The sequence below is a fragment of the Haliotis rubra genome, unplaced genomic scaffold (genome assembly GCF_003918875.1).
Source record: "Haliotis rubra isolate DU_JTF1 unplaced genomic scaffold, ASM391887v1 Scf60, whole genome shotgun sequence".
Lineage (NCBI taxonomy): Eukaryota > Metazoa > Mollusca > Gastropoda > Lepetellida > Haliotidae > Haliotis > Haliotis rubra.
In genome coordinates this window covers 1,707,869-1,768,816 of record NW_025767302.1, presented here as the reverse complement: position 1 = coordinate 1,768,816, position 60,948 = coordinate 1,707,869, and the positions used below count along the sequence as shown (strand labels likewise).

Below are 60,948 nucleotides of genomic sequence, written 5' to 3'. Positions count from 1 at the left end.
GAATACTCACCTTATCGACGCGCGTCTGTGTGCGCGTTCGCGTTCGCGTGTGTGTTGAGTATTTCGATGCCTAGCAACTGTTGTTACGTAGCAGTATAGACACAGCAGTCTTGCTAATTGATTATAGAATGATGTGGTTATTTTTATGCCTGCAGGTCTACTCGGCTGCAAATTTAAAAATCGCATTTTTAATTTAATTATTTTCTGATGGCGTTACGTATATGCAGCGCTTAGTTTATTCTCAGAAATGTATGCATAGTATCTTCTGACACCATGAACAAACAGGCCAGCCTCAAGGTTGAATAATAAATCCATCGCGGAGTCTATTACGGTACAGTATGATCCCTCTGCACCTGACCGACTTCGACAGTTGTCGTAAACAACTTCTAGACTTGCGCGGTCTCCTATCGACGCTGAGCTAAGTCTCGAGGGCAAACTGGTGCAGCGCCTCTCAGTGCAGAGTTCGATCGCTGTTCTTTTCGAGAACAGTGGCTATTGATGAAGCGTTTCTTTAAAACACAGATATCTGATAAACATGTTTCGGTGTGCGTGCACATTGTAATCCTGCCTTAGTCTGGCAGATGTTTCTTTTATTGATTTTATTGTGTTAATATTTGTAAAATGTATTCAGGGAACAAAGTCAATGTCGTTCTGTTATACAGTGCAGAGCGTGTGTGAAAAGGTGAGCCCGATATGAAATACGTAAGTAAGTAACAACCGCGTGTGCATGTTTGGGTCCACCTAATATTTAACAGCCTGAGTGAGTGGGTTGGTTTAACGTTGAACAGGAATCTAGATATGTCATGGTGTGTCAGTTTGATGTGGGAGAAAAGGCATGGGAGTTAGTGCTGACAAATCTGGAAACATTATTGGGGAGACCGTACGTTTCTGGCGTACCCAAGCAGTGTTTGCCCTTAACCCTGAAAAGCTGCAGGCCACAAGGACCCAGAACCATAAAACGTTATGGGTCCTGATCAGAATGTGTAGGCACTATATTTTAGCTACAATATAAGTAATTCCCAGCAAACAAAAAATGCTACAACCAACAAACGAAGTTAAAGGGTGTAATTTGACTCTAGTGACTGACTTGTCTCCATTTACAACAACATCAACATCCATGTCAAGGTCCGAGTCTTCTGATACGTCTGAATCACAATGTTCAGACTGGGATATGTCAGCTATTGGGGATGAAATAGCTGTCGGCCATAAGGACCTGCAGAAAACACAAGCTGTGGGTCCGAGCGGTTTACAGCCGGCTTCGGGCCAAAGGGTCGACGTTAATTTCGGAAGGAAGCTAGGTTTATGTTGGAGGAAAGCCGTTTCGATGATCTTGGTAAAACGCACGGGGACAAATCTGGAAACATCATCTGATGATCATACGTTTATGGCGTTCCCAGCAGAGCCACAGTTTGATGTAGAGGTAGGTCAAGCCCCCACTGATGCTGGTCTCATACGCTCAGCACCTTGGTTCAACCATGGGAACCGTAATCGGGCCGAACTGTGGTTCAAACCCTCTGTCATTCTTTAAAGCGTATTGTGGTGCCTTAGATTATAGAAGAGCACATGTATGGGGATACATGATGTAGCCTGTGCTGATTACGTTAGTCTCCCCCAGTACCTCTGCATTATATATATATATATTGCTCATATTCATCACATGCAATACTCAGGTGAGTGAGATTTTACGTTTCTTTAAACAGTTGTATGATGGCACGTACTTTTATGCGCTAAAGATAGCATAAAGAGACACAGGTACAAGAAACTGGACAACACAGTCGGGGTGCTGGCTTGGTCCTAGTGATTGCAGATCCTGCACTGCAGCATCCTCAATAATCTCCAGGGTATACGTTCCGATAAATCTCCACAATACCCTGGACGCATCTACGGCTCGGCCCTATGAATTTATTACCTCCCTTTGCTGGCTTTTTATCAAATCAGGTGTCTACCCTGGGAAGTTGAGCGTACTAATCACAACTCACTTTCGCTTCATAAATTATCTAATCGATTAAACCTGGCAACACAAATCATGCAGAGGTACTCTGAAAGAGGTAGAAGGACTTCTTGCATATAGTGGAGATTTATCGGAACGTATACCCTGGAGATATCGAGGATGGCACTGCAGCTGAATGACGGCGACTTCAGATGGGTTGTCAATGTCCATTGAGCAATTCTGAAAGCCTTGTGTAGGTGACTGGGGACACGACGAAGTGAGTGAGTGAGTGAGTTTGCTCTAACGCCCTTTTGAATAGTATGCCAGTTGTCAGGTTAATGTCGGAGGACACCCGAAAGTGAACCAGGTCTCAGTTTAATATTTAGTAATACGCACGGTATTGTATGGTGCTGACAAACCTGAAAAACATAGTCATGGTGAACCGGAACCAGATAGAAGGGACGTAATTCATTCACACGACCCTGTAAAACCTAAGACGGGACTTTCCTGTGCATCTTTCAAGATAAACAAGATCGCTCAGAAGATATATTTTATGTCTTTATATACAATGCCCCGAAGTGCAACGACAATATATGATTTAAGCATATTTGTTTCAATACGTTACTGAACTTGCTTCACATCTGGGAGGGGAAGATAGCGTAAGACAAGCGCACGGTATTGAAGTAGAAGTTTAGATGAAATTAAAACTCCCATGTATGAGGTTCCTTGGAGGAGATGAACTGGTCGAATCCTTGTAGGCGTGGTGTCCAGTGTGTGGTAGGTGTGGACATTACGGTCCAGTGAGAGTAGGTGTGGACATTACGGTCTCGTGAGTGGTAGATGTGGACATTACGGTCCAGTGAGTGTAGGTGGTGACATTACGGTCTCGTGAGTGGTAGGTGTGGACATTACGGTCCAGTGAGTGTAGGTGTGGACATTACGGTCCAGTGAGTGGTAGGTGTGGACATTACGGTCCAGTGAGTGTAGGTGTGGACATTACGGTCTCGTGAGTGGTAGGTGTGGACATTACGGTCCAGTGAGTGTAGGTGGTGACATTACGGTCTAGTGAGTGGTAGGTGTGGACATTACGGTCCAGTGAGTGTAGGTGTGGACATTACGGTACAGTGAGTGGTAGGTGTGGACATTACGGCCCAGTGAGTGGTAGGTGTGGACATTACGGTCCAGCGAGTTGTAGGTGTGGACATCACGGTCCAGTGAGTGTAGGTGTTGACATTACGGTCCGGTGAGTGGTAGGTGTGGACATTACGGTCCAGTGAGTGGCAGGTGTGGACATTACGGTCCAGTGAGTGGTAGGTGTTGACATTACGGTCCAGTGAGTGTAGGTGTGGACATTACGGTCCAGTGAGTGGTACATTACGGTCCAGTGAGTGTAGGTGTGGACATTACGGTCCAGTGAGTGGTAGGTGTGGACATTACGGTCCAGTGAGTGGTAGGTGTGGACATTACGGTCCAGTGAGTGTAGGTGTGGACATTACGGTCCAGTGAGTGGTAGGTGTGGACATTACGGTCCAGTGAGTGGTAGGTGTGGACATTACGGTCCAGTGAGTGTAGGTGTGGACATTACGGTCTCGTGAGTGTAGGTGTGGACATTACGGTCCAGTGAGTGTAGGTTTGGACATTACGGTCCAGTGAGTGTAGGTGTGGACATTATGGTCCAGTGAGTGGTAGATGTGGACATTACGGTACAGCGAGTGGGTTTAATACATTGGGTTTAATACATTGTACCCATGTTGGGGATCGAACCCGGGTCTTTGGCGTGGCGAGCGAACGTTTTAACCAAGTACTAAGCTCCCCCACATCAACTAGAGGAGATCTGGCACTGTGACATCGGACGTGTAACAACGATGTAACCCACTGTGACTAATTAGTTTGTTAACTGAACGCAAACTGGCGACTAAGAAAATACACCTCTGCGTTTTCAAAGCAAATGTAAATATATTAATCAAAAGACATGCTGAACGGATGGAAATAACAGAAGCTATGTATGTGTGTAGGAGTTTCTGGGATACTGTGAACAGTTTGTCGATACATTATAAATGAACAGTTAGTCAATACTTTAGAAACATAATTGTCTTCAGTTTCAACTGCTGGTAACACCCAGCCAACGCTTTACAAGACATTACAGTTGTCAAGGTGGTTCCGTCGTCTGGGGCTGCACCATTGCACCCACTCAAGGGTCAAGGTCACCCCGACCACTTCGCTGCATGAACACAGCACTCCATGGACTTTGATACGGACATGAGAAGGCTTGTCTATCTGAGTTAGAAGAGACCGGAGTTGATTGGCTGCTGCCGTGTTTAACAGATGGGCTTATTGCCTTATTTGTTACATGACTTGACATAAATTCAGGGATCGTATCACGAGCTGTTAGAAAATAATAGTATAAACATTGTTAGATTTCAAGTTTCAGTTTCAAATAAAGTGTTTTCTCGGATGATTTGTGAAGTAAATTATATATCACAATTTCTTGTAACCAGTATAACGGTTAAGAACGCCGAAATAATAAAGGTTTAAGAAGTTTTGAAACGGTCCCTATTTATTATCAGCGACTTCAATTGACAACAACAATGTAAGGTATACTTGTTTATCAACACCTGGCATTCCAGTCGAGATTCAAAACAGGATCTGACACAGCTACTGGACGGAATGCTTTCAATGCATGGGTGGTGCTCACGCTATGGATCACGGAACTCATAACGCTGCTCACAAAGGATGGTTTTCTGATAAACATCTCGTATGCTGCTGGGGAAATTCATGTGCAGTGGAATGCTCAGAGATCAAATGTACTCTTTCATACCCTGGTATTTCCTGTACATAGAGACACATGTACTCTACCTTTCACTTGGGGACCCGTGAAAATCCGGATTAGAACTGATATTCCGTAACGCACGCTTGTCGTAAGAGGCGACTAAAGGGATCGGGTGGTCAGGCTCGCTGACTTGGTTGACACATGTCAACCGATTGCGTCTACAGGTCGATGGTCATGCTGTTGATCACTGGATTGTCTAATCCAGACTCGATTATTTACAGACCGCCTCCATATAGCTGGAATATTGCTGAGTGCGGCGTAAAACTAAACTCACATACTCACTCACTTTCCCTTGGGCACACCAGAAACCTATGAATATGGGTTCGAATCCTGGTCGCCCTCATTATGGTTCTTGGTTTGTCACCTCCGTTCCCCTGGTCGCTGGTTCCACCATGGCGGTAAACTGTCTACGGCCTGTATTACTCCGGGCTTCCCTCCCACATCAAGCAGACACACAGAGATATACCTGGAATACCGCTCAGGGCGGTAAACCGACTCACTCACTCGCTGATTGATGTTACTGAATGACATACAAGCATATGACTTAAGTCATATGTTATCTTGACGTGTTATCTTCACGTGTCTTCACGTCACGTGCTAGACAACAAGTGGGCTCTACATTCCTCGTGTCATCATTATCAGTTATTGACAAACGTACACAATCCTTGAACATATCGTTACACTGTCGCCCACTCACACTCAACATCAGTCTGAATTCACCGGCAAATCCATCTTGCATGAAAACAAAGCTCTCTTAAAACGGGAACAGGACAGCTGGCTGCATAGCCTTTCGGGCATTATATAGTGCTCTACTAAAGTCTCGTGGTTACAACAAACAAACATTTAATCTAATCAGGATAACCAAATTAGCCAATTAAGAACAGTTTGACGTTGGTTGTTTTACGCAGTACTCAGCTTTATGACGGCGGTCTGTAAATAATCGAGTATGGACCAGATCATCAGTGATCAACAGCATAAGCATCGATCTACGCATTTGGGATACAATGACATGTGCCAACCAAGTCAGCGAGTCTGACCACCCGATCCCGTTTGTCGCCTCTTACGACAAGCATGGGTTGCTGAAGACCAAATCTAACCTGTACTTTCGTAAATGATATGATATATGTATTTATAAAAAGGCCTCTCTAACTAAATTAATTTCAAAGAAATTTTAACACGTACATGTACATAGGATCCGACCACTACAAACATTCACTTTTACGTATAGCAATGCCACGTCGTGTTGGATAATACAGAGATTATCACATGTTAGTGTATGTCATACAGCCGTTTAACACCGAGAGCGTGCTCTGAATGATTGCCTTGATGGAAGCCGTTAGCATCTGGAGCCACCCACTCTTCTTGGTGAACTGCATACGACTGGTACAGACATAGACTAACGCCTAGACCCCGATTAATATAATTTTGATAGTAACAAATATACCCATTTATACTGAAAAGGAGCCCCAGTGAGTTGGGAGATTCGGGGGAACCTGAACCTGAGGAAATCTAGACTAGCTCCATTTAGACCTTTAACATTGCAGGGAGGGCTAAGCAGTAGGGAAAATAATGTGGTTGAGGGAGTGTGAGACAGACTGGGAAAAACAATGCGGAGGGACGTCTCAGACTGTGACACAAATGCGCAACGGGTTTTGGAGAGGTTTTAATAGGTACATTTACATTAATAGAATTGATCTTCAGTAACCCATGCTTGTCGTAAGAGGCGACTAACAGGATCGGATTGTCAGGCTCGCTGACTTGGTTGACACATGTCATCGGTTCCCAATTGCGCAGATCGATGCTCATGCTGTTGATCACTGGATTGTCTGGTCCAGACTCGATTATTTACAGACCGCCGCCATATAGCTGGAATATTGCTGAGTGCGGCGTAAAACTAAACTCACTCACTCACTATCAGGGGCGGTGGGGTAGCCTAATGGTTAAAGCCTTCGCTCGTCACACCGAAAACCCGGGTTCGATTTCCCACATGGGTACAATGTGTGAAACCCATTTCTGGTGTCGCCCGCCGTGATATTGCTGGAATATTGCTAAGAGCGGCGTAAAGCCACACCCACTCTCTCTCTCACTTTTTCACTATCACGTCTAAATACGACTCCGGTGACCTGTAACGTTGCTGAAATGACAATGGCGTCGTGCCATTCCATTCTTAAACGTATTTACTTAGCTGCCGTGTTGGTGCCAACAACTATGAGACGACATTTTAATCAGTACTGCCGATTGCACACAATTCCATATCTTTCTGTTTTTCGTTAACGTTGCGCTTTGCAACTTTTGACCTCTGTGACGACGGCTTCTTTATTAACGAGTCTGGCCAGACAAACCCAGCAGCGCCGTCTCACGTCGTCGGGTTTTAAAGGCATACAACCAATCACGTTAGCAAGTCTTATCCACGATCCTCCCTTTGCCCCTTCTGCCAAGCATGGGTTGCTGGGGTATATTTTGACCTTTAACATCAGTGAGTTTCTAATAGTTCTGTTGAAACATGTTGGTGATGGCCCGGAACTCGGTATCTGAATTCATTCCAGAAATCTCACGGCATGTGCTTTTTTCTACCACGACCATTACTGAAATTTACGTCAACCAATTTCCTATGATAATTCCCTAACCTTGTAATCATACTAATCGATTAGTTAAGGTGTTTAGGAACTTGTCCCGACGCTTGCCATTCGTGCGCTTCAGTCATGTATTGTCTCTTGTTGACAAGAGTTACAAGACAACAAATGGGACAAAAGGACAAAATCCTTCTTTCATGTTTTCTGCATGTTTTTTTCCACGAATAGGTGTGGGTTCTAGTTCGTAATGTCGCGGCTATTTTTTCGCATGAGGCTGGTTCCAGGCCGTCAGGGAAATGGCTCCTCGTGTCATCGGTTACGTAACGTAATGGGAGGATATTTGAATATTGCATAGCGAATGTTACAATTATTGCTAGATTTTTCGAGCGCATTTGAATTCTTTTTTATTATATATTTTTTGTAAGATGAATTATTATTGGTGTCGATGCCGTATGCACTCACATATTGGAGAATCCGTGAAATAGTCGTATTGGTACAGTTACTGGGCCCGGACTTCCTTATTAATGAGACCTGTGAAGGTCCGGGTTAGAATATTGGCCTTCAGTAACCCATGCTTGTCGTAAGAGGCGATTAACGGGATCAGGTGGTCAGGCTCGCTGACTTGGTTGACACATGTCATCGGTTCCCAATTGCGCAGATCGATGCTCATGCTGTTGATCACTGGATTGTCTGGTCAGACTCGATTACTTACAGACCGCCGCCATATAGCTGGAATATTGCTGAGTGCGGCGTAAAACTAAACTCACTCACTCACTCCTTATTAATGACGCATTGTCAAAGATCCAAACAAATTATCATATATTAAAAGTTGATATTAATTAAGTTTTGGAGCATCAAAATATGATGGTAAGAAATATCATATTCATGTACACATTTTCACGAATATTTTCCTTTAGTGATTCCGTATATATCATGTTTTAAGATATACAAAACCAAACTTGTAATATCCATTTTCAGTTACAATGTAATAGGAATGTTAGATCTAGGCGTCAGCGGTTAAAGGGAGGTAATTCGCAAAACCGGAAGTGGGTTACGTTTCTTCGATCTTTCAACACGTGGGTCCCGTATATAACTGTTTACATCTTTCTTGCTGTCGAACGATGAAGCGTACTCATGAAACGGATGATTTTCAATCAGATGTAAGACACCAAGCCGACACATTAGTGATATTAGAACTGATTAATAAAGTTGTTATTGCTTGTAGCCTTGTGCATGATACAGGATACTTGAACTTAATCAAACTCGAGTTGAGGATTTGGTTTAGAAGTGATACATGAAATTTCTCATTTACGATTTTGCCATGTTTGCAGTCGACAAAATGAATGCTAAAATTGTGTTCATGTTCAAATATAAAATATTTTGGAGCATGACTTTTTATCTAGAAAGCATTCAAACGAAGTCGTAACATCTATTGTAATAAGATATTCATGTTGATATCACAGGCAATCGATACATAGGATATGCCCCTATAGTTGTATAGGGGCACATAGCCTGTAGTTAATATCTGGTGTACGTGAAACAAGTGTGGACCATGTAGCAGTAGACGCAATGTTTGATTCACGTCTTTTAATTACCCCTTTCCTATATCTGCTAGCTCAAGTCTGAGTATTCTTTGATAAAGTGACAGGATAATAATCATGAATTGTGATGAAGGAAAGGAATAATTTAATCTTAGAAAATATGATTCTATGCAATATTGCTTCCTTTACCACAGGCGTCAGATGATGAAGTAGTTAGTGATGATTTCGAGGGAGACGATGATGATGCTGAAGATGATGGAGACGAGGATGAAGATGATATTGAGGACGAAGCTCAAGATGGACCACCAGCTAAAGCTGCTAAATTGGATAAAAAGTTATACAAGCCTCCAACAGCTAATGAGCTGAACACACTGAAGGAAGCAGAGAGCCTGTTTCAGTCCAACCTGTTTAAACTGCAGGTGAGGAGGTTGATCATAAACAGGATTCAGTGCATAGTGATTGGAGGGCACAGTAAGTCCAGCTGTCTGAGGATCCAGAAAGAGCAGTCATAGTTACCTCCCCTTATTTTGTTTAAAAATTGTTTTGTATCCCATGTTCACCCATATTATGCTTCTTGTTTCACTAAAGTGGTAATTTTTTTATCACTGTAGCTTTCCTCACACATCAACATACAGTGATATGATTTAAACTATTAAAATTGGCATTATACATGCTCACTCACTCACTCAACTATAAAGAGTGTGGTTTTATACTGCATGTGTTACCTCAGTGGTGTTAGAGTGGTCTGGTGGATGATGCCTTACTGCATAAATGTGGACAGTTTTGTACGTTACTGTTATTCATGGTTAGTGAGATGCCATAAATATCAAACTTTTTATACCTGTTGGTATCTCACATTATTATCCCCCGGCATGTAATGTGGGGGATATAGTCGACGCCTTGTCCATCTCCGTCCGTCCGTCCGTCCGTCCGTCCGTAATCATTTTGTTTCCAGAGAATAACTCAAAAACCGTTCAATATTTTTCAACAAAAATTGGTACTTATATCAAACAGAACGTAAGGTGGTGCCTAATGCTATTTACAGATTTTTGGCATTTTTATTTTTCTCGGTTTCCATGGAAACCTTTTGGACTTAGTCTTAAAGGGGGGTGGGCTTCGTTTCTGGAGCATAACTCAAGAACCGTTCAATATTTTTCAACAAAACTTGGTAGATATATCAAACAGATCCTTAAGTGGTGCCTTTTGCTATTTGCAGATTTTGGGCATTTATATTTCTCATGATTTCCATGGAAACGATTTGGACTTAGTTTAAAAAAAGTCAAGTTCTGGACTTTAAGTAACTGTGGGGGCCGGGGGGATATGTCATCTTCTGATGACTCTTCTTGTGACTGAGTGAGTGAGTGAGTATGATTTTATGCCGCTTTTTGCAATATTCAAGTAATATCATGGTGGGGGACACCAGACATTGTACCCATGTGGGGAATCGAACCCATGTATTCAGCATGATGAGCTGACACTTTAACCATTAGGCTGCCCCACCTCCTCCTCACATTATTGTATCATGTTGTATGTTAGTATATGATTCATATTATCGTCATGATCACAGTGATGCTGTCTTTGTGTCATCAACATGCCATGTGAACATCCACCCTGTCTGTTGCAATAATGCTGGGTGACATCATCAGGCTATACAAGCATTCAAGTTGCCCTGAGATCTGGCACATGTTTATCTACTTGGTTAAAGGTCACATGCAACGTAAAACACAACTTTGCAGATTCTGATACCTTTTGGTATGGACATACCGAAACAAATCGTCAAAAATGTAAATTCAACTTATAAAGTTGAAAAATAACGCGATGAAAAAAAACCAGCAAATCGGAGTTCAAACGTTTCACTAATTTTAATTGGGGAAAACGGGTTTCAACAGCTGATAGCACGCGCGCGCAAGTAAATAGATTTGCTGCTTTGGAAGCTGGTTGTTGGGTGAATACTCGGTGAAGGCTTTGGTGTGAGCTATTTTTCTAATGTTTTGTTGATATCTCTGCGCGAAGCTTTTTATATATATGTTATGACAGTAAATTAACTGTTTATATAATTTCATTTGTCTATTTCACCACACGCTCTTCTTACCGAGACACTTTCTCAGTTCGATACTTAAAAGCAATGTCATTATTTAGTTGACAGAATTTCTAACTGTGATATAGATATGTCGTTGTCACAGACAAAACTCAATGTCTTGTTTTTATTGACACCTGTGTGTCTGCCTGCCTGTCTGCTAATGACAATATTCAATACACAGCTGCTATCACTGACCACATGCAATTTGAACTTAACACCAATCAGGCTATACACCATAAACAAAAAGCATTGATTTATGGTCCGAGTTCGGTCTCTGTCACATTACGTAATCACACAGACAGGCAGGTGTGAGTTTGAACACATGACATGTTATGATGTCTGTTGATTGCAAAATGTTATACACAAAAAATGAGCATGTATTTACAAAACCCAACATCTCTATATATACCTACACAATGAGCCGTGAAGGCGGCATCTGCAAATGAACCAGCCGTTACACTTGCGTGCACACCCACCCGCTCTGACTGGGTTCGGTATCCCGGCTGCTTCGTTTCGAGGGAGGTAAACCCAAGTACAAAATATTGCACTTTTGATTTGCGATTATACGCTTATAATTTTGTTTATTTGTTTTTTCATAATCAGCAATGCATATTATATGTCATGAAGAAGTGATAATTGTGTTTTAATTATGTTTGATATTTTGGTTGCATGTGACCTTTAAAGAAGTGCCCAGTTTGCACCTTTTGGTATTTTGAATGTTGTGATTTTGATTCATAATAATCATGATAATAACAATACGCTGTCATGATCATTGACCACCAGTAAACACTCTCTCCTGGTAGTATATTCTTTTTATATATATTCCTCCTTGGGGTACTTATAAGCATTTAAATGTCCATTTAAAATCCCTCGACAGTTGTAACAATATTTGAATAAAATATTTACAAAACAAAAACTACGTTTTGTCTTGTGAGACCACCCTTACAGGGCCCTCTGGCCCCTACAATAAGAGCAGGTAACTCTAGACCGTAACCTCGTTACCTCACTTTCCATGCTGTCGTTTCCGACATAGGCGTGGAGTCCATTACAAGAAAGTTTTTCTTTTCGAGAATTATGAGTGGGTCAGAAACAGCAACTGTATGTATGGTTCTCTTTTTTTTTTCCTGCATGGGCGATTTGAAGGCTTGTTCTGAACTTTTTCATTCATAATTTTTAGTTGTAACTTGGTACCTGTCGCGTCGGCTCGCCCGAGTGCGTGCCAAGATAAGCTGACCAGGTACCTTCGCTAGCATCACTGTTCATTGGTTTCCGTGTGGTTTTCAATGTTACAGGTGGGGTTAGTAATTTTTACGTATATGTGGTTACATGTAGAGGCGTTTCCACTGCTTGCATTTTCTATCTTCACGATAATAAAAATTAAGTAGTTATGTCAGTCGTATTATGGTTATTGTCAACTGTATGCTCGTTGTCGCATTAGTTATTATGCGCCCATCGTGTTTTTCATATATGTCTGTGTGTATGGGGTTGATTGCTGCACAGGTTGTTTACTTGTTGCAGTTTAAATCCTGTGCCGTGCCTTCGCGGCCATTCCGTCAAGGACACACCGAGGTCTGCTTACGTTGCCTCACCCAAACTGACCATGAGGAAGAGGGGTGTGTGGCATGTGCCACTTTACGCCTCAAGCGATTAGAACCGCGGCGAGCCGGATCAGCTGTTCTACAGCAATCTGATTGGTGAGGGGGTGATATCTGGGCACAGGATCCCCGTCCAAGCGTTCACACAAAAAAAGGGGTCTCGGGGCCGCTTCCCATCTGAGGAGCCGGCTCCCAAAAGAGCTAAAGGTTCCAAGGAGGCATCTAATACCAAACCTCAACTTGCTCCTGTCTCTTCCCCCTGTTGTGTCGGCACCAGTTGTGCCCGTTGAATCACTAACGCTTTATTCCAGGAACAGATGGCGTCAGTGAAATCTCTCATTGTCTGGCGTTGGATGGGTTCCGTAAGGAGCTCACAGCGCCCGGTCGTGGGGGTGGATCTGGCGCATCTGGGGGGGTTGGCTGCGGCCCGAGCTTAGGCTCGGGGAGCAGCGCCTCCCCTGGGCAGCTTGATCCCGGCTTAGGCCGTGGAGATAAGCGCCCTCGGCACCTAAAGGCGACCTGCAAGAGGCGTAGGTCCGTCACAGGTGGCTGGCGCCCGGCGATGCAGGGTTTGCCCTGGCCGCCTGGTGCCCTGACTGGCGGTCGCCTCGGCACTGCCAGCTTCGAGGACACCCTCGGCCTGGCAGCCAGTCTGGGTTGCCGGGGAGGCCTGTCGCGGCAGGTTCCTCTCGAGCGCCTCGGCGGCGACTTGGGGCGAGTTCTGCCCGGCTGGGCGACTTCGTTGCTTCTGGCGCCTCTTGACCTTTATGGTCTTTTCGGGTTCAGCCTCTGGTGTATCCTCGGCGGTCTCTCAGGGTATGAAATGCGGCTGCGAGGATTATGCCGAGTGGACATGGAGGGCGATGGAGGGAGGGAGGAGAGTCGGGCGGAGAGTGCCGTACTCCTTTGGCTCGTCTCTGAGGCAGGTGCGGGGAAAAATTGCGAAGCCCTGCCCCAGGTGGCGTTCCCACACAGGCTTTCGACCCAGCGGAGTTTAGGCTCCGGGGGAGGCTTTTCGCCTACCAAGGTGCGCCGGCGGCGCCTCGCATCCTACCATCACTGGTAGGTGGGTGGTAAATCCTCTCTTGACTGGTTCTCTTTCGAGATTTGATCTGCCCGGCGTTGGCAGGAGGTACCAGTTGGGGAGGAGGCGCTATTCGAACCACCAGTGGTGGGCGAGTCGCGTCTTTGCCTCAGTCCGCGTTAGGGGTCGTCCTCGTCTTCCCTGGCCTCGGCCAGGCAGGGCGGCGCCTCCCCTTTTCCTGCTAATTCACTGCGCTGAAGTCTGCGTGCGGTCATTCGAGGAATGTTGCGGTCGCGGCGGCCTAACTCAAAGTAGCAGTCCACTTTCGGCCTACCTGTCTGCACTGCAGGGACAGCTGGTGGCTCACAGCGCTTGTGGCGCCGACTCATCGAGTCGGTGCTTTCGTAGCGCCAACTCCGCGGGCGATACACTGCATCTGGCTAGGGATAGCATTGATTGCTGTGCCAGCCAGATGATGGAATGCCGTCATGGAGCTTGCGCCGCCTGTGGTTGTCTGTGGCGCGGTATTAAGCCCGGCCACACAACAAAGCTCCTGTCATTGCCCTATACCATGGGATCCTCCCTGTTCCCTGGGGCATTGCAGGTAGTACGGGAGGCCGCGGAGGCTGTCTCTACCTTCAAAGACTCAAAGCCTTTGTTGGAGCAGCCCTCCGCTCCTCGCCAGCGGCCTTCCCCGCTTGCGTCCGCTTATCCTTCTGCCCCGGCGAAGGATGTTGCTAAGTGGACTGCCCTTTGCAGTCAAAGCGAAGAAGGCGGCGAGAGAGCAAGGGCAAGCCTGCTCAAAGCGCCTTGCAGCAACCTTTTGGGGCAAGGGGAAGCCAGCCCGGCTTCCCGCTGATTCCTTCCCCAGAGCCCTTGTTGCCCCCACTCCATGGCGGAGACTTGCCGACTGTGGGGTGCACTGCCTCCTGCCACCGCGTCCCTGTCGGCGGCCGGCTGTCCCTATTCCTCCGGGGAGTGGGAGGCAGCCACCTCAAATCCCTGGGTCCTGTCCACGCTCAGGGATGGCCATTTGCCACAGTGGGCCGAGATCCTCCGTCCTTCTCGGGGTTCGGCTGCGCCTGTGCCGACCTCCCACGACAAGGCGGACGCGCTCCGTGCCGAAGTTCAGTCCTTACTGAACAAGGCAGCCATCGAGGTGGTTCCTGTGGGTCAACAAGGAGAGGGGTTTTATTCCACCTACTTCCTAGTGACCAAAAAGGACGGAGGGTTCAGACCCATTCTGAATCTCAGAGGGTTGAACCAGTTACTGGAGGTGCCGTCTTTCAGGATGGAGACACTCAGGTCAGTGATCTCCTCCGTCGAGACAGGGGATTGGCTTACGTCAATCGATCTCAAAGACGCATACCTCCATGTTCCAATGCACCCGAGTTCAAGAAGTACCTCCGGTTCTCCTTCGGCGGGGCGTGCTACCAGTTTCAGCGTGCTCCCCTTGGCATCTCCGCGGCGCCAAGGGTGTTCACCAAACTTATGCTAATCCCAGCTCAGTTAGCCAGGTCTCAGGGCAGGTGTTGTCACCCGTACCTAGACGATTGGCTTCTCAGGGCCTTAGGTCCTCAGTTAAGCAGAGCCTCCACACTGTGCGTGATGGATACTCTGGTGTCACTGGGCTGGATTATCAACCTCAAGAAATCAGACCTCGTTCCGACGCAGGATCTGATATTCTTGGGGGCCAGATTCAACACGGAGCTAGGGATTGTTTCCCTTGCTCGGACCATCGTCAAAGTCAGAGTACTGTTACAGTTTCTCCAGTTAAGCCCAATCGTCAGCCCGAACATGGCCGGTTGCTAGGCAACATGGCGGCGACAGTGGGCGTGGTTTGGCGTCTTGGCGTCTGAGGAGATCGCGACCAGTTCAGCAAGCGTTAAGCGCAGCTGTGGTCCCCACTCGCAGAGCTACGAGATTATTCTCCTGGCGCCCGAGTGGTTAATTCCTCACTTGCGATGGTGGGCCGGACGTCGGGAATTTGTCAGGGGATCCCCTCGACACCCGACACCTTCCCTCTCAGTTCAGACAGGCGCCTCCCTCACAGGTTGGGGGTCCTGGGCGAGCACTCAGCCTCCGGCCTCTGGTCGGAGCGGGAAGTCAGCCTACACATCAATGTGTTAGAACTGAGAGCAGTCCGCAGGGTGTTCGAGTGCTTCCGAGTGTTGGTGCAGGGCCATGTGGTTCGTCTAGAAATGGACAATCAAGCGGCCATGTCTTACATTCTCAAGCAAAGGCGGCACAGTGTCTCCGTCGCTCCTTCAGGAGGCGTGGCAGTTTCTACTGTGGTGCGATCAGTTCAACATTCGGGTTTTGCCTGTTTATCTCCCGGGGGTAGACAACGTCCGTGCAGATGCACTCTCACGGCGTATACTAGCCCCACACGAGTGGATGCTTTCGACGGGGAGATATTCGGGATTATCTCCCAGTTGTTCGGGTCGTTCCAGGTGGATCTGTTTGCGTCTGGGGTGACGAACCAGATTCCTGTGTTTTGCTCCCGGATTCCGGATCCGGGAGCGTTAGCCAACGATGCCTTTCAGCTCGATTGGACGGACAGGGTACTGTGGGCGTTCCCCCCGATACCACTGATTTCCAGGGTCCTGTCACAGCTGACCGCACAACCAGCTCGGCTACTTGTGCTTCTGGCACCCCTTTGGTCGGCACAACGCTGGTTTCCGGTAATTCTCAGGTTTCTGGCTCAGCCTCCTGTTCTATTACCTTTTCGACCGGACCTCCTATCCCAGAACGGAGCGCCCCACCCGAATCCCAGGATTCAGTGGGTGGCCTGGCCGCTGTCAGGGATCGCCTCCGTGCGAGCGGAATTCCTGCACCAGTTGCAGACACAATTCTGGCTGCGTGGAGGGATTCGACAAACGTTCAATATGAGGATAGATGGGCCTGTTATTCGCGCTGGTGTGTCACGTCTTAGATGTCCGTAAGACACTTAAGGCTTATATCAAACGAACAAGGGGTACCCGTAAGGGTAACCAATTGTTTTGTTGTTATGGCGGGGTTCAGGCTGGTCTTCCGGCGACAAAGCAAACCATTTCTCGGTGGCTTGTCTCTGCCATACATATGAGCTATACTCAAACAGGGCGTATCCCGCCTGTAGGGTTGAAAGCTCATTCGGTTAGGGCAGTTGCTACATCGAAAGCTTACGCTGCAGCCCTGCCCATTGAGGAGATCTGCTCCGCGGCTATTTGGAGCAGTCCGAGTACATTCATCCGTCATTACCAACTTGACAGACTCTCCAGTGAGCGTGCTCGGTTCGGTCAGTCAGTTCTCTCCAGTGGGCATGGTTCCACCTCTCTAGCCGATTGAGCTTTCGAGAAAGTATGTGAACCATTCTATGCCAACCTTTTTTAACACTGGTGTTGGGTTTTTAAAAATCTTGTTTACATATTCCCTTGGTGGCCGGGTTTTATGTGGTGATGGTTTTATTCCCATGTCTTTGCATTCTGCTCTAGACTTTACTGGCCTTGGAAGCTTTGCTAAATATATATACATATTAAGGCATTTCGTTTCTGGCGGATTATTATGGGACCCTTATCTTCGGCTTCGAGTAGATTGCGGGAAGGAGGGAGGGTGTGTCTCGTTAGTTTGCTTTAGCGAGGTTTCAGCTGGGCAATTTACATATGTTCGACCCTGACCCTGGCTCATGCCCCGCCTGATTGGCTATGCGGTGGACCGTTGACGGGGTAAGTATGCTTTTTTCTGCTATAATTAGCTTGGGAAATTCCACTTCTTGTCGGGTGTTTTCTGCAGACAGAATGCAGCTCCTTAGCTCCGTCTTTAGGAGTCTGTCTTATGCTTATAAGTACCCCAAGGAGGAATATATAAAAAAGAATCGAACTTAACCTGTATAGGTTTCAGATTCTTTGAATATATTCCTCCTTGGGGTAATCATCTCCCACCTCCCACATTCTGTCTGATGTCGCTCAGCATGGAAAGTGAGGTGACGAGGTTACGGTCTAGAGTTACCTGCTCTTGGCTGTAGGGGCCAGGGGCCCTGTAAGGGTGGTCTCACAAGACAAAAACGTAGTTTTGTTTTGTAAATATTTTATTCAAATATTGTTACAACTGTCGTAGGATTTTAAATGGACATTTAAATGCTTATATAAGTACCCCAAGGAGGAATATATACAAAAGAATCTGAAACCTATACAGGTTAGTTCGAGTTTTGTACATATGTACTGGGGGCAGCAGTTTTGTTCATAATACTAAAAAGAAGTTATGCATAAGAAAATATGGGAAGGGGTTGGGGTGGGGGGTCAATGAATTTGTACATGACATGAAGGGGGGTGTCACTTACTTTGTACATGTTACTCCATAAAAAAGCATCATATATCTCACACACACACACACACACACACACACACACACACACACACACACACACACACACACACACACACACACACACACACACACACACACACACACACACTCACTCACTGTGTGAGTTCCTTGTATTGGTCTGTATTGTATCAGTTTAAGGCTGACATTCTTTCTCAACTGTCATACCTCTGTATCTTCCTGCAGATCAGTGATCAAAAGTGGTTGAAAAAGTCCAAGGTGAAAGTCCCCATCATGCAGGTTCCCAAAATAACCAAAGGGTACTTCAACTTCTTAGCTCCATGCAGTGTGAAATGTGTGGGGAGCTTTGCCCTGGGAACCTGCATCAAGCCCAATGTTCATGTTGATGTATTAGCGGAAATGCCAAAGGTGAGACACTCAGGTTTAAGAGCCTAAAAAAGCATATATACTGCAATGCATTTGCACATGTTACTTGACAAATAATAACAAAAGCATTAAGATGACATAAAATATGGGTTTGCTTGTTTTTTCTTTCAATCTCCCTCTAAGATCTGTTGGTACTATGAGGATTAACTGAAGGGTTCTAAGCCTCGAATATACAGTGCTAAGAAGGTTAAATGTAATTTGCTCGTGAGTTTTTGTGGATGTACATCTATGATGGTATGTTATGTTCACTAGCTGTCACTATAATGGGGATCAAAACTTGTCAATTAACCCTAACTCTAATGCTTTAACATCAACTTACACCCAGTTAAAGTGTTAACAAGATGTGAGGGAACAAGGCAGTAGTCAATAAGATTTAGTTCCCTGATACTGTAAAGTTGTACTGAAAGCCTTTCCCCTCCTTATAGAGATGTTACCAGTGTAAATATGAGGAGTATAATGAGTGCGTTCTGTATTATTTGTTGTAGGAATGTCTCCAAGCCAAGGACTTTCTGAACCAGCGGTATTTGCGGAAACGAGCCCTCTACTTGGCAGCCATTGCCACTCATTTACAGACCAGTCAGCTTATCCAAGACCTGAAGTATAGCTATCACCATGGCAACCACCTCAAACCCATACTGATCATTCATGTTAAAGGTAAGTGGTTCTCTTGTGTTCACATGGATCAGTCACATGTAGGTTTGTCTATGTTAAACTTGGGCTTCTCCCTGTAAGGTAGTGTTTGGACTGGTAAAACATTGTTGGTTACTGGGTAGCTTTAGTGTGATAAGTAGCGGATGGCTTATTCAGAATTGTAAACTATTTACTGTGATTGCATACCGTCCAGCAAGCAGCATATACATCATGATATCCTGTAGGAGACAGTAGAGGTTCTTCAGCAGAATTCATCCTTAGTATCCCAAGCTAGTCATTTTTCACTATATTATACTTGTACATCTGGGATCCATGGTATAGATAATTGACAATCCATGTGACGATGCTTTTTATCCGCGGTGTTGTTTATGAAGCAATCAAATCTGAAATTAGATTAAGGCTTAACACTTTGCCAGATACTATAGTCCAAAATTGCATCCAAGTTTGGATCATGTTTCAGATTGTCAGGTACTTGGTTGGCTGGCCCAGATTGAATGATTAAATAGTTGTCATGATATCGTTGTATGGATGTGTACTGTGGTGATATGCACTATTCCGTCACATGGGAATACCTGAGAACATTTTGCATGGTTTCAAGGAATTCCCTTGCATCAGTGCCAGTTGTGATAGATTTTTAGCCTCATGCAGACATTGACTTTTCTTTGGTAAAGAGAATGTGATGAGTTGAACCTCAAAATAGTTAGAGTCTTTGCCTCTTAGATCTGACTTGTCCAGGTTTAGTCTCCATACTTGTGTATTAGAGCATTATATAGGTTCTTTTTCCCCGCTATTCTCAGCTCTCTGACTACATTGTTAGGTTACCATACACTTGGCCAGACTTTGTCACTTCCATTATTTGCCCATCTGCTCCAGGTGACAGTGGGAAACCTGTACAAGTCAACCTACACATCAGCTTGCCGTCTGGCGCCTTCAGACCGAGCCGTTTCAGCATCAGCCAGAGCAATGTGAGGAAGTCGTGGTTCCAACAGACGGAGGAGGAGGCTGAGACTGAAGGTGATGCAAATATACCACATCACCTGTTGGTGGAGAAACCTGTTGGGATTATATGTGACAATATGACCCTATGACTCCTGTGTTTCCTCCATGTGTTGTCATGCCCTACCCTGTAGCGAGTCCCCAGGGCAGACTAGGTCCAGATGTTTGTCTCCCTGACTCAAAGCTTCTTAGTGCCATGACTGTCATAAGTCTATGGGAGTTCTGTTTGTTTAAGTGCTGTGATTGTTTTGTGAAACATGGGCCTGTTGTGATTCTGGGGCAGGATAACCTCAGTACTGAACAGTCAGAAAAGCCCATTTAGAGGTGGTCAAAATGTGTGACAAGGCTGATAAGGACCTCATGGCATGACTCATTACTCATTCCAGCAACTGTACCTGGAGCCGACATATTTGTATCGAACTAACTTATTTGCATGCCTCGTGAAATCGTCACCCTAGTCACCTGAATAGTTGTTAGCTAATTTAAGGTTAGATGAGGAGTATTTACAAGGTGCTAGGTTTGAATTAAATAGTTCATTTTAACTTCTTTGAGAGGCATTTAGAAGTTGGAGCAGTAAGGAAGGATAATAGTATATGGATGAACAACTTCTTTATTGCTGTGAGAGCGACGTTTCGGTCTTGCTTGATAACAGTGTTAGAACCTACACTGAAATGTCTCTCTCACAGCAATAAAGAAGTTGTTCATCCGTATATTGTTATCCTTCCTTAAATAGTTCATGAAGAAAAACATTCTGATTAGACAAAAATAAGACGATGCTAAAGAAGGTTGCATTATTTTTCATGCACCATCCAATTCAGTCGATTACTGTGAAGAAGTTCTACATATATCTAAAGTATCAATAGTGTTAGTGAGTGAGTGAGTGAATATGCTTTTACTCCGCTTTTAGAAATATTCCAGCAATATCACTGCAGGGGACACAAGAAATGGGTTTCTCACACAGTACCCATGTTGGGAATCGAACCCAGGCCTTTGGCGTGACAAGTGAACGCTTTAACCACTAGACTACCCCACCGCCCCTGAGGTATGTTAAAGAAGAATATTTCCAACCTGGACTACATCACTTGGAGTAGTTGTGTCCAGATCAGCAATGTGTCATTGTTGTCTCTAGTTGGTTGGTGTTACTAGTTAGTGTCACACATCCATTCACATCATTTTTACAGCCCTTTTTGACTAAATGGAATGTGTTTCTGGATAGTTTAGACTGTGTTTTCTTGTGACATCATATATTTACACTCTGCAGGCAGTGACTTGGCAGCAACCCCTATGTACAACACCAGTGTTCTGCAGGATATGATGTATGACACAAACACAGAGTGTTTGCGACACGCCCAGGACAACACATTCGGCATAAGGGAGGGTATCATGCTGCTCAAAGTATGGCTGAGACAGAGGGAACTGGACAAGGTGTGTGCAGCAACTTCGCTCATTTTTAACTGTTGCTATAGTGTTATGAGTACCTTCATCTCAGACCGCCTCAGAGGTGTAGTGGTTAGAGCGTCTGCCCGGAGAGCGGAAGGTCGCAGGTTCGATCCCCGACCGCGTCATACCAAAAGACGTTAAAATATGGTACTTGTTGGTCCCTGCCTTGCGCTCGGCATTAATGGGTACAACAAGGACTGGTCGGCTTGGAGTCAGTATAATGTGTCTGAGTGGGGTATTCATGCTTCACTGTGGCGTGGTATCTCAGTGGGCTAGCACTATAAAACCAGCTTAAGTCTGGGCTAGTACAAGCAGCCGCACATGCACATACACACGCATGCACGTTGTCATATGAGCGAAATATTCTCAAGCACGACGTTAAACCCAATTTCACCTCACCTCACCTTCATCTCAAATGCCTTGAAATGCTGAAGCAGATTTGGGCCTAGAGAAGGTTACCAGCATCCTATATTATTGATCACTGCTTGCCCATGGTAACGGGCTACTGTGATGAGGAATATTATCGACTGTGGTTTCTGCAAAAGACGTTCACTCATTCACTTCACTGCATTTGAGTGAGTATGGTTTTACACCACTTTTAGCAATATTCCAGCAATATCACGGCGGGGGACACCAGAAATGGGCTTCGCACATCTACCCATGTGGGGAATCGAACAGGGTCTTTGTCGTGACACGCCAACGCTTTACCCATTCGCTACCACACCACCCCCACTGCATGTAGTGGCCATATTGGGTTTGTGGGCAGGAATAGTCCTTGATCACCTGAGTGACAGGTTAACAATCATGACATGATAGCATTGGAAAAATGTTCTGCTGCAACAATATGTAACAGGCCTCATTACATAAGTCAGTGCATACAGACGTCTAGAATTTGTCGCTGAACCTCCTCCTTTCACAAATCAGGCATCATGTTGGAACCAGTAGAAACCATACTTGACAAATGCCAAGAATCACACTAATGTTGTCAAATTGGTACAGCAAGCGTTTTAGAAATTGTCACACTTCTGTCCAGTGTTTGTCCAAATCACACTTCCTGTATCTCTCTGGCCATTGCAGGACTTATGCATGTGATATTTCACGGTCACGTAACACTGTTGATCAAGGTTCCCTGACCAAGTTTAACCTAATTTGTCAGGTCAAATGTAGCTGACCCAAATTGTTGATTACTTTGTTTCCAGGGCTATGGATGTTTTAGCGGTTTCATCATGGCGATGTACGTGGCACACCTCCTGGACTGCCGCAAGTTGCACCGGATGATGAGCAGCTACCAGGTGATGAGGAACACGCTTGTCAGTCTCGGTACGTTACACAGCTGTGTAGTGTTAGAACATCCTCATTAGTCTCGGGGGGCGGTGGGGTAGCCTAGTGGTTAAAGCGTTGGCTCGTCACGCCGAAGACCCGGGTTCGATTCCTCACATGGGCACAATGTGTGAAGCCTATTTTTGGTGTCCCCTGCCTTGATATTGCTGGAATATTGCTAAAAGCGGCGTAAAACTAAACTCAGTCATTAGTCTTGGTACGTTACTACAGCTGTATAGTGTTAGAACATCCTCATTAGTCTCGGTACGTTACACAGCTGCATAGTGTTAGAACATCCTCATTAGTCTCGGTACGTTACACAGCTGCATAGTGTTAGAACATCCTCATTAGTCTCGCTACGTTACACAGCTGTATAGTGTTAGAACATCCTCATTAGTCTCGATACGTTACACAGCTGTATAGTGTTAGAACATCCTCATTAGTCTTTCGCATGCGCTACACAGCCGTATAGTGTTAGAACATCCTCATTAGTCTCTACGCACGCTACACAGCTGTAAAGTGTTAGAACATCCTCATTAGTCTCGGCGATGCGTTACACAGCTGTATGGTGTTAGGAACATCCATTAGTCTTGCACGCTACACAGCTGCATAGTGTTAGAACATCCTCATTAGTCTTCGCACGCTACACAGCTGCATGGTGTTAGAACATCCTCATTAGTCTCGATGCGCTACACGGCTGTATAGTGTTAGAACATCCTCATTAGTCTCAGCACGCTACACAGCTGTATGGTGTTAGAACATCCTCATTAGTCTCGCATGCGTTACACAGCTGTATGGTGTTAGAACATCCTCATTAGTCTCCGGCATGCGTACACAGCTGTATGGTGTTAGAACATCCTCATTAGTCTCGTGCACGGCTACACAGCTGTATAGTGTTAGAACATACTCATTAGTTCGCACGCTACAGCATAGTGTTAGAACATCCTCTTTAGTCTCGATGCGTTACACAGCTGTATGGTGTTAGAACATCCTCATTAGTCTCGGTAATGCTACACAGCTGTATAGTGTTAGAACATCCTCATTAGTCTCCGCATGCGCTACACAGCTGCATAGTGTTAGAACATCCTCATTAGTCTCGATGCGCTACACAGCTGCATAGTGTTAGAACATCCTCATTAGTCTCGGCATTCGTTACACAGCTGCATAGTGTTAGAACATCCTCATTAGTCTCGCACGCTACACAACTGTATGGTGTTAGAACATCCTCTTAGTCTCGCACGCTACACAGCTGTATGGTGTTAGGAACATCCTCTTAGTCTCGTAATAACGTTACACAGCTGTATGGTGTTAGAACATCCTCTTAGTCTCGCATGCGTTACACAGCTGAATGGTGTTAACAACATCCTCATTAGTCTCGGCATGCGTTACACAGCTGTATAGTGTTAGAACATCCTCATTAGTCTCCGATGCGCTACACAGCTGTACAGTGTTAGAACATCCTCATTAGTCTCCGATGCGTTACACAGCTGTATAGTGTTAGAACATCCTCATTAGTCTGATGCGTTACACACCAACTGTATGGTGTTAGAACATCCTCTTAGTCTCCGTGCGCTTACACGGCTGTATGGTGTTAGAACATCCTCATTAGTCTGCCGATGCGTTACACAGCGCTGTATAGTGTTAGAACATCCTCATTAGTCTCGTACGTTACACAGCTGTATAGTGTTAGAACATCCTCATTAGTCTCGCGTTGCGCTATTACACAGCCGCATAGTGTTAGAACATCCTCATTAGTCTCGGTAATGCGTTACGGCTGTATAGTGTTAGAACATCCTCATTGGTCGATGCGTTTACACAGCTGTATGGTGTTAGAACATCCTCATTAGTCTCGCGACGCGTTACACAGCTGTATAGTGTTAGAACATCCTCATTAGTCTCGGTACGTTACACAGCTGTACAGTGTTAGAACATCCTCATTAGTCTCGGTACGTTACACAGCTGTATGGTGTTAGAACATCCTCATTAGTCTCGGTTTACTTTACACAGCTGTATGGTGTTAGAACATCCTCTTAGTCTCGGTACGTTACACAGCTGTATGGTGTTAGAACATCCTCATTAGTCTCGGTACGTTACACAGCTGTATAGTGTTAGAACATCCTCATTAGTCTCGGTACGTTACACAGCTGCATAGTGTTAGAACATCCTCATTAGTCTCGGTACGTTACACAGCTGCATAGTGTTAGAACATCCTCATTAGTCTCGGTACGTTACACAGCTGCATAGTGTTAGAACATCCTCATTAGTCTCGGTACGTTACACAACTGTATGGTGTTAGAACATCCTCTTAGTCTCGGTACGTTACACAGCTGTATGGTGTTAGAACATCCTCTTAGTCTCCGATGCGTTACACAGCTGTATGGTGTTAGGAACATCCTCTTTAGTCTTCGATGCTGTTACAGCTGAATGGTGTTAGAACATCCTCATTAGTCTCGATGCGTTACACAGCTGTATAGTGTTAGAACATCCTCATTAGTCTGCCGATGCGTTACACAGCTGTACAGTGTTAGAACATCCTCATTGGTCGCCGTGCGTTACACAGCTGTATGAGTGTTAGAACATCCTCATTAGTCCGATCGTTGCACACAACTGTATGGTGTTAGAACATCCTCTTAGTCTCGATGCGTTACACAGCTGTATGGTGTTAGAACATCCTCATTAGTCTCGATGCGTTACAGCTGTATAGTGTTAGAACATCCTCATTAGTCTCGCACGATGCGTTACACAGCTGTATAGTGTTAGAACATCCTCATTGGTCTCCGATGCGTTACACAGCTGCATAGTGTTAGAACATCCTCATTAGTCTGCACGTTACACAGCTGTATAGTGTTAGAACATCCTCATTAGTCGATGCGTTACACAGCTGTATAGTGTTAGAACATCCTCATTGAGTCTCCGATGCGTTACACAGCTGTATAGTGTTAGAACATCCTCATTAGTCTCGGTACGTTACACAGCTGTACAGTGTTAGAACATCCTCATTAGTCTCGGTACGTTACACAGCTGTATGGTGTTAGAACATCCTCATTAGTCTCGTTACTTTACACAGCTGTATGGTGTTAGAACATCCTCTTAGTCTCACCGATGCGTTACACAGCTGTATGGTGTTAGAACATCCTCATTAGTCTCGATGCGTTACACAGCTGTATAGTGTTAGAACATCCTCATTTAGTCTCGCACGCGTTACACAGCTGTATAGTGTTTGAACATCCTCATTAGTCTCGGTATGCGTTACACAGCTGTATAGTGTTAGAACATCCTCTTAGTCTCGCGATGCGTTACACAGCTGTATGGTGTTAGAACATCCTCTTAGTCTCGGTACGTTACACAGCTGTATGGTGTTAGAACATCCTCATTAGTCTCGGTACGTTACACAGCTGTATAGTGTTAGAACATCCTCATTAGTCTCGGTACGTTACACAGCTGTATAGTGTTAGAACATCCTCATTAGTCTCGGTACGTTACACAGCTGTATGGTGTTAGAACATCCTCTTAGTCTCGGTACGTTACACAGCTGTATGGTGTTAGAACATCCTCATTAGTCTTGGTACGTTACACAGCTGTATAGTGTTAGAACATCCTCTTAGTCTCGGTACGTTACACAGCTGTATGGTGTTAGAACATCCTCATTAGTCTGCACGTGCGTTACACAGCTGTATAGTGTTAGAACATCCTCATTAGTCTCGCGATGCGTTACACAGCTGTATAGTGTAAGAACATCCCTCATTAGTCCCCGCATGCGTTACACAGCTGTATAGTGTTAGAACATCCTCATTAGTCTTGGTACGTTACACAGCTGTATAGTGTTAGAACATCCTCTTAGTTTCGGTACGTTACACACCTGTATGGTGTTAGAACATCCTCTTAGTCTCGGTACGTTACACAGCTGTATGGTGTTAGAACATCCTCATTAGTCTCGCTACGTTACACAGCTGTATGGTGTTAGAACATCCTCTTAGTCTCGGTACGTTACACAGCTGTATGGTGTTAGAACATCCTCTTAGTCTCGGTACGTTACACAGCTGTATGGTGTTAGAACATCCTCATTAGTCTCGGTACGTTACACAGCTGTATAGTGTTAGAACATCCCTCATTAGTCTCCGCATGCTTACACAGCTGTATAGTGTTAGAACATCCTCATTAGTCTCGGTACGTTACACAGCTGCATAGTGTTAGAACATCCTCTTAGTCTCGGTACGTTACACAGCTGTATGGTGTTAGAACATCCTCATTAGTCTCGGTACGTTACACAGCTGTATAGTGTTAGAACATCCTCATTAGTCTCGGTACATTACACAGCTGTATAGTGTTAGAACATCCTCATTAGTCTCGGTACGTTACACAGCTGTATGGTGTTAGAACATCCTCTTAGTCTCGGTACGTTACACAGCTGTATAGTGTTAGAACATCCTCTTAGTCTTGGTACGTTACACAGATGTATAGTGTTAGAACATCCTCTTAGTCTTGGTATGACCAGTACAACTTACTGTTAGAACACCTTCATCCTCATACTCTAGTCCATGTCAAAACTAACTTTGGATTTTTCATCCATTTTGCATGTTATAACGTTGTTGAATTACATACATTGACACAGACTGAAGGATTGCACCACAGGACCCATGTAGGGAATCGAACCCGGGTCTTCAGCATGGATGCTTTAACTATTAGCTACCCCACCACCCCATATTACATGGGAAGATACAAATTCTCCTTAATTGACCTTGTTTGCTGATGAGCTCTGTACCTTGGTTTCAGCCAGCACAGACTGGGTGATCAGCCCTCTATCTATGTGTAGAGATGACTCAGACCCACAACGTCCATCCCTGCAGACCTTCCAGGAACATAGCGACATCGTCTTTGTGGACCCCAGTGGCTACCTCAACCTCTGCTGCAACCTCACACATGCTGTATACAGAAGGGTGAGCACTGATGATGGTTTAGAGATATTAACATTATTAAGACGAGGGCTAGGGACCAGTGATGTTGATGTCAAATGTGATGTGTGCCCCAACATCTACTGGGGGGCTAGTGACTGGTGAAGTAGGATTTGACTTATGCCACAATATACAGTACAACCACAAATTATTGAGAATTTAAAGATTGTAAAACTTTTTAATTTTTTCACTCATTACTCACGTATTAATGTGAATATTAGCAGAACATAACTCCAGATTCAAAGACAGGTGAACAGTTAGTATTTTGTCAAGTCACCATGGGCAGCAATGCAGGCTTCAATGCAGTGTGGCATACTACTGATCAAAGAAGTTAGAAAGTTGTGGTCCATGCTGTCCCAATATCGGACCACCTCTTCTTTCATTTCAGCAATATTTGTCAGATTTTTCTTATTGACACTTTCCTTCATAAGTCCCCAAACATTTTCTATTGGATTTAGGTCGGGGCTATAGCTTGGCCAATCTAATAATGTCATATATTGGGTCAGAAACCAGGCCTGTGAATGCTTTGAACGATGTTTTGGGTCGTTGTCCTGCTGGCAAATCCAAACATTTCCATAGAGCACGTGAGCAGATGGAAGTAAATGTCCCTCGAGAATATCTGTGTACCGCTCACTGTTCATATTCCCTTTAAATACACAGATATGCCACCCCACACGTTAAATTTCAGACTGTACTTTGGGTTTGTTTGGTCCAGAATTTCAGTGTATTAGGAAACAGCCATACAGAACTTTCATCTGAGAAAATCACATTGTCCCAGTTAAAATTTCTATGCTGTAAGCACCAGTTCAACCTTCGCTCCTTTTGTTCAGGTTTCATGATCGGTGATGGAATTCCTCGACTTTTCTGCCAACCCATTGCATGCAGCTCAGTTCTAATTGTCTCCTTACAGACAGCCACAGTTCCTCTATCAATCATATCCGGCCTTAAGTTTTCTAAACTCCATCGCTTTGTTTTAGAAACACGAATACCAAGCCGCCTCCTGTCACCGACAGATAATTTTCTGGGCCCTACCTCTGCTGAATGCCATATCCATTTGCAATATTTTTCAAAACACGATAAACAGTGGACAAAGGGATGCCTGTTCTACTTGAAATCACTTTAGCTGCTATGATGTCCCTGTTATAATACTCTAAAATCAACTTCCTCTTCTCTAAATCATCCATACTGAGTACCACTGAAAATGTCGTCTGCTAGCAAGTAAACAAAGGGGGATAACTCTTCACAAACTAATGAAAAAGAATTAACGGAGTTGTCTCTCTTGAATGAAACCAAGCACTTGATAGCTGGTCTAGGTTGTTTATACTAGAAATCCAATTAAACATATTCCTAAAATTCTCAATAAATTCTGGTCATACTATATATATACAAGGGCTGGCAACAATATGGGAATATGTGGATAACATTCACACAAGGAACAAAAATACTCCAAAAATATTCCCCGTGGCATCGGGGAAGAATACCAAAATTTGATCTTGAACCTCGTGGGTAGCAACATATTGTTGTAAGTGATTCTGATGTGAGTTACATTCAGGTAATGTATGTGTTGTATGTTCACAGGTGCGGCATGAGGCTGACCTAGCCATCAAGTGTTTAGAGGGCACGGAGGCCAACACCTTTGAGACACTTCTACTCAAACCTGTACCTTTCATTCAGAAATTTGACCTGTGTTTTCAGTAAGTTTACAACACCATCGACACATCTTGTGTATTTCTGTGAACTAGCAATATGAGGTGTACTTCAGCTTTGAGTGTCAAGTGAGCATTGAACTGTCTGGCTTCCCTGTCAACATCTTAGAAAACACTGGACAAATGAAGCCGAAACTTCATAAACTTTCATCTGCTAATAATACCATTCATGTTGGTTCAACAGCTTAAAACTTGATGATGATGATGATGATGATGATGATGATGATTTTAAGGGGTGGGGGGTCATCCATTTTGTTCTAGGGAGGTGGTGTGTGTGTGTGTTTGTCATCAGTTTGTACACATGCACTAGGTGGGGTCAGCAATTTTAATACATAGAAATCTAAAAAGATTATGCTTAAAAATGAAGGGAAGGGATGAGGGGGGGCATAATTTATTTTGTACATGACATCATGCAGGGGGTCACTTACTTTGTGCATAAATTTTAGGGGTAGGGGGATCATTCACATTGTACATGGAGTGCAAGATAGGACTGAATCCTCCTTATATCCTCTTTTCTGTATGTCCTCTGGCATGTTTTTGTGTGACGATATTGCTGAAAACATAGTGACTGAATTGACAGTGATAACTCTACAATATGTAAATTGTTTCAATTGTTCAAGTATCTCGGAGATGGAAGATGTAAGGAGATCAGTGCCCAAACTGCAGCTGGAGGACAGCCTGATGGACCATGGTGGTCATTACGTCCACACATGTGTGCCAGCCCTCTTGAAGCTGATGGAGAAGGCCCTGGGCAACAGGATTCACCTGGTGCAGCCCCAACTCACAGCTTGCCCACAGGTAGGTGCACCTGGTGTCTTCAGTCAATATGTTTATGATTTATATATAACATTTTAAAAACGATTCTTGAAGTGAAGTTAAATTGAGTGTTTGCATAATTTTCTACAGTGGAGCATCACAGAGAAAGCCCCAGGACCAGAGAATGTGGGAAGCTTGATGTTTGGTTTGTTACTGAACCCAGAGACGGCAAACAGCATCATCAACAAAGGGCCACCTGCTCAGGCAGCAGAGGTCAGAGTCCATCCATGTCTATATCTATGATAATGAAAACATACACTCACACATCCATAAACCCCCGGAACTGTACACAGCCAGGTGGCCACATTTGATGACATGGCTGATTACATGTCATTGTACCCCAGCAGCTTGGATCACTGATCACAATATCAATCAGAGGATTGTCTGGTCCAGACTTTGATTATTTACCAGCTGCCTTCATATAGCTTGAATATTATTGCATGCATTGTTCAATATGAAACTAATAAGTTTCTATGGCCTAGTGAAAAATATGTTGAACTACCTACCACTTAATACACAAATCATCTGTGAAAATATAAGAGTAATGGCTGTTTTTTGTTTTGTCAAGATTATATGAACATAAAGTTTAGCATTGGTTGATCTGAGTCTCAGTGACTATATCATTTGTTTCAGGCGCGAGAGTTCCGGGAGCTGTGGGCAGAGAAGTCGGAACTCCGGCGGTTCCAGGACTCCAGTATCTGTGAGGCAGTTGTGTGGATGACATCCTCACTTATCAGCAAGAGAAGACACGTCTGCTCCAAAGTCATCAAACACATCCTCAACAGGTATCTTAGCCTTGTGTGCATTTTAGCCTATTACAGAGATGTATCTAGGATTCCAAACCAAAATCTGTACGTCAGTTATTTATCCAACAAAACATCCTGTAAGAGATCAACGCTCTATTACTTACAGGCTACCTACCATAAAGCTGATATGATGTAGCTGACGCTGGCATTATACAAATACAGGGTTATACATGATGCTCAAATGTGTGTCCAGTACACACAACTATAGAGAATGGATGCAGAAAAAAAATTCACTTCCCACTGTTACTTCACAAGACCCTCATATTGTCTGAAAGGATCCTTAGAATTAATAATTGGGGGCCGTCGGGACGTCCATGTTTGTCAGGTAAAACCCTGTGAATATACCAAAAATGTGAAAAACTGAAATGGATTTGGTGAGGAGACTAGATGTCTTGACTGACTGCAGCAATGATGTGGATATTGTGTATGGGACTGTCTGGTCCAAAGTCAGTTATATATGGGCAGGTACGACAGCTGGAACTTTGATGACTGCTAGAGATAGGGCTTGCTGTCAGTATAGATCATAGAGATTAATAATCATTAACTAAATTATATTGATTATCAATACATATCAGAGAAGTAACTCTGAGCTAAAATGCCAGAAAGTCTGAAACATTTTTCACATCACTGGTATTTTTTCATTGATAACTAAAAAATAGTGTCCTGAACATAATTTAAAAGCAGACCTCAATAAGACCTAACTTTGTGTATTGTGTGAGTAGACTTAAACTATATGTCATCACAAAAGTTAAAATTGTGAAACATTCTTCCCATCAACGATAGATCCAAGTATCAATCTCTTTCTCACCAGCTCTAGCTGCATACAACCACTCCACATCATCACACTGGTGTCATGCATGACATCTGGGGTATCTGTCAACCAATGGCCATACATTCTACTGCATCTGTCATATTCAATGTCATAGCATTTAATATGTAACACTCCTTCTATTCAGACATGCAGATATCCCATCATGCAATGTTCATTTCCTGAGTCACCATCTGGATTCCCTACTGCACCTGCCGAAACCAAAGGGAGACAACTCCGTGTATGGCACAGGCGAGGAAGAACATATGGCCATTGTACAATCATTGGACCAGTTGAGTAAACTCCTCCATCGGCTGGATGGGCTGCCGCTCAGCGTGAAGTCAGTGCAGGGAGTGTCACCGGTCTTCAGGTTTGCAGAGGTGGGTTGGGGTGACAGCAGCAGTCAGGTACAGGACTGGTTTATGCAAGGTTCTATAGTGTCAGCTTCTGTCAGAAAATGTTAGGTTAATTTATGGATAAATTTTGATGAAATTTCTGATGTTTGTGATTTGTTTTGGTTGTACATTCATTTCCTCTGGGGGACGTACCTTTTTGGAAAATGGCAAGGCAAGGGTCAATTATATTTTAATTTCATTAATGAAACATCACATCCTTCCACTTACAATAGGCTACAGGTCCTTAATTTAGGAGTAGATATCAAAGGTATATGCTTATGCATTAATGCATGTAAAGAAAACTTGAAGCTGAATAATATGGCTCTGGTATTTTGCATGTGTTTCAGGTGTTTCCAGCAATGCCTGCAATTCCAGCTAACATTCAGACAACAAATGCATCAACAGGATCCGAGTTTCTCCCGCACCCTGACAAACCTGCCCCTTTCTATGTGCCCACAATGACTGGTGAGTCCTGTTCCTGCTGATGTATGGTACACACCTTGTGATATTCCCATGTCCCATTCCCATTGTACAGTTCTTGCAATGTCTGTAAGGTACAGACATCGTGAAATTTCCACTTTGGCTTCAGTGTTGTGCAGTTCCTGTAATGTTCCAATGTCTGCTTCAGTAATGTGCAAGCTGGAGGGGAGCGGCAAGTGGCCCGACGACCTGGAGGCGATGCGCCGACTGAAGGCAGCCTTCTTCCTCCAGCTGTCACAGGCACTGAAGAGGAAGGATCCTTCATTCTTTGTCAAGGTTGCTCCTGCCCATCTGGATGTTCTGAAGGTCTGTGTGCTTCCATCTTCTTTGAATCAAATCAATGGCAACATCCCAGGATTATGTTTGTCATGCCAACACGTAGGAATAGTTATTATATCAGCTGTTTGTTTTAATTTCCAGGTTTAAGATTTAGTAATTCAATCAACATATTATTCTTATTACCAGCGTGTTTAGTGTTGGTGATAACTCTGACCTTGGGTTTTCTTCCAGGATTGGGTAAAATATGATTGGTTGTTAGAGCTGGTCTGTGACTTGGTTGATTGTGCTTTATTGTACTCAAAACAACATGGATTGTTGTCAGTATTCATCACTGGATTGTCTGGATCAGACTACGTTCAGTACAGGCAGCTGTCGACCCGTGAAGATCCGGGTTAGAATTGATCTTCAGCAACCCATGCTTGTCGTAAGAAGCGACTAATAGGATGAGGTGGTCATTCTGGTTGACTTGGTTGACACATGTCATCGTATCCTAAATGTGTAGATAGATAGATGCTCATGCTGTTGATCACTGGATTATCTGGTCTAGACTTGATTAATTACAGACCCCGCAACTTATTTGGAATATTGCTAAATGCGACGTTAAACAAGAAACAAACCAAACAGGCAACTGTCATACTGTCGTAATATCTGGCATAAAAAAATCAACCAAACTGCTGATTGTGCCCATTATTGATGTCATTGAGTTTCATTATCTAGAACACCACTATTACACCCTGATGGAAATACCAGTTGTCTTCTGATAAGGTGTTCCATTATTTCCATGTGTAGGATCATAAATGAGTCTCTCGATATCCTTGCAGGATGGGTATGTGTTCAGGGTCAAGATAAGGTGTTCCAACATTTCCATGTGTAGGATCATCAATGACTCTCGATATCCTTGCAGGATGGGTATGTGTTCAGGCTGAAGATAAGGTGTTCTAACATTTCCATGTGTAGGATCATCAGTGACTCTCGATATCCTTGCAGGATGGGTATGTGTTCAGGCTGAAGATTGGCAACATGCGTGAGATTACCTTGGCCAAAATGTACACCAGTCCGGAAGGAACAACACAGTCACATGACACCGAAGAATCTCAGAGACTTCAAAGAGAGTACAGTGCCTGCCCCAAACTGACCAGCACACTACATGGGTATGCTCATTTGTCACTCAGTTTCTAGTCACTGTTTTGTATCTTTGCTCTCCAATTGTAATGTTGAATATGTAAACAGGCAGATTTACCCCAGTGTTTATTAGATTTATCACTGGAACTGGGAGCTCATGGTCCAGACTTGAATATCCTTATTACTGTCTTTAATGATGGTGGTGCAAGCAATAAACAAACTTGTCAAGTACTTGTCATGTCGTTTTCATGATGATTAACTCACATATGATTGTTAGGGGACATATTTCTTTTATATATGTCTTAAAACTGCTCCTGAAGTAAGTTTACTTTAAGATTGGTATTGAGTGGAAAACTTAATGATTGTATGTGAATATTCTCTTGTTCAGGATACAACAACAGAACAATACCTTCAGTGGAGCTGTGAGGCTGGTCAAGAGGTGGATCGCCAGCCACATGATGCTGGACTACATTGCAGAGGAGGCAATAGAGCTGGTGGTGGCACACTGCTACATCAGTCCTGCCCCATATACTGCTCCAGGGTAGGTGATGTGCCACATCTTGATCCATGATTTTAAGATATTAAGGTAGAGATTCCACTACCAGTTTTCACAAACACTGTTTGAGGAATATATTATCCACCGCCGTGCGTTTAGCATGAAGCGGGGGATTTAGTATTAGGCTCCGTCCGTCCGTCCGTCCGTACGAATTGGAATATCTTAAGAACGGTTGACTAGATTCTTTTCATATTTGGTATCTAGCTTCATCACAGTATAAGAAAGGCCCAAGTCAGGTTTGGTTAGCTTGACCTTCATTTCAAGGTCACAAGGGGACTTTAACGTTTTACCTGCATGTTAAGCTATCTCAAGAACCGTTCACTGGATTTTCTTTATATTCAACACCAAGCTTTATCTAGGGAAGGCACAGTGCCCAGTCAATTTTGGTGACATTCACTTAATTTTCAAGGTCACAGAGACACTTTGAAGATTTCAGCATATTAACATGCATGTTATGCTTGTCAGCGAGATACCTCCAGAACCATTCCCTGGAGTTTCTTCATATTTGACACCAAGCTTCATCCAGGGAAGGCGCAGGGCCCATTTGATTTTGGTGACCTTCACTTTATTATTAGGGTCACAGAGACATTTTGAAGATTTCAGCATGTTAACCTGAATTGTCAGCAAGATGTTTCAAGAACGGTTCACTGGACTTTCTTCATAGACTTTCAAGACTTCCCTTGAATGTTTTTCAAAAAGCAATTTCTTTAGTACTATTTTTGCATATTTCATACTCTATGACATTCATGTCAAGGTCAAAGTCAGTCTTGAAAATATGTGTTTGTTTGAACAACTAAAGAGCCAGATATCAAGAGAGGTTGACTGGTCACGTTTTTGTTGACATTTACCTTCATCTTAAACTTTCATTACTTTATAAGTTTGATTTGTTAATTTGCGGCGGGGGATTATGTCACCTTAGTGACAATGCTTGTTTAAATTGAGGTTTGAGCTCCGTCCGTCCATCCATCCTTCCTTCCGTCCATCTGTACGAGATGATGGGGACAGATTTTCTCAGAAACCGTTATAGATAGGGAAACCAAATGTGGTATGTGTTTTCAGCACATGAATGCCTTGATGGAGTTCAGAAACTGAAACTGCATTACAATTCGTTACAGAGTTATGGCCCTTGTCATGCGTTTCTTGACTTAGTGCACGGTATCCCCAATGGGGACAGATTTTCTCAAAAACCATTATTGATAGCGAAACCAAATGTGGTATGTGTTTTCAGGACATGAATACCGTGGTGAAGTTAAAAAACTGGAACCAAATAGAAACAGGACACTATATAGCAGGGGATATTGATGACCATGTCTTCTTGTTGAAGTTGAAATTATTGTAATAATATACATTGCTGTTGAAATCATCAGTAACTAGAAATGGTTGTATTACAGTTTTACTAGCATTGATTAGTTTACACTTGCTGTTTACAGATCACCAATGGTTGGTTTCCTCCGTTTCTTGAGTATCATGTCAACGTTTGACTGGAAGACCCTACCACTTATCATCAACCTGAACAAAGAGTTCTCCAGTGAGTTGTTTAACATCCATGGCTAAGTGTTTAACTGTTACATAGCATGCCTTTGCCATTCTCGAAGTTTACAGAAATGGAAAGATAATAACCGGTGTCCTGATTGTGATATAATTTGTTCCATGTGTGATGACTCCCTGTTTTAGAGGAGGACATCTCTGACATTCAAAAGAAGTTTGCTGAGGACAGAAGTAGTCTCCCCTTGATGTGTATTTGTACGCCACAAGACCGATTGATTGGGCACTGGACGAGGGAACGCCCAACAGTGCCGATACTTCAGAGGCTGGTGTTGCTGGCTCAGCAGTCGCTGCAGGTGTTGCAGCAGCAGCTGCAGGACGACTACATCAACGCCGACTTCAAGGTACATTTCTATCACAAAGATGTTAATGATCAATATTTTTGTTGTGTTTACAGCACTCAGCAATATTCCATCTACATGATGACTGCATATAGATAGTTCCTCCTGGACCAGACAGTCCAGTGATGGACAGCATGAGCATTGATGTATTTAACTGAGATGTGATGACTGACTGACTGAGTTTGGTTTTATGCCGCTTTTAGCAATATTCCAGCAACATTACGCGGGCGAACACAAGAAATGGGCTTAACACATTGTACCCATGTGGGGATTCGAACCCGGGTATTTGGCGTGACGAGCGAACGCTTTAACCACTAGGCAACCTCGGGAAGTTGAGTGAAGGTAACATGAGATGTGATGACATGCATCATCCAAGTCGGAGAGCCTGATTGGCTCTTTGTCTCCGATCTTACACGTCAATTGTTGAAGATGATAGTGGTTGTATTCATAGTGGAGTTGTGAGAGGTGAATGAGTTGTTAGCTATGTGTAATCAAAACTCACACCTTGAATGAACACCTCTATTGCCTATTTGTGATTACCGGTAAGTGTTGTTTTTGTTTTCAGACAATCTTCCGACCACCACTAGATGCGTTTGACCTTGTAATCTACCTGAAGACCAAGCATTTACCCAGACAGCACCAGGCAGTGGATATTGCCATGGCAACAAAGATTCCCACAAGAGAGTCTGAGAATACTTGGAAGAGATTGATGCCAGTTGTGGACTACGACCCAGTACAGTTCTACCTGGAGGAACTGAGGGTAAGATTACTACAACCTAGTACAATTCTACCTTTAGGAAAACTGAGAGTAAGATTACTGCAATCCGGTTCAGTTCAACCTGGAGGAACTGAGGGTAAGATTTCTACAATCAAATATGGTTCTACCTGGAGGAACTGAGGGTAAGATTACTGCAACCCAGTACAGTTCTACCTGGAGGAACAGAGAGTAAGATTACTGCAACCCAGTACAGTTCTACCTGGAGGAACTGAGGGTAAGATTACTGCAACCCAGTACAGTTCTACCTGGAGGAACTGAGAGTAAGATTACTGCAATCCAGTACAGTTCTACCTGGAGGAACTGAGGGTAAGATTACTGCAACCCAGTACAGTTCTACCTGGAGGAACTGAGGGTAAGATTACTGCAACCCAGTACAGTTCTACCTGGAGGAACTGAGGGTAAGATTACTGCAACCCAGTACAGTTCTACCTGGAGGAACTGAGAGTAAGATTACTGCAACCCAGTACAGTTCTACCTGGAGGAACTGAGGGTAAGATTACTGCAACCCAGTACAGTTCTACCTGGAGGAACTGAGGGTAAGATTACTGCAACCCAGTACAGTTCTACCTGGAGGAACTGAGAGTAAGATTACTGCAACCCAGTACAGTTCTACCTGGAGGAACTGAGGGTAAGATTACTGCAACCCAGTACAGTTCTACCTGGAGGAACTGAGGGTAAGATTACTGCAATCCAGTACAGTTCTACCTGGAGGAACTGAGGGTAAGATTACTGCAATCCAGTACAGTTCTACCTGGAGGAACTGAGGGTAAGATTACTGCAATCCAGTACAGTTCTACCTGGAGGAACTGAGGGTAAGATTACTGCAATCCAGTACAGTTCTACCTGGAGGAACTGAGGAGTAAGATTACTGCAACCCAGTACAGTTCTACCTGGAGGAACTGAGGGGTAAGATTTCTGCAACCCAGTACAGTTCTACCTGGAGGAACTGAGGTAAGATTACTGCAATCCAGTACAGTTCTACCTGGAGGAACTGAGAGTAAGATTACTGCAACTCCAGTACAGTTCTACCTGGAGGAACTGAGGGTAAGATTACTGCAACCCAGTACAGTTCTACCTGGAGGAACTGAGGGTAAGATTACTGCAATCCAGTACAGTTCTACCTGGAGGAACTGAGGGTAAGATTACTGCAATCCAGTACAGTTCTACCTGGAGGAACTGAGGGTAAGATTACTGCAACCCAGTACAGTTCTACCTGGAGGAACTGAGGGTAAGATTACTGCAATCCAGTACAGTTCTACCTGGAGGAACTGAGGGTAAGATTACTGCAACCCAGTACAGTTCTACCTGGAGGAACTGAGGGTAAGATTACTGCAACCCAGTACAGTTCTACCTGGAGGAACTGAGGGTAAGATTTCTACAACCCAGTACAGTTCTACCTGGAGGAACTGAGGGTAAGATTACTGCAATCCAGTACAGTTCTACCTGGAGGAACTGAGGGTAAGATTACTGCAATCCAGTACAGTTCTACCTGGAGGAACTGAGGGTAAGATTACTGCAATCCAGTACAGTTCTACCTGGAGGAACTGAGGGTAAGATTACTGCAATCCAGTACAGTTCTACCTGGAGGAACTGAGGGTAAGATTACTGCAATCCAGTACAGTTCTACCTGGAGGAACTGAGGGTAAGATTACTGCAATCCAGTACAGTTCTACCTGGAGGAACTGAGGGTAAGATTACTGCAACCCAGTATAGTTCTACCTGGAGGAACTGAGGGTAAGATTACTGCAACCCAGTACCGTTCTACCTGGAGGAACTGAGAGTAAGATTACTGCAATCCAGTACAGTTCTACCTGGAGGAACTGAGAGTAAGATTTCTGCAACCCTGTACAGTTCTACCTGGAGGAACTGAGGGTAAGATTACTATGATTTGTATGGGTCTACCATAAAGGTAAGATTCCATCATGTATGCAGTGGACATGTAGAGAACAATGTAATAGTGGAACTTTCCAGAAACCATTGCAATTTATAAATGCACTCTTCACTTGGTCTGTCCTTAGTATTGGCTACTAAATCTTACTGTGCTTAAAATGTCCTTCATTATTTGACTCTTGAAAATCATTAAAATTTCCAGGAATATACATGTATAAGCATCAGAAAATATACACACCACCATAATTCCTTTATACTGAAACTGAATCAGTGTTAGAAGAATTTTAAACTGTAGGTGTTTGATGCAACTATTTATTATGTTTTGCAGGGGGCCTTTGGTGACCTGGCACTGTTCTTCCATGACAAGTATGGCGGCGCTACTATTGGTGTTGTGTGGAAGCCAAAAGCCAAGGAAACAAGACCTTTTAAGGTTGGCAAATCCCATAAATTATATTATGTCTCATTTACTCAACCTTTGATTGAACACAACAAAAATGTAACAAATAAAAGCTAAATAACAACTGTTGAAAGGCTGTGTACACATCGTCTCTTTTCACTTTATGTATATTTTAACCTCCCAGTCGTCTAAGGGGTCACAGGACGGGTGGGTATCCTAGTGGTTAAGGCGTTTGCCCGTCATGCCAAATACCCTGGTTTGATTCGCCACATGGGTACAATGTGTGAATCCCATTTCTGGTGTCTCCAACCGTGATATTGCTGGAATTTTGCTAAAAGCGGCTTAAAACCATACTCACTAACTCTAAGGGGTCACAGTTCGTAGTGCAGAGTTTGCAAGATATCTTTCACCATGTGTTCACATTTTGGTTTTGCCAAGACGATGTTTCTAGATTAGTCAGCAAGATACATGTGGTTAAAGATTTCACCAAAGTGTTGAATGTGTGAGATCAGCATCTGCACTTTGGGCTTTCCCCCTACAGGAAGCTGAGGTTCCATGATACCTTCCATGTTACCTTCACTCAACTTCCTGAAGTTGCCTAGTGGTTGAAGCGTTCGCTCGTCACGCCAAATACCCTGGTTTGATTCCCCACATAGGTACAATGTGTGAAGCCCATTTCTAGTGTCCCCTGTCATGATATTGCTGGAACATTGCTAAAAGTGGAGTAAAATTAAACTCACTCACTCCTGAAGCTGAAGAAAGACATAAAGCCTAAAATATACAGAAGTGTGACCCTAGGACTGATGGATATTTATTTCAACACAGAAGCTGTTGAAAAACTAACTATGTCAGCATGTTAAAAACCAAAAGTAATGTTTCTTTGGCAGGTATTGGATGTTGGGGGCTGCATCGTGGACAGCAGTGCCTCCAACGCTGAAGACGTTCTTCTCAAAGTGAACATGGATGCCATCATTGCAGACTTTCAAGTGTTGGGGAAGGGACTGGTCACTCATGTTAAAAAGATGAAGTCACAGACATAGATGTCCCATCACCATTCTTCAAATTGTGAACATTGTTATGTCTTGTTCAATCTCATTCAAATCCAATCTTAGAGCTTGCTATTGTTACACAGACATTAAGAATGACCTTTCATCAGAACAATCCAAAGTGTCCCTTACCAGATCATGAATCTTACACTGCCTTGACAAGGTTGACATGGCACGTTAGGAACAATAATCTGATTCTCAATGATTGATCTTGATATGGACATGTCTGACATTTGAAACAGAAGAGACATATTTTTGCTTACATTCCACTTCCCTCTGATCTCACTTGTCTATAAGACCTTGAATTTTCAATGTTTAGTTTTCAAAGTTGAATTGAGGACTTGGTAAAAAATGTTTAAAACCATAGTCTGGAATGGAAGTTGGCAATTTAAAACTAATAAAGCTTGTGATGTCAGCTTTATGACAGCTTTCTTTTGTTGAATTCTTGTGAGTAATTTGTTGGTTGGTCACGGAATATCGTTCTGCTGTGACCTGTGTTGTGGTGTCGTCAGCTCTCTGTGTAGCAATATCAAGCTCTAGTCTGATTTGAATGAGTTCGTGTTTTGTTGAGGATGGTTCATAATAGAACGTAATGTACAAGAACATATGAAATATTTATGAAAAGAATACTGAAGCATTTTGTAGTCACAGAAGATTGTACCATAATGTTATGTCCAACCCATTGTTTGTTAAGAATGAATCAAGAAAATTAAACATTTCATCTGCCAAAATAAATCTTGTTGCTATCTGTCATGTTCTGTGCCAGTACTCCGCAGAATGTACTTGTACACTTACTTCTGAGGACACACGTTTACTTGAGCAATTACCGCTGGGGGCACACATTGTCTTGTACCCTTACTCCTGAGGGCACAGGTTATCTTGTGCCCTTACTCCTGGGGGCTCAGATTATCTTGTGCCTTTACCTCTGAGGGCACAGGTTATCTTGTGCCTTTACTCCTGAGGGCACAGGTTATCTTGTGCCCTCACTCCTGGGGGCTCAGATTGTCTTGTGCCCTTACCCCTGGGGGCATACATTGAGCACACATGTGCCTTGGGGCACATTTAATTTGTGCCCTTAACCCCAGGTGCATGCAGTGATAATGTGTAAGTTGTGTTACTAGAAATACCAGTTTCACTATTCATAGGTGACCTGAAATACACATGCTTACATAAGTGTTTGATGTCCTGCCACAAAGTGGGGAATGATCTCACAACAGGTGCCCTTTTGGGTTCCAGTGTTGTCTCCAGGGTTATTACCTTTCATCCCAACCACAGAGTAATTTACAGGTAATATCGGGGTAATAATCTATATTATTTAAGTTTAACTCCGACAGGCCTTGGACAGACAGGTGCTCTACCGGGAGACAGCACTCTACCGCGCAAGCATGCATGTGCGTAATGAGCATGCTTGCGCACTCATCTTTCTATGGGACAGAGAAGTCAGTCCCATGGCTGCAGCCGGCGCGTACGGACAGATAAGTTCGGCTCGGGTTAGTTTGAGTATGGCGGAGAAAGAAACTTTCGAGGCTTGGCTTAGAAAGCAAGGCGTTACAGATAGTTCTATTAATAAGATGACTAAAGAAGAATTCACTAACTCAAGCGAACTTCTGGCCCTGGATAAGTCGGACATTGAAAGCCTCAATTTAAAATTAGCACAACGAAAATTGCTAGAAAAAGCTATCAAATCCCTTCAAAAAGTGTCTCAACCTTCTGAGTCTCACAACACTACACCGGTCACAACGAAAGACTTGTCGAACAATGATGAACTGAACCAACTGCTGGAGTCCCTGGGCTCGTCTACACTGCGGGACGTTCTATACACGGAGCAGGCGGACCACGCCGCACGGAAGGTCGTACAAGGTGAGCGTCCACTCTACATCACTGACTTCTTAACAAGACCTAGGACGGTAGTTCATGAATCTCAGGACGTCTTTAACGTTGCAGACGGCACAATTCTGCTTAAACGAAACTCTCAAGCAAAGATTAGACCAGAGCAGTGGATATCAGCCAATGCAAGAATAATGATTAATTTGCTCAAATCTAAGCACAAACAAAACAAACACAACAAACCATAGAATATCTAGAATACACGGGCTCATATCGGTGACTATTTTCAGCAGCATACTGCCCCATCTGTAATGCTATTTGACTATATGCATAGAAAATCACAGGCAGAAGAGTCCAAGAAGTGGACCGACATAAGACTACCATAATGTTCTATTATTTAGAGAAAAATGAACCAGTTTCAGTAAGGATAGCATCGCATTGTCCAACTAACGGCAGTAAAAAAAATTGTATAAACTTTCAGAACCATTCAGGTTGTCGCTACACTAACTAAGTATGCGCACGTGTCTGCTACGTGCCACACCCGGAGTACGCTCACGAGTCTCAGTTTCAGAATCACACCCCAGCCCCTAGCTCACAACCCGTGGTCTGCCTCTCAACCTCACAGTCGGCGATAGCAACTACAGTCCAACCCTTTGACTCGCGCTTAAGAGCAATGGGAAACAGAGTTAGAGGAGGATAGTGACAAAGACTTTATTCTATCTGGTATAACTCACGGATTTAGGATTATTGATAGAGACTACTACATCTCAACTCTGGCTTCGACAACCCCCCTCACAGCATGGACGCTAAGTCTAGTTAAAAGGGGTGTCATGCGTGTTCAAGGCAAGCCACCGGCACAGAAATTGCCTATCACGCCAACCATTCTGCGACAAATCAGATCTAAACTCGAATTTATCTATTCCTTTTAACATCGCATTTTGGAGTGCATGTTTGGTGGCTTTCTTTACCTTTATGAGGAAGTCTACACTGCTACCTGGTAAACAAGGTAAATCTCCTGATCGCAAATTGTGTATTCGTGATGTTAATGTTAATGATGTTACAGTTTATGTGACCATCCGACACTCCAAGACCATTCAGTTCGGACAGAGGGTGTTACAACTGCCACTAGCCAGTCTGCAGTGTTCTCCTTTGTGTCCTGTTACAGCGCTCAGGTCACTTCGTGATAACCAGGGCAATACCGCCTACAAATCATCTGTTTTCTTTCATGTGTGATGGTAAGATCAGTGGTCTAACCTACAGCTCCTTCATCACAGCACTGAAGACGGTGCTGGTGGCCTGTGGGTACCCGGCAGATAGCTACAGTGGCCACTCATTCAGGCAAGGGGGCTGTACCTTCACTCACAAGATAGGCGTGTCGCCCATACTTATCAAGCTTCATGGAGATTGGAAATCAAATGCCTATGAAAGATACGTTTCTATAGATAGCCAAATTCATGATAAATTTTCAAAAGCAATGATAATAGCAGCAACATGTGCTGAATAGGTGTTGGGGGTTTGGAGGATTTTATGTATTTTACGAACAGTTTGTCATTTTTTACGTGTCAATCGTAATAAAATTGACATCGTATCCCCAACACCTATTATGTTATTTCTTGGAAAGAGTTAAGGGGTAATAATTTATATTATTTAAGTTAACTCCCACAGGCCCTGGACAGACAGGTGCTCTACCGGGAGACAGCACTCTACCACGCAAGCATGCACGTGCGGAATGAGCGTGCGTGCGCACTCATCTTTCTACAGGACAGAGAAGTCAGTCCAACGGCAGCAGCCGGCGCGTACGGACACACACACACACACACACACACCCTCCCTGGGTATACCTTTTATCTCGATAGTTTTAAACTGTTATTTAGAAGGGAGGATGTTATGTATTTTATGTTATGTGTCAATCATAATAAAATTGACATCGTATACCCAACACCTATTATGTTATATCTTGGAAAGAGTTAAAGGATCATATTGGCATCAATTGAGGTAATCCTACAGTACACATCCAGTGACTTTGACTTTAAACAGTCATGGTACACCAGACAAAATTTGTCCAGTGCTTAGAACTTACAAATCATCAAGAAGCCCAGTACAACATGGTTCACTACAGTGGATATAAACTGGCGAAGACTTTCATCCAAAAATGACATCACAATCAAATATCAAAAACAGTTTATTCTTTCTGTAAACATGATAAATATGTATCGATAAACAATAGATCAACAAATAGGTACAGCACAAGACAATACTAGAACACATAGCTTTCCATTTTGAAAAGCTATTTTCTGATGTTAAACAAAATGATAAATTACTCGACCCCACTGAAACAAATCATTTCACACCTCATTAAATAAAATCATTGTCATTTTCTCTATGTGTATGATATATTCACCACAATATAGAAGTGTAAATTCATTAAAAAGATGATACAGCCCAGCTGTACATACAGAGATTGACCGCTAATTGCTATCAGTCCACAGCATATGTACACTGTACAAAACATGATTCACATCATATATGGTGCCACATGGGTACAATGGGTGAAGCCTATTTCTGGTATCACCCGCACTGATATTGCTGGAATACTGCAAAAAGGCTGCGTAAAACTAAACTCATTCACTCACTCACATATGGTGGTTGTTTGTGCCAAGTTCAAATTCTCTACTGTAATTTGTTGCAAAAGGTTACCAACTCAAAGGTTATAAAGCAACTTCAGCTTATCTTTGAAGACTATATAAAGCAAAAAGCGTCCTTGTATTTTCCTTATATTCGCCTCGGGATATTAATACAGAGGCCCAGATAAGCTGCGTATCCGGGTAAAATACGCATAGAAAATTTCCAATTACGATTGAAAAAAATAAGTGTTAAGCACTAATTCACGCATTTAAAATGTTAGATACGCAACAAACTTAGAACAAATGCGTACGGAATATTTTTATAAAAATCGCTTGCGTAATGAAAAAGACATCGATTGCTATCAAGTTACTGTTGGTATAGGACAAGTGTTGTACTGTCAGTATAGGATGAGTGATTTTTTATGAAATCATTTCCATTATATTTAAGTTGGTTTTGATTAGGTATGACATAAGGCAGAACATACCTGCTTAGTAAACTTACTCAATGACATATACTTAGGTGAGTAAACTGACTGAAATACGCACATATTTGAAAGCAGTGGGTAACGGAAAATGAAATACCCACTCAACATTCATAATACCCACTCCAAAAATATACAGTGGGTACAGTACCCACATGAGCTAAATCTTATCTGGAGCTCTGTTAATATCAATCAAGTTTTGTTGAATTGTTATTCGCTGGGCAAGTTGAACACACAGTAGTGTAGCATTAACACAGATGTTACTGTGTCTGAGAAAACAATGTTTATGCCTGCATCTACATTACATCCTACAGACCACCCTCATCATGTTCACATCTTTTAATTCATCATCATCATCATCACCCATTTGTAATGCGCCGGTATCCATGCAGTCCATGCTCAAAGCGCAAATACAATTTAGCACTGTGATCGGTGGCAGCTGCATCATTTAAAACTAACATATTTGGCACTGTACAGATGAAAGTGCCAAGTGAAAGAGTAATGACCCGTTAAATTGTGACGGTCATTACTGACGGACAGTTAGAGTATAAACCTACAAACATGAATGACAAATTTTTGCTGCCAAAACAGGACAAATTAGTGGATATCTCTGATCACCGTCAAGTCCAGTTATATAAGTGATCCAGTTAAATGATCAGTGATCCAGCTAAATGATCAGTGATCCAGTTAAATGATCAGTGATCCAGTATATGATCAGTGATCCAGTTAAATAATCAGTGATTCAATGATCCAGTTATATGATCAGTGATTCAGTGATCTAGGTATATGATCAGTCATCCAGATATAACTTTGTTACACATTAACAAACAAAAGAAAGTCAGTACTCATAAGTCTGCCTCCTCTAGTTTTTGTTGTCTGTGAGCAAATTGTTCTTTTCCATCATTGTCATTTATGTCTACTGTGTCCTGTACAACGTTTTCCTCCACTGGCAGCAGGCCATTCAGGGAATCTGGGTCCACTTCTGCCGTCTCATTGGAGTCCGATGCTGTGTTTATGTCACTTTCTTCGTTAGCCTTGATCCTGCCTTTCATGGGTTGGATGGCCGGTGTCTTGGCATTCCAGGGCAAGGAGGGTTTGAAAGACACACCGTAAGGGTCATCATCGTTCCCATTCAAGGCATCGTTGCTGTGCAAGAGGCTTCTGGACTTCCCTACAAAGTGAACAACAGTGTTAACCCACCATCAATAATGTACACTTGGACAATAATCTGATTATATGAGTCTGGGCCTGACAAACCTTAGATCATAACAACTTAACAAGCAGCAATCAGGGATTCCAAAATGTCTTCAGTGTTATCGCCAAGGGACACAACTCTGGTGAACGACAGTGTCACAGACATTTCAAGCACAAAGATAGATGTACAGTGGATCTTAATTAACACTTGAGTGACATATAGTCCTCAATAGAAAGATTAAGATTGAAGAATGAAGATAGCTGCATTTGGTGTTAGTATTTATCAAAATGAAAACCAGCCTTACTAGTGATAAGGAATATGACTTAAAAGCTCTGACAAGAAAATCAAACAAGAAACATCATCACTGAGTTTGATCACATGGCTACAATCTTGGTAAGGATCAGGTGACAGTGAGCAGTCATGTAGCATTAGGGACCGGGTGACAGTGAGCAGTCATGTAGCATTAGGGATCAGGTGACAGTGAGCAGTCATGTAGCATTAGGGATCAGGTGACAGTGAGCAGTCATGTAGCATTAGGGATCAGGTGACAGTGAGCAGTCATGTAGCATTAGGGACCGGGTGACAGTGAGCAGTCATGTAGCATTAGGGATCAGGTGACAGTGAGCAGTCATGTAGCATTAGGGACCGGGTGACAGTGAGCAGTCATGTAGCATTAGGGATCAGGTGACAGTGAGCAGTCATGTAGCATTAGGGACCGGGTGACAGTGAGCAGTCATGTAGCATTAGGGATCAGGTGACAGTGAGCAGTCATGTAGCATTAGGGACCGGGTGACAGGGGATGGTGACAGTGAGCAGTCATGTAGCATTGAGTCACCGGCATTAGACAGGTGACAGTGAGCAGTCATGTAGCATTAGGGATCAGGTGACAGTGAGCAGTCATGTAGCATTAGTCACCGGGTGACAGTGAGCAGTCATGTAGCATTAGTGACCGGGTCATGAGCATTAGTGACCGGTGAGCAGTCATGTAGCATTAGGGATCAGGTGACAGTGAGCAGTCATGTAGCATTAGGGATCAGGTGACAGTGAGCAGTCATGTAGCATTAGGGACCGGGTGACAGTGAGCAGTCATGTAGCATTAGGGATCAGGTGACAGTGAGCAGTCATGTAGCATTAGGGACCGGGTGACAGTGAGCAGTCATGTAGCATTAGGGACCATTCATAATTTATGGGTAAGGGGGTTGGGGGGTGATGATGATTTTCATGGAGAAGCATGTACAATGTGAATGACCCTCCCTATATATGTACAAAGTAAGTGACCCCGCCCTGCATGTCATGTACAAAATCAATGACCCCCCATCCCATAATGTTTGAGCATGTTTTTAACATTTCTATGTACAGAATTGCTACCCCCTCATCCTATTACATGTGTACAAAATTGCTGACTCCCCAGAACAAGATGGGTGGAACTCCCCCTCCCTCTTAAAATCATCACCCACACCCACACATAAATTATGAACGGTCCCTTACATGCATAAAATATTAGGTCAATGATGCTTTAGAGATGACATATACAGATTTGTATTTGTGCTGATAATGTACACGTAACCATTACATTAGTTCACACATATATTACAACTATTTCATGAAAAGCCCTCTTAGCAATTTTTTGCCAATAATGTAAGAATCCTTATCACTGGAATGGCTTGTTTTCACTTCGTAAGTATAAACACAATGCAGCTATCTGTCAAATGGAGAGCACTATTATGTATTTTTGCAACATGCAGATACTTGTGATGATAAGGGATTGTGATGACATGAAGTGTTCAGCTCACCTGGCATAGGCATCTGCTTGAGATCTGAGACAGAGCTGCTTCTTGAGAATGGGTTGAAGTTAGGTATCACCAGCAGGGCGAAGGACAACAGCAAGACAGCGAGACAGGTTGTTGCCTGGGCAGGTCGACCTGACTTGGCCGTCACCATCATCTGCAGCTTCTTCAGCTGGGTTAGCAGAGACCTGGAGCGCCGATACATTGACATGTTAGTCTTACAGTCATGGACTTACAGTCATCTCCTGCCATGGAGTCTGTTGGATGGTGCAACAAGACGGTAACTTGGTATAACATGGGACCAAGAAATGTAATATTAATCAACTCTTTATCTGTCTTGATGATATTCTTCCATTCTTACGTTTACAGATGCCTTATGGGCAGGTCTTCAATGTAAACAGTAAACAAGGTAAGGTATAGAGGTAATTTCGATTCTTGTACTTAGACATTTCAATAAACATTAATGCTTGTATAACAGCCCCTCAAAATCATCTTACATATTCTGTTTCTCCAGAGCAGTTACTTTCTTGTGTAGATTCTGGTTCTCGGAGGTGCACAGTTTGACCCGTTGTTCTAAACCATCAACATACTCCATCTTTCTCTTGCGACTTTCCTTTGCTGACACCTATTAAAATCAAAGAATAACTATCAATATGAATCACAGGGAATATGGCAGCAGGGCTTGATAACCCACCGGAATACTTTTTAAGAGTGAGTGAGTGAGTGAGTGAGTTTGGTTTTATGCCGATTTAGAAATATTCCAGCATTCCACAGTGGGGACACCAGAAACGGGCTTCACACAATGTACCCACATGGGGAATTGAACACCAGTCTTCAGCGTGACGAGTGAACGCTTTAACCACTAGGCTTCCCCACTGCCCCTGAATACTTTTAGCCATCTGCAAACATAATACACATGCTTATCCTTAACTTAGAACACCACTAACTTTTTGCTAAGAATCTTTCTGAAGTTTCAGCTATATGACAGCTGTTATTTTTACACATGTGCAAGCCAGTAAATTCTGCGTTGCATATTACAATAAAAGAATACTGTTCCTACTTAGAGGCAATGTGACATGGCTAAATCTCATGGTATAAATCGTTGTAGTGCTGTGTTAACTAATTTTCAAAAAGTTCTAAAACGATACAGCTTTGATAACATCGACTGACAAAGATCATCGACTTTTCATTTGACCATTCATAGCTTCTGCTAATGTAACATGTTGCTTACACACTTGGTTCAAAGATGTTGGCACCCATGTAAGATAGACCACGACCCATACCAGTTTTGAACACCAACAATGGGCTGCACACACGGTACCCACGTGGGGTTTCGAACCCATGTCATCGGTAAGGCAAGTGAATGCTTCGAACACATGACTGCCAATATTTGCATGGGCATTTCATGTGGATACATGCGAAAATTACACATACATGCAACCAATAACACTAATGTTGATACATATGGTAAGCCAACCTCCTTTCACCGTGGCCAATTCATATTCTGTCCTTATATATACATTTAGTACTGCAACATGTCAGGGGCATTGTGGGCGAGCTGGCCCTAAGGCACTGGTTAAGGCGCCAGGCTAGTCATCCAGCGAGCTTGAGGTGACGGCATCGAGCCCACCTGTGACCGGGTGTAAAAACCTTGGAGTCAACTCTCTCAGTGTTGTCATAACCCTTAGTGTATAGTACACAACCCTGTGCACTTAAAAGAACCCACGAATCCATTGGTAAAGATGGTGGCCACCTAGTTGCAGGTACAGCAATGTGCAAACTTGGACAAAAGACATGATCTAGGGAAAAACAAACGTCTTTGAGCAGGTGATCTGGATATGGGCTCTATATAAATATATATAAATAAAAAAAGACAAAAAAACCCCACTGATTTCATGATCATGACAGTTTCGCCATTACCTTGTTGCGGATCTTCCTGCGGATGGACTTAAGGGCTCTCTCCTCCTCCTTGGTGAGAGGTAAGTGGGAGGGTAGGGACACGCCCTCACGACACAACAGCTCTTTCTCCTCCTCTGTCAGCTGTAGGTCAGGGTACTGCAACACGAAAACAGGAAAATAAGCTGAAAATTCAAGGTACATCACATAAAGAAATTTGCCAAACTGCTACACAGAGTAATGATTTCTGTTCACATATATCGTGATGTAGTCTTTCTCAATCATGTCAATGTTAATAAGCATGCAGTGGTAAGTATAAATAATGTGGGGAGTCTTTATGACAATGATTATTTTCCTTTCCTAACAACTCATTCCCTAATTAATCTATCTTGACTGTATCACAAATCTAATCCTACATCTGCACAACTAAAGGCATGACTACTGACACAGTAGTCAAAAGCATGAATGAACAAAAAATGGTCATAAGAGACAATTAAACGACAGAAAACATATCCTCCACTCAAATACAGTGTACTCTGTCAATACCGGCATCAGTCGGGACCAAGTAAAAATGCCGGTTTTGACAGAGTGCCGGTTTAGCTAGGTTCGCTTATGACGCCTGCGCACACGGAAGTTCGCTGTCGTACTGTCACTTTAGCATTAACAAAATGTTTGAATAAGAAACAAGGCAGTGACTGAATGCACATTCATGTTGTTTAAATCAAATAAAAATGTCTGAAATCTCTTATTGAATTTCAACTGATCATATATTATCGGCAGAATTAAAATTATAAACTATTTTTCGCAATGTTATTGCAAACAACGATTCTTGTTTATGCTTCGGCAGCGGGTCTACAATAGCATTGTCAAAGAGCAAAGTAACGATGTTTCAAACATCGAGGAAATCATTAAATAAATTGAAATCAACAATAACATTCATAAAAGTTGTGAAACGCATATATAAAATTACTATTTCCATACTTTTGTGCGATCATGCAATGTAAGTCAAGTCACTGACAAGTTACATCTCGGCTTTCACACGATGCTTAATGTGAAAATATATGCATGAAGCATTTTGTCATAGGCCATAACCTAGCACGCTATGTCCAATAAGTTCCATAATTTACGATAGGTAGCGATGTCTTTTCTTAATATGTTCAGAATAGCATTATTTTACCCCAAAACTTTCGCCTTAATCTAAAAGTTTTCGCTACGCAGAACGGTATCCATTTCCATAATATGATTGGCTGCTTAGGTCACGGTCTGATTTTGACCAATCACTTCACACTCTTATAAGCAGAGTGTAGTGAAAAAGCCGCCGTTAGAAACCAATCTTTATCCAATAAAATCGCTTCTTACAAATGTGAAAATACTCTCGCAAGAGTACAGTGATATTGTTGATGTTCAGAGCGCTCGAACGATACACTTCATCAAACGATTCGCCTTCTATGTAAGTGACACGCGCCACTCACTAATTAACAAGAAACTGATTGACACTTCCCGCTTCTGAATAATCTCGAGTCAATACCCGCGAATCAACAAAATGTAAACACTTGCTTGTTTATACAGTCAAGCTGCCCACTACATGTATTAATTACTCTGGGTAAGTGTTACGCACCACTCACTGATTAACAAGATACTGATTAACAGTTTCCGCTTTCTGAATAATCTCGAGTCACAGCCAATTGTGTTGTTACATCATTTGGACCTAATTGCATCAAAGGGTTACGCCGTCTTTCATGTGCCGGTTTTTACAGATTCGTTTTCATAACAACTTGTTCGTTGGGACTGAAAAACAATGCCGATATCCTGAATAGACAGATGCCGATGTTTACAGAAGTTTCTAAATGATAATAACGTGCATTTCTGCCGGGACTGAAACTTTGTGCCGATGTAGACAGAGTGCCGGTGTTAAGAGAGGCCGGTATTGACAGAGTCCACTGTAATCAACATATTCATCAAATTCATGTCTAAAACATATGTGTTGTATTCAAATGAATAGCCATGATTAGCAAACAGGTTAAGAGAACCCGAATAATAGTAATTGTGCTTTGAATGTACCAAGAATCATGAAAATATTTGACTGCAGCAGAAACTGAGACAACCTGTTTTTGACATACACTAAACAATCCTGAAGAAGAAATTGGCTGGCTGTATCGGCTATCAGGAGTTAAGACTGACATCATAGATTTGGTTTCAGTCATAACCATAATTAACTATCAGGTAAGCTAAACTGATTAAGGTCTTGGGAAGATTTAGCACCTTGGTGAAACCCATGAACATAAGGGATGTTTGTTTGTTGCTTGAAGCTGCACTATATGGTGGAGGTATGTAAATAATTCAGACTGGACCAGACAATCAAGTGATCAACAGCATGAACATCGGTCTGGGATACGATGAATTGTGTTCATCGGGATGGTACCGAGATTCATCCATGGGCTTCATCTGAAACCAAAGGCTGCTATCATGCAAAGGGGAAAGCAACTGCACAGGAATTTGAAGCACCTTATGTGATCAATACATCCTGACATTTAATTGTTATGTTACCTTGGATGTACTTGTAACCTCTGGATTCACATCCTTTACTGTGAAGGGCAGGGAGTGAGACTGGGACTGGGACAACTTCAGGATCTGAACGGTTTTCTTGTCTCCGCTGCTGACTGTGATAAAGGAGGTGTTGTTTGTTGGTGAAATGTCACTGTCACTCCCAGAATCTGTAAAAAAGTTCAGCAAATGTCTTAAATATGAAATCCTCTCTACAGATATTTAACTTCTTTTTCTCTGTATACATCATGCACATAGTAAATTTAGTAAGGTTCAAATGACCACTAGTGCAGAATATAGGCCACTTAAAGAGAATTTGGGAGTTTTTCAATGCTGTAACCATGGTAACAACTGATTTAGTTGAATATGACATTGACAAGCACAATGTCACGGTCACATGCACAACATGACACCTGCCATGGTCATCATGGTCAGGAAGACGTCTTACATTATCATAATCATAATGACATCTGACTATTTTAAAACATAATGAAGACATTATTAAGTAAACTATATTTGCATAACCATGATAACTACTGTTGCTAATATTTTCCCTTTCACCTTAAAATCAGATCTATGAAAATGGAGTATTTCTGTCCAAATACTATCAAAGACAACGTACCAAAATTCACAGATACTTCTTTGTCATTTGATGCAAGGAGATCAAAATGGTCCATGAGATTTGCTGAGTCAACACCAGAGAAATCCACATTTACATCCTGCATTTCTAAGTCCTCCAGCCCCAGAGGGCTTGTGTCTGATGGGAACATTGTCTCAGTTCCATATTGTAACGGGCTGACCACTGATTCCAAATACTGTCCTTCACTGGACACTGTCTCTAGTCTATCTGTTGAACCACGAGGTGAGTCCGACATTGAATCTAATGACACACCACTGTCACTGTGCTCGCTGGGGATTTGTGAGCGTAATAGTCATGATCTGTAAGCACTTTCTTTGAGGGCTCGCTCTGTGGCTGGATTTGCTGATCCAAGGCTTCGTCTGTCAGCAGGGAATCAAATATGTTGTCTTGCAGGAGGTCAATGTCAAGATCATTCTGTGAAAATAACACAAAGATTTTTAACATGGTTAAGCAAATTTGGATTTTATGCTAGTTAGTATTATATCCACTATAACATCACAACCTGTAAACATATAGTATATCGTTTGTACGCAAAAGTTAAACACTCAATTGTTTTATATTCAACATATTTATAACCATACAATAACAACAGAAGTTGTCATCATCAAATGTGTTTACTTGGTCATCTGTCAAATGGCTGTCAAATAATTCATGAAATTTGCATTCCAACATTATGAACATTTACATGATGTTGGACTGATATCAAATTAAAACAAAGAAAACAACCCCAAAATTATAAATAAATACACAAAATCTCAATGTCATTATGCAAATATCAACTATAATAACATAAGATAGCAGTATAAGTGAAGCTGATGCAATCAACAACTTCTGACTTAAATTTACAAATATCAGTCCACAAAATGACACATATATGATAAATATGTAAGTGTACACACAGACACCATATCCCAAACATCACTGTCCCATCCGTCCATGCCGGTGTCCATCACTGACATTGCAGTGAGACCAGTAAACAAAATCCTGTTACTCGGTTGCATGGCTGTCTCCAATTTCAGTAAACTTGTTTACTGGACGGTTATCTCTTGTCAGCCGAGTAATCGGGTTATTACTCGAACAAAAAGTGTAGCCAACGAATTAGGACAACACGTGTTGTCGTGTCAGGAGGCTCCTTGATTCGATGAAAATGTTAATGGCTTGTAAAAACAACAGCTGCAGTCCTGCATCATCATCGTACATGAGCAATGTGGTGTCGTTGGCAATTTGGAACTAAAATGATTCATCGTCGATCTGCTCGTCCTTTTGACTGTGTCAGTTGTGTATACGTGTTGGGAAACAACACGACAACAGCTGATGAAACATGTAGATCCTAAATGCGCAAAATATCGCAGATACTAATATAGATAGTCTAAAAGGAAAACTACTCACGAAATCTATGGTCTGCACGTCTTTTAGTTCCTCCTTCAAAACCCCGTCATTCTGATCAAAAAGCATATCCAGTATTTGGGCAGATGGAGGCTCCAACGCCATGATTACGATTTCAGATGGTCAGCGTAATTTGTGCCCTGTCAAATGATTATGTCGTGTAAACAGACACGTCACTCTGAACTCGCTGTTGGTTGTCTGTAAATGGCCGCCCAATGTTGTGCAAGTTTTCACTTCCGTGAACTTGTCATGACAACATCGATATTTTAGTGGTATGTTTTGTGACACACATGGCTATCGGAAAAGAATGCAAAATTCTGAAGGCAACTAAAACTCCATCTCATGAAATCTTTAAGAAATTAACCGTTGATCACGTATTTCCCTTTTGTTGACGTGTTACTAAATTAAGCTTTTTGCTCACTCATCGCTTGTATTCTGAACATGGTTTTTCAGACACCCCGTTGGACTTTTCGAACAACGATACCTATAAAACCCTGTATGAAGCTTGCGTGCCACAACTTCCGAGTTGACGTGGAACCAGGGGCGGAAGTTGTCGAAGGAAACCGAACACATGCGATGACTGTAGAACGAAACCAATTGTTAATTCCGCCAAATTATTGCACCATTAGATTTACTATTTTCATACTATATATTCTTGTATCAAATTGTTTTAACGGACGTCGTTTCCCGAGACGGTTATCACCTGGCCTGGTTCAACGGATGTGTTGCGCCAGGCTGGTTATCGCCATGGATCTTTAGGCGGGAAATATGAAAGACCTGAGTCAGGGAGCCACGAGCAATAGGGGAACTATATATATACTTTCTCAGTTGATTATTGCAGTGTGGTAGTAATAAAACATTAAACAAACGGTTTTTAATTTTTCCAGTTGCTTTAAAACCAACTCAGTATACTTTATTTTGCTCCTTATTTTTAGCACGATAACATCAGAAAAAAATACATTTCGAACTAAAATTCTCTTTAAGATACATCTATCGATTGGCAATCCTATAATTCTTAACGTTTGTTAGGTATTACCAGACTGTTCATAATGTTTCATGCCTTGAATTCTGCTTAAAATACAATTTTCTTTATTATGGTTACATAATAATGTTGGCAGACAAAACCACAGTTGTCTGCGTGATAAAATATCGAACAATATTGGATGCTTGCACACATTTTATCCCCTCAATCTGATTCACACTTTATATTAGCGGTAGAAGTGGTGCAGTAGGGCTGCTGCTCCTGACCAGATCCCACTGTTGCATCCACCAGTCTAGGTCATACTGCTGAACAAGGGCAGGTCATACTTTATCATCCAAAACTTTGTTCCATAGGAGATATTGCTTGTGTGAGATCAAATTATCGCCAAGGAGATGTAATTTTGACAATAGATTTTTTACAACACCCTCACAATGCTATGACGTCACGAACAGTGCGATAACAAACAATGACAAACTGTCACAACATAATCATCAACGTCTGTTAACAATGATCTTCTTTAGTTTATAATCTCATATTTGACAGTACTCATGGCAAGCCGTTTTCACGCTCATTGAGAAATACCGATATCTGAAACTGTTTTATAGTAATCTTGAATGAAAGCAGAGATATCTTGAACTGAATTGAATATACATGTACCTTTAATTGAATTGAAGATATCTTGAAATGAATCAAATATTTCTTGAATGGAGATAATTATAGATATCTACAGTAAAATTCATGATATCGCGAAATGAATTAAGGATATGATGAAGCTGCGAAGCATATTAATAATATCTTGAAAACAATTGCTAATATTATAAATTGGATTATTGATACAAGAATAGGATTAAAGATAAGGTTCTTGAGAGGCATATAGAAGTTGGTTTTCAAGTATAAGACAAAATAGTAATGATGTCAACTGCTTGTTTATTCTATACACAACGTTTCTGGGCTTTTCCTTGCCCCTTCGTCAGGTGAATGGTAACTAACAGGTATCCAGGATATATATACTAGTAGTGTACTTAAAGCCAGAGTGAATTTAAGCATGTTTACACAATAAACAGGTTAACAGAGTAGTATATCCATAATATTTTGTCTTATACAGGATTAAAGATATGTACAAATTCATGTTTTTAATGATGTCTGTATTTCAGTTCCCGATATCTTGCAATTAAATATGTATATATTTAAGTAATTGAAATTGTGTTATCCTGAATTGAATTGGAGTTTTCTTGAAATGAATTAAAGATATCTAAAAGAATATAAGGTATTGAGAGATTACTGATATCTTAATTGTTTTAAAGATTCTTTGAAAGTAAATAGAGAGATCTTGATTTGAATTGAAGATATCTTGAATTTAACTGGAGATTTCTTGAAATGAATTATATATTCTGAAATCTGCAGGTTTCCCAACACATTATGAATAATCCCGATCATGAAATTGACTGGGAAACTGAAGTCCTCGCAAAAAACATAAGTGACTGGCGGAAACGCAAGTTGATTGAAGCTATCTTCATCAAACGCACAAAACCAGCAATAAACAGGGATCAGGGTGTCTACCTCCCAAATGCATGGTACATAAAACAATAAGACAATACCCTACCCTCGTTACTGTTCCCATGTATAAAGCATAATTTCTATGTATACACTGCTATTACTTTACATTCTATACATTTATAAATACGTCTCTGTACATTTCTAAATTAATCAACAATTTTGTATAAGTATCTGCACAGTTCTAAATTGATCCATTAATTTTGCAGTAAACGACATCTTATATATTCATAATAACATGTATTCTATTAGCCATGTCATCTGTATCTATTGACCACCACATGTATTGCGTCGTCATAGCATTGTGACGTCATAAGCATTGTGACGTCACGGCCAGAGTTAACAGTTACTGTTTAAGAAATACACTTCGCTCTACCACCATGTATTTAAGAAATACACTTCGTTCGAAGATGCCAAATTTAATACTTTCCTACCTTTAGAATACAGCACCACAAACTTTAAAAATACGTCATAATACCCTTTTACGTAATGTAATGTGATTTTGTTCGAAAGCACGTTCTCGAAACAATGCCTTATGACGCCTGCATGGCAACACGGTTGTCTGGCTCAGCGAGTGCGTATAAGCTCCGCTCACTGGTGTTTCATCTCTACGAACTATGTCATTGCATAAGCCCAACGATGTTGAGAGTTTCCAGTAGTTGTATACCGGCGGATGCGCAATATTTTGCAAGCACCAGTTTGAAATATTTTTCTTTTTTCACTAATACGCTCATATTTATTTGTATTACGGGCTGCTGGGGTGTTAAGTGTTGTGTATTTTGTAATTTTTTTAAATTTGCATATATATTTTTGTCATTCAGTAAGTTGCACAATTACATAGAAAAGTGTTTTATTAGTATTTTTAATTTCGAAGCGGTAATAATGCATTACACTAGACGTGTTTGTGCCGGTTCTGTCAATGCATTCTATTTATTAGGATTAATTCAAGGGATTAGGGTTAGGGCTAGGGCTGGGGTTAGGGTTAGGGTTAGGGTTTAGGGTTAGGGTTGGGGTTGGGGACCTAATGCAATATAGTAGGTACATGTCCGGTGGTTCGGTCAATGCATTCTATTTATTAGGATTATTTCAAGGGGTTAGGGTTAGGGTTAGGGCTGAGGGTTTAGGGGTTAGGGTTAGGGACCTAATCCAATATAGTAGGTACGTGTCCGGTGTAATACGTGAGTACCATTTGTTGTTTTTCTTTTTTGCATTTTAATACTTTTTTTTCACACAAAAACGGGAAACCAAAAACGTCGAAAGTACATTATGAAATGGGTTAATGTAGAAATTTTGGGCTAATGGAAACTGGCCTGGAATTTGCACTGAAGCCTCTTTCACACGCAACATAAATTTTGTAAAGTAATGATTCGAAGGCTAACTCACCCTCGTGCCGTCACTACACATGCTCATGTCTCCCTCGTTCCTTATTGCGATCCACATTATCCTTACAGTGTTCCCTACATCTTTTCTGTCACAAAATCACAGATTTATATAAAAGCGCGTCATTCATGCATGCACCGTGAAATCTACGTCTGACGCCTGACGTCAACAACCCTTTTCCGTTTGCGGCATATCGGCTCATTCCACGCCACACGTTAATTTGTAGATTACGGAATGGGACGAGTGTGCCAAATGGCATCGGATCCATTCGGCAACTGTCCGTAGAATAAAATCGCATGACACCAAGTCTACCCGTAGCATTCGTAATTGTCCGTGACCTATTCGACTCTTTCCGTTCATTTCCGTGACGTCACAGGAATGACTCGATAATGTGCAACAGTGTGGACGTAGCTCAGTCAGTTAGCTGTCGAGCTAACAATCCGAAGGTCGCGGGTTCGCGTCCGACGGGTTCTCACAAACTGGTTGCTTGTCTTAATGACACGTGACCTACGGCAGAGATCGTCCTCACGAGAAGTTGTGGTGCTGTATTCTAAAGGTGCTCCATGCAACGGTGTAGTTTACTGTAGGAGGCCGTACGAGGCGATGACAACTGACATGCATCGTGACGTCGCTTACATTGTGACGTAATGTAAAATGGTTCGATTACGAGGGGGCACACTAGAATGGCGAAGTGACGGGATAACGTCATTCAATTGTTACGTCATCAAAAAACTATACCTTTATTGTCTGATAATGTATTTTTTTTTCGATTGTTCTAACCGCTAGGCATCTTAGAATCAGTTTTACCTGATGATGGGGCCAGAACAAGCCCTGAAACGTTGTACTCGAGAATAAAAAGAAGATGTAACCCAGAAAAAATCTCTATGTTCATCGAATTATATATTATCGCGAGATAATTTTTGCCGTTCTTTCCTATTACTTGTATTACAGATATCAATAACTGATATAATGGTATCTTCAAAATTATTAATGATATATTTAATTTGATTTTAGATATCAGTAACGGCCAAAGATGTCTCTAATTCAATTAAAAAAATCTGTAATGCGTTTGTGGAAATGTATTACCTACAAGACACCATCAAACATAGTTTTGTGGATGTCTAACCTTTATGCATACTAGCAACCGTATTTGTATTCTCCTTTTGACCTATCGCACTTTAGATATTAGAATTTGAACCAGGCAAACAAGTTGTGGACAGTATGGTTGGAATGTTCGGTTTAAATAGGATATAACTGATAATGTAAAATTCGTTTGACAGAAAGAATGGACAAGACCAAAGAATCCCACCAAAGACAAGCTGTACTGATGGAAGCGAACGTAAAATCCAGCCTGCGCTGATTGAAGAAAGCTCGAACCGAAGACGTAAGCATTTCCGTCTTTGCTCCAACCAAGAAGTGTCAAAACGTAACACAAAATATACTGCCTCCATTCAAACTAAACGATTTCAAGAAAAGGAACAAGAAGAGGAAAAGTGGTTGCATGTGTTGATGTAACAGGTAACTTGTAAAACCAGTCATTTCGTGTGAAACTCCTTAAGCTTTGGGGCATTTGATCGTTCGAACTGGACAGGTTGTCTGTTGTTAAACGCCACACTTAGCAGTATTCTCTATGGTGAGAAGAAGACAACGACACAAGGAGAGAAAAATACCAACAAGAAGTGTAATCATCAGAATACTTTAGAAATATGATTCTACAAGTATGATCAATAAACTGTATGTATTAATACGTACAGCGACAAATTAATGTTTGATTGTTTTTATTTTATGAATTCTAAAGTACATAAAGTTAACGATGGTCAGTGCCTTATTACATGTGTATAGACCAGGGCCAAGTGCCATATAAACATGTGTATAGACCAGGGCCAAGTGCCATATAAACATGTATATAGACCAGGGCCAAGTGCCATATAAACGTGTATAGACCAGGGCCAAGTGCCATATCAACACGTGTATAGACCAGGGCCAAGTGCCATATCAACATGTG

General features: G+C 42.5%; 2 protein-coding genes across 2 annotated transcripts; one reads left to right on the top strand and one right to left on the bottom strand.

Moving 5' to 3' along the window:
- The first annotated feature begins 1,289 nt into the window (after nucleotides 1-1,289).
- Nucleotides 1,290-41,377, top strand: LOC124255450 (nucleolar protein 6-like). The gene is made up of 24 exons (XM_046689366.1): nucleotides 1,290-1,420; nucleotides 9,069-9,345; nucleotides 12,861-13,611; nucleotides 14,241-14,490; nucleotides 18,122-18,304; nucleotides 18,808-18,976; nucleotides 19,847-19,987; nucleotides 21,231-21,394; nucleotides 22,609-22,729; nucleotides 27,503-27,666; nucleotides 29,260-29,375; nucleotides 30,008-30,185; nucleotides 30,294-30,416; nucleotides 30,837-30,988; nucleotides 31,966-32,197; nucleotides 32,560-32,677; nucleotides 32,841-32,998; nucleotides 33,959-34,122; nucleotides 34,482-34,634; nucleotides 36,080-36,177; nucleotides 36,324-36,538; nucleotides 37,101-37,295; nucleotides 39,532-39,633; nucleotides 40,488-41,377. Exons 1-24 carry the CDS (start codon nucleotides 1,325-1,327, stop codon nucleotides 40,638-40,640), a joined length of 4,473 nt encoding a protein of 1,490 aa, XP_046545322.1. The 5' UTR covers nucleotides 1,290-1,324; the 3' UTR covers nucleotides 40,641-41,377.
- Nucleotides 41,378-45,796: 4,419 nt separating this feature from the next.
- On the bottom strand, nucleotides 45,797-55,457 carry LOC124255406 (cyclic AMP-responsive element-binding protein 3-like protein 3). Its single transcript, XM_046689319.1, is given in 8 exon segments — nucleotides 45,797-46,750; nucleotides 48,568-48,749; nucleotides 49,059-49,186; nucleotides 50,482-50,616; nucleotides 53,005-53,171; nucleotides 53,624-53,917; nucleotides 53,920-54,055; nucleotides 55,031-55,457. Coding segments are annotated over 8 exon segments (1,470 nt in total). The 5' UTR covers nucleotides 55,133-55,457; the 3' UTR covers nucleotides 45,797-46,424.
- Between the last annotated feature and the right edge of the window lie 5,491 nt (nucleotides 55,458-60,948).

Bases quoted from the DNA above. Each gene is read 5' to 3' on its own strand.
- LOC124255450 (XM_046689366.1), top strand. From the start codon at position 1,325: ATGATCTTGGTAAAACGCACGGGGACAAATCTGGAAACATCATCTGAT. The intron at 27,667-29,259 runs GTGAGCACTGAT...GTATGTTCACAG, and splicing joins CACATGCTGTATACAGAAGG to GTGCGGCATGAGGCTGACCT. The intron at 32,198-32,559 runs GTGGGTTGGGGT...CATGTGTTTCAG, and splicing joins CGGTCTTCAGGTTTGCAGAG to GTGTTTCCAGCAATGCCTGC.